Here is a 72,089-nt window from a genome sequence, read left to right on the forward strand (position 1 = left end):
CTCGTCGTAGGCATAGGAGGCGTGCAAGGCCCCAGATATTTCAAACACGGGTCACCCTTTTTGGAATGCCTGATGATGAGGTGTTAACCACTTACCGCCTACCACCCACCATTACCCTAGACACTCTTTCAATAATAAAGAGTGATCTAGAAAGTCAAATTCACATTCCTACATCAATATCACCACTGACACAGTTGCTGGCGGTGTTACATTTCTGCGCCTCGGGGTCCTTCCACAGTGGGTCTGGTGGCTGGCATCTCCCAGCCATCATTCTCCAGGATCCTGAGGCGTGTGATGAATGCTTTTTTTAAGCAGATTACTCGCTTTATTAGTATGCCTTTGGATCAGGAAAACCTTGTTGTGGTCAAGCAGCAGTTTTTGGAGATTGCTGGCTTTCCACATGTCATAGGGGTAGTGGATGGCACTCACATAGCATTACAGCCTCCAGCACGAAAGGAACACATATATCGCAACCATAAACATTTCCATTCCATGAATGTGATGGTGCTATGTGATGCCTCCTTCCAGATCCTCTCCCTGAATACAACATTTTCTGGCAGCTCACATGATGCATATGTGATCCAACATTCAGGGATCTGGCACAAATTAGCTACACTGCAAGCTGGTGATGCGTGGCTTCTGGGTAAGTGAAACTTCGGGATGTTGATCTGAATAAAAAATGTGACTGTTTTTAAAATAAAAAACTATACCACATTTTCTCACCTTCCCTACAGGCAATAGTGGATACCCTTGCACGCCCTGGCTGCTGACTCCTTTTTTGGCCCCCACACCAAGGCCACAAACCCAATTTAATGCCGAGTTTACTGTCACCAGGCAGGTGGTGGAGCGCTGTATTGGTCTTTTGAAAGGTCGGTTTAGATGTCTCCACCACTCTGGTGGCGCCCTCATGTATTCGCCGGTTATGGTTTCGCGTATTGTGGTCCTGTGTGGAATATTCCATAACATCGCCATAAGGAGTCGAGTACCCATGCAGCCAAAGGATGCCTTGCCTAAGGATGGCCCCCAGGAGGTAGGTGTTGTGGGACTATCAGGGGGGCCAGACGCGATGATGTTGTGGTTAGATTTTTTAGGTATGTATGTCCAAAAGATTTTAACAAACTTATAAATTAAGTGTCATATGCTTCCTTGTTTCTCTGTTTTGACTTTGTGAAGTTTTAAATTTTTGACATGTTTGTAATCTTAATTTTCCTTTTTTTTTCCCTACACCCTACCACAATTAAAACAACGAACAAACCAAAAAAACACATTGTGAACGCCCTTGTCTGTACTTGGATAAACAACAACCCTTTTGCTGCCTTGATCAACCATGTGTTTCTCCTTTTTGTACAGTTCTTAATTTTGTATTTTGGAAATTTTATCATTGTGTACACCAAATATTTGTGTTTTAATGTAACCTCCTTATGATGTTTCTTGCTGTTTTGTGCATCAATAAAGGAATATTTAGAATTTTTTTTATTTATTTTTTAATTTTAAACAAGGCAATATTAAGCATCACACATTCACCATGTTCTGGCAACATTTCTGTGGCATGAGAAATGTTTGTTTATTCGGACCCTAGTGTATTTTCTGCTACAGTTTAGTTGTCTTGTATATTTAAATTGAAAAATTTTAAACAAAACACCACATTAAACAAGCTTGCTAAAACAGAGTAACTGAATGTCCATATATTTGACCAATGTATTTTTTGGAACAATTTTTTAAGTTTTTTCTTTGCACTATTATTCTGTATGCCTTACAATGTTGGCTAAAGTATGTTTTTTAAGAATTTGCACCATCATTATTTTGCCCAAAAATAAAAAAAAAACATTGATAAAACCAAAATTTTATATTTAAAAAAACAATCAATAAAATATTTTTAATAAAACATTAATCCCAAAAACCATTTAGACGCATGGCTTAGACAGGTCTTGTGTTAAAAAGATGACAAAATATGTTAATTTCAGAATTTTATTTGAAAAAACAAACAATTAAAAAAATTAAACGCCAGCAAGGTCCAAAGCATCAATAATTTTGCCAATGCTGTTTTGTGCATTGGCCAAAGTATCTGAAAGTTCACCCAGCTCCTCCCTCAGAAAGCTGAAGAGCATCTGTGGATCTGTAGAGTAGAAAAATGTAAAAAAAATATATTTTGAGAAATATGAGTCATAAACATTAATCAATTTCAGTTTATTCTCTGCCCTGCAAAGTGTGTGGGCCACAACTTGATGTATAATGCAAAAAATTTTAGCTACAAAAAAGGCAGCCACATTTGTAGGCCTAGCAAATTTTAAAAATATGGTCATGTATTTTGTTAAAATATATTAATGTATTTTTTTGGTCAACCACCAAATAAAAAAACCAAATACCCAATGTTATTTGTTGGCCAAAAAAAAAAAAGAAACATATACACATTGACAAAACTAAAAAAAAAGCTAATTATCTAGGTATTTGTAATTTTTCCACATATACATTTTATGGGCCAAAAACATTGAACACCATAAAGGACAGGTTACTATTTAGAGGACACCACAGGGATTAATGTTGAACATATGATGTTGCAGTTTATTTTTAAAAATATCAAAACATTTTAAAATTGAAAAAAATTGAAAAAAGGGTTAACGGCTAAGTAGCCTTAAAGCCAACTCTGGTGACAATTTTGAACTAGAAATGTTACCTAGAATAGACACCATAAAAACATATTGGACAAAAAACCCTCAACACGCAACAAGGCCTTTAATAAAATAAAAACAGTACAGAAAAGAAACAATTTGATTAGCATTTTTATTAAAAAAAAAATGTACAACTACACAATAACATCTTGTATATATGAAGACAATTGTATTTTACATAATAAAATAAAAAAAAATAATTACCATAAATATGTCCACGCGCAGATGGCTGCTCCTCCATCAGGGGTGGGTGGCCCAATTATATCATGGGGGGAGCTATTTCCCCCGAAGATCCATATTCCGGAGGGGAATTTTGGGATGAGTGGGCAGGGGAGGAAGGACCATTTCTGGAGTTGTGGCCCAGGGAGGGAGGGTAACTTGGGGAGTATGGGGCGATGAGGGAGAGATGGGTTGGGAAGGGGAGGGGTTAGGAGGGGAATTTTGGACGGCATTGCGGCCTCTACGCTGTGTCCTTCGGCGTCTCCGCTGCTGTTCTAAGAAAGAAAAATGACATGTGATAAATATTTTGAAGCTATAACAATACAATCAACACATATTTAGATAACAGTTTATACTCAAGAAAACCACATTTAAAAAAAAAAAACACACACACAAACTCAACAATAGGTACAATATACACTACAGCTTGTTAAAAAAAAACACTTGAAAAAAAACAAAGAACTATTATAATAACCAACAAAAGCAAATGCATACTTACTCCGGCGTATTTGCGCCCGCAAACTAAACAAGACCTGGGGCGAACGCCGCCGGAGGTCTAACCACCGGCGCTCTAACTGGGCAATATTGCGCCGATAGCCCAGCACACGAAGACGGCGGCGGACCACCGCGTAGGCCTGCCTTTTTAGTGCATTTGAAATAGGGGGATCAAGATGGCCCAGGCGCCTGTCCATCCCTTCCACAAGCACTAAAAGTTCAGCGCAAGTGAATGCTGCGGCTCTCATGATGGCAATGCCGGTTTTAGAGTAAACCACAAATATAAATGTGGAGCATAAAAAATTATTGGCTAAAAAAAAACATAATTTACAAATAATAATTTCTATTGGGCAAAGCAATATTCATGTGACCAAAACTCAAAATTAATAATAGCAACTCGGATTGGCTCAAGCCCTTTTTGTGCGAATGCAAACTAAAATATGCATAATTACACAAACTAACATTCATAATGTTATTATAAACATGCATTTAACAACAACACAACATTCGTTATAAAAAAAACAGGTTTTAAATAATTTATTTAAACAAACGCACTAGCAGAAAGACATCAGCATGAAGTTTTAAAACCAATTGAAAGGTAGTTAAAAAAAAAACACTTTCGAACACTAATTACATAATTGTCAACAAGCTAGTAACAAGCTGACCTCCAGTCAGGAAACTGAACTGCTACTATCCTCCTATTCATCTCCACATCCATTTCACCCAACCTACCCCACATTTGTTTGTTGTTTTTTACCCATTTGCAGTTTCATTAGGGATAAGGTATAAATGTGACTATCCTGAGAACCTAATCTTTCTGCTCCAACCATAAAACTTGATAACATTTGTTACATTAAATATAGATTTTTTTTTAACAATTACTCTGCTACTAGCTTTATTCTCATAGGAATTAGGGGTATATATTAGGGGTGTGCACCGGCCACTTTTCGTGTTTTGTGTTTTGGTTTTGGATCTTTCTTCGTGTTTTGGATCTGGATTGGTTTTGCCAAAACCACCCTTCCGTGTTTTGGGTACTGGGTTTTGTATCTGTATTTTTTTTTTTTTTTAAAGCATAAAAACAGCTAAAATCACAGAATGTGTTGATTTTTCTGCTCCTATGCTATTATTAACCTCAAAAACCTTAATTTCCAATCATTTCCAGTCTATTCTGAACACCTCACACCTCACAATAGTGTTTTTACACTATTTTTGCACCGAGGTAGATGGATGACTATGCTAAGCGACACGAGTGGGCGGCACAAACACGTGGCCCATCTAGGAGAGACACTGCAGTGGCAGACAGGATGGCAGTTTGAAAAACTAGGCCCCAAACAGTACATAATGCAAAGAAAAAAAAAAGGTGCAAGATGGAATTGTCCTTGGGCCCTCCAACCCACCCTTATGTGGTATAAACAGGACATGCACACTTTAACAAACCAATAATTTCAGCGCCAGGGTCTGCCACACGACTGTGGCTGAAATGATTGGTTCGTTTGGGCCCCCACAAAACAAGCTGGCAATTAATCTGGCCCTGCACAAACCTGCTCTACGGAGGCAAGATGTCATCCTCATCCTCCTCATTCACCGATTCCTCACCCTCTTCAGTGTTGTGTACATCCTCATCCTCACAGAGTATTAATTCGTCCCCACTGGAATCCACCACCACAGGTCCCTCTGTACGTTCTGGAGGCTGGTCTCCCTGGAAGAGTTGATAATTCATTTTTATGAACATCATCTTCTCGAAATTTGTGGAAGCAACCTCCTACGCCTTTTGCTGACAAGGTTCCCGGCTGCAATAAACACTCTTTCGGAGTGCACACTGGAGGGGGGGCAACTCAGGTAAAATAGAGCCAGTTTGTACAGGGGCCTCCAAATTGCCTCTTTTTCCTGCCAGTACATGTACGGACTGTCTGACATGCCTACTTGGATGCTGTCACCGATGTAATCCTTTAACAGACAGACGCACGCTTGTCGCTGCTGCTTTGAGGATGCAGGTGTGGCTACAGCCCACACAATTCACAAAGACAGGAAAAAAAATAATTTTTTATTGTTTGTGGAGCGCACTTTGAGGGTTACACCACCCTTTAACAGACAGACGCACGCTTGTCGCTGCTGCTTTAAGGATGCAGGTGCGGCTACAGCCCACACATTTCACAAAGAGAAAAAAAAAGAATTTTTTTATTGTTTGTGGAGCGCACTTTGAGGGTTACACCACCTTTTAACAGACAGACGCACGCTTGTCGGTGCTGCTTTGAGGACAGTATCATATGCAGTGACAGTAGACTTGTCAGAAATTGTTGGCACGTCCTTCAGTCCGGACCAGAAGTCCAATCCGGCCCTTGACTTATGACACAGGCACACGCTTGGTGCTGCTACTGTGTTGATGCACGTGCGGCTACATCGCACACAAGTCACAAACACATAAATAGTTTTTTATTTTTTGGAGCACTTTGAGGGTTACACCACCCTTTAACAGACAGACGCACGCTTGTCGCTGCTGCCTTGAGGATGCAGGTGCGGCTACAGCCCACACAATTCACAAATACAGAAAAAAAAAGAAGAATTTTTTTATTGTTTGTGGAGCGCACTTTGAGGGTTACACCACCCTTTAACAGACAGACGCATGCTTGTCGCTGCTGCTTTGAGGATGCAGGTGGAATCTAGACGGGATTTGGAACCGGAGACACACTACCTCCATCAATTGTCTAAATCCCACTGCACTAATGGCGGATACCGGACGCACATCTAACACCAACATAGCAGTCAAGGCCTCAGTTATACGTTTTGCTTCAGGATGACTGCTGTCGTACTTCATCCTCCTCGCTAGGGACTGTTGGAGGGTCAATTGTTTAGTAAAAGTAGTGGTGTTCCTACTTCCTCTCTGGGATGATGAACAACTCCCAGCAGCAGCAACAGCACTAGGAGGAAGTGGTTCTTGATCTTTCCCTATTTTATTTTTATCGGAGAAAGTTTGGTCCTCCATTTATGTTATATTGATATATACGTGCGGCTAAGGCGCACACAAACACAGAAAATATTTTTTTATTTTTGCTGGAGAGTAGTGCACTTTGTGGATTACACCACCCATTTAGAAATGAGCCAGCCGGCCCTTTACTTATGGGACACAGGCGCACGCTTGGCGCTGCTCCTTTGTTGATGCACGTGCAGCCACAGTGCACACAATTCACAAACACAGAAAATATTTTTTTATTTTGTTTGGAGTGTACTTTGGGGGTTACAGCACCCTTTAACGGACAAGCCAGATGGCCCTTTACTTATGGGACACAGGCGCACGCTTGGCGCTGCTCCTTTGTTGATGCACGTGCAGCCACAGTGCACACAATTCACAAACACAGAAATTTTTTTTTTATTTTGTTTGGAGTGTACTTTGGGGGTTACAGCACCCTTTAACGGACAAGCCAGCCGGCCCTTTACTTATGGGACACAGGCGCATGCTTGGCGCTGCTCCTTTGTTGATGCACGTGGAGCCACAGTGCACACAATTCACAAACACAGAAAATATTTTTTATTTTGTTTGGAGGGCACTTTGGGGGTTACAGCACCCTTTAACGGTCAAGCCAGACGGCCCTTTACTTATGACACAGGCGCACGCTTGGCACTACTTTGTTGATGCACGTGCGGCTACAGTGCACACAATTCACAAACACAGAAAATATATATATTTTTTTGTTTGGAGTGTACTTTGGGGGTTACAGCACCCTTTAACGGACAAGCCAGACGGCCCTTTACTAATGGGACACAGGCGCAGGCTTGGCGCTGCTCCTTTGTTGATGCACATGCAGCCACAGTGCACACAATTCACAAACACAGGAAATATTTTTTATTTTGTTTGGAGTGCACTTTGGGGGTTACAGCACCCTTTAACGGTCAAGCCAGCCGGCCCTTTACTTATGACACAGGCGCACGCTTGGCACTACTTTGTTGATGCACGTGCGGCTACTGTGCACACAATTCACAAACACAGAAAAAATATTATTTTTTTTTGCACTTGGGGGGAGCACCCGATGGACAGAGCACCCCCTGGACAACACTAGAGCACCCCTTTAGGACTGGGACACTGCACAGGACTTTGGAGTGGACACAGCCCCTATGGACAACTGACTGCACAACACAGTCCAGCCAGCCAGCCCCTATGGACTTTGGAGGAGTAGACACAGCCCCTATGGACAACAGCAGCACAGCACAGCGCAGCACAGCACAACACTGCACTACACTACACAGCCCAGCCAGCCCTAACTCCCACCCTCCCTCTTCACTGTCCACAGCCGACGCGGGTACCTTATTTAGAATCCAAAATCCGCAAGGCGGGATGATGACGCTTTGCCTCGATTTCAGATCCGAGTCAGGCGGGAAAAGTCGAGCCTGACTCGGATCGGCCTCGGATCGGTTCGGATTTCAGAAATCCGAACCCGCTCACCCCTAGTATATATACTTATTAATCACCATGCACGAACAGGTCAAGTGCAGGTACCCATTAATCAAATTCATTCCATATTGCAAAATAGGGGATTTGGGGTAGACCCCTGAGTACCAGCAGCTGACACAACAAATCAACTGTGCGCAGGTTCTTATTAATCCATTTCTAAAGTATAAAAGGTCTTACACAGACATCAAGAAATCTGACAAAAAGAGTGAAGAGTGGGTAGAGAAAATCTTGGTTATAATAACCCAGATAAAGTAGGCGAAATATGGAAGAGACATATAGTGGACAATACAACATGAAACATGTATAACAATAGCATAAAACACCAGGTCAAAGATGTTAGATGGTTGTATACAGTAACAATGTGTAGTAACAGCCTAGTATAGTAATCAGGGCCGGTTCTACCCATACGCATGGTATGCAGCTGAGTAGGGAACCACATAGTGGTCGGCGCCTCAGCTGTGACCATGCATGCCATGGGCAGACTGTGTCTCTGTGACACAGCTGCACCATGTGTAGCACTGACTGGATGGAGTTCGGTCAGCACTTCACAGAGACAAACACAGCCACCGGCGTCGGCAGAAGTGTGTTTGTTTTAATTAGCAGCCAATGAGAGTCTGTCAGACTCTCATTGACTGCTGTGCTCACTGCCGGAGCCAGACTGAAGCTCACTCATGAGCTCCATCTTCCAGCTCCCACAGTGGGTAATGGGAGAGACGTCATGATGTCTCTCCCATAATGCAGAGCAGTTCGGGAGGATGGAGGAGCGGATGGCAGCGGCGGAGGCAGGAGCCGGAGCTGGGATTCAGATAAGTGTGTTTTTATTTTTAAATTTGTATTATGTGTGTGTCTACGGGGGAAGGGGGGGCACTGCAAGGGGGGGCCTACTACTGGGGGCAGTGCATAGGGGGAACCTACACTGGGGGCACAACAAGGGAGGGACTACTACAAGGGGGGACTACTACTAGGGGCACAACAAGGGAGGGACTACTACAAGGGGGGACTACTACTAGGGGCACTACAAGGGGGGGACTACTACTAGGGGCACTATATATGGGGCAATACTGGGGTTACTGCATAGGGGGTGGAATTTCAACTGGGGCCACTGTTTAAAGGGCACTGCATAAGGGGTACCAGTATTGGGGGCGCTGCATAGGGGGGAGTACTCCTGGGGCACTATATAAGGGGCACTGCATAGGGGGTACCACTACTGGGGGCACTGTATAAAGGGCTTACTACTGGGGGTACAAGGGGCACTGCACTAGGAGGACCACTACTGGGGGCACTGCATAGGGGGTACCACTACTGGGGGCACTGCATAGGGGGTACTACTGGAGGCACAACAGGCACTGCACAGAGGGGACCACTACTGGGGGCACTGTAAAAGGGGCACTGCATAGGGGGGGGATCACTACTGGGGGCACTACTGGAGTCCTGCATAAGGGGCACCTCTCCTGGGGCACAAGGGGCACTGCATAGGGAGGACCACTACAGGGGGCACTGCATAGGGGGGACTACTAGGGGCACTATATAAGGGGCTTACTACTGGGGGTACAAGGGGTACTGCACAGGGGAGACAACTACTGGGGGGCACTGTATAAGGGGATCACTACTAGGGGCCTGCATAAGGATGACCACTACTGGGGGCAATGAATAAGGGGCAATACTTGGGGCCTGTATAAGAGGGACCACTACTGGGGGGCATTGCATACTGGGGGTACTGTATAAGGGGCACTACTGGGTGAACTGCATTAAGGTGCATATGGAAAGGACTGTTCCCAGAGTGACGAAAAAGGGGTGTGTATCATGGTTATGGCTTTTTCCATGAGACCACAGCCCCTTAATTTGTTTGGGCACATGCAACAATATGCCTGGGGGCGCCAAAAAATATACTCGCTTAAAAAAATTTGGGCTAGGGCCAGTCCTGATAGTAATGCCCAGCTAGGGTCGTAACACAGAGAATAATATAGAAAAGTAAGGGGTATCAGATCCAATACTAGGCCCTGCTGCTCCTTCACACTAGAAAAGTGGAGGAAGTGGAGTGAGAGATCTGCTAATATGGTAATCCCTAGGAATGGTAGTCAACAGTGGTCCCAGTCATCAACCCCAATTACTACTATTGGTTGTCTTACCATGTGGTATTGTACAACAAATGAGTGAATTATTAGTTTGGTATGAGGGCAACTGGGAGAGTATAGATTGGGTGCTTGGAAATGTTGCTGTGGACCAAAAAGGAAGGTCAATCGCCTCTGATGGAAGTCATCATATTCTAGAGATATCGTAATCAGAATGGGATGCAAGTGGAAATATCTGTAGTAGACATGGTGAGGCTGTGGTAATTTTACTGATGGGGCCTCCACATCTAAGTTGCCCAGGGCCCCCACAAGCCTTAATCCGGCCCTGCTGCAAGATGTACGGGCGATTGGCAGGTTGTCTGTACACACCCCTAGCTAAAACGATATATCGACAAGATATAGCTTCATATGCTGTGCTGTACAGCAGATTGGATATGTCTGAACAACAACGTTCACAGACATATCCACTGTACACCCGGCGATACACTATAGATATATTACCTGTTCAATGGAATGGAGTGTGTAACCTACTTAAGGCTGGGTTTATGAGGATTTGAAAGACATCAAGAACCAGAAAAAAGCTATTTCTATCAAAGCAATGCTAGTGCATATCCACCTAACTTATATGTCGTACATGCTTATACTCCCGGAATTCACGGTAGGTTCCCAATTTTTTGAGTAAACCCCCGCACCCCTGGAAGGGTAGGCACTTCTTCCCATTCTGCCCACTTCCTAGTGAAGTAGGCAGAATGGGGACAATATTAGCAGGGAACGGCGGGTCAGTGTGTTGGAGGCGAGGCCTAATGACGTGATTATATGAGAATCGCATAATTTAACCCTGCCCCCAATTTAAAATATGTGTGGCCACAGCTAATTCCCATGAGGGGGTGGGGCTTCATTACACAATTTTGGCTGGCCCCACCCCCAACTCCCTCCACCTGCTTCTCCTCCCCGGGCTTCTTTTGTCTTTATGGAGGGGCGATAGGTCGAGAAAACTCCTACAATTGGAATGTAATTGGATTTTTCGGTTAGACACAGTGAGTCCGAGAGTTCTTAATGAAGCTTTGAGTCTAATAGGGGTATTCAATATGGGAGCGAAAACATAGTTTTTGCGTTAATATCGCACCTATGATTCCATTATCGCAGGTTTTAGTTTTACACCGTATTCAATTTCAAAGACTTTTCGCAGGTTCGAAAAGTCTTTGATAAAAAACGGGGATAACTTTTCACCATTGAATAGGTGTCGAAAAAAAAGTGCAGAATTGGGGTTTAGGGGTGCGGGCTTAAAAAAAATAGCCTGCACCCCTGGGAATGACATTTAAAAAAGAACTGTGTCAAAAAAAGTTTTTAAAAAAAAATAGGGACACCCCAAAAAATTAATTCAAAAATTGGGGTGAAAAAAAAAAAATGGGAAAAAATTGTTTAACAATAGGGAAATAGGTTCAGGGCTATTCTGCAAGTATGCGGCAGGTGTTTTCTAGAATAGATTTATAGCGGCAGGTGCACAATTGCAAAATTTTTAAAAACTTACTTTAGGGACATCAAAATATGCTAGTACCCATTTTCATGTACCCCAAATTTGATGGGACCACTTAAAAAACGAAAAAAAAAAACCTAAGTGCTCTTCTGCATCACTTCTTCAATGTCGGGAAAAAACACCTGCTGCGGCTATTTAAATCCCCGACTTTCAATTACAGGCTAAAACGGGGGTACCCATAGTGATCCCCCGTGTTTTTACAACTTTAAGGGGGTCCTACAATTTTTTTAAGGAAAATTTTGTAACTTTACGCAAATCCCACTTCGCAGGCTCCCGTTTTCGTTAGTTTCATATTGAATACGGGGATAAGCGTGCGCGCGCCCGATACTTTAACGCAGGTAAAAGCTCCGATATGAAACGTAAACTTCGACAGCGAAGTTTACATTTCATATTGAATACCCCTCTAAGTTGTTTCTTGTAGATATGTGAGGGCTTGTTATTCATGTTTGTTGGGCCATATGATGGTAAGAGATGGTCATGCATTAAGAGGTACATGAATTAGGCTTAGAGTCATGTGAATGCCACCAGCTTTCGATTGTATAAATAAAGCTTTATTGTAGATGATATATATATTTTGCAGACTGGATGTGTTATATAGGTCTATACGTCAGAATTGAGGAGCATCAAGTCATTAAGTGGTGACATTTAGAGATTAGATTCATTGTACAGCATTATATGACAATATGATATAGTTAGGTTGCACAGGTCACATGTTGCAGTGCAGCTCTGTTTTAACAGAATATGCTCTGAGTATTAGACATAATTACATAAGCATAATAATTTCACAGGTATGTTTTATGTAAGTTTTCTATCATTATATGTATATGTTCACATTTTCTAAATTTATAGATATTTAATATAGTAGTTTTATATAGAGTTGATAATACCTGTTTTATAGATGCAGGATGTATTTTAATTAGTTTTAGCATTTAGTAGTACATTGTTTGCTGTATTTATCATGGTGTTTCCACATTATATTAATGATTTGTTAAATGTTTTGTTCACATGCTGTGTTGTATTTATTCACACTTTTTTTATTGTTCACAGCGTCCACGGCTGAGGCTGATGAGACGGTGTATGTATCGGCTGCTATGGTTACAGAGGCACCATGGAAACCCTTGCTCCCCGGGTCAGTCCTGGATGACGTCACTTCCGGAGCGATGTCACTTCCGGGATTTGAGGCGCGGCACGTACAGGACGCCGTAGACCCGCGGGAGGACGGGTGAGTCTTGATTTATTGTGTTATAAATTGTGCACTGTTTGTTACCACTGTTGTGTGTCCTGATGAAGGGGTGACTGACCCCGAAACGTCGATTTCAATACACGTTTTTCCACAAGTCTTGGAGTGCCTCCTCATTTGGTTGGATGCAGTGGGGGTACATTACCCCATAGGAAGGCACCCAAGCCAGTTATTGAGAGGTTGCAGCTGCCTCCGGAGTGCCAGGTTTTTGGATAACATATATATATTATACATATATATATATATATTATATACACACACACATACATATACATACACAATATACGGTGCAAAAAAGTTTTAGGCAGGTGTGGAAAAAATGCTGCAAAGTAAGAATGCTTTCAAAAATAGAAGTGTTGATAAAAATAAAAACTATTAACATAATGCATGTGAATGAATAGAAGAGAAGTCTAAATCAAATCAATATTTGGTGTGATCACACTTTGCCTTCAAAACAGCATCAATTCTTCTAGGTTAACTTGCACAGTCAGGGATTTTGTAGGATTAACCAAACATGTGCTAATGATCATCATTTTCATATGTAGGTTGAAACACAGTCATTAACAGAAACTGATGTGTAGGATGTTTAAAACTGGGTGAGGAACAGTCAAACTCTGCTACAAAAGTGAGGTTACAGAAGACTGTTTCATGTCACAGGCCACACACCATGGCAAGACTGAGCATAGCAACAAGACACAAGGTAGTTATACTGCATCAACAAGAGCAGCTAACTCTTATACCCTTCTGACCGAGACAATGGCCAAAAGGAAAATAACCTTCAGAGTGAGATATCGCAATTCTACAGACTCCAAAGGCTCACATGGAGCCTTTTGTAGTGCCTCCAAAACTAAATTAAAATCCCAAGGATGAACTGGAGGGACATAGGGAGGCTGTATGCGAAGAACCCCATATAAGAAGGTCTGAACTTCTGGAATGGTGGCCAATTTCTTTTGAAACAGTATTGACAGGGCCAAAATTTGTCCCTTAACAGAGGACAATCTCAGACCCTAACCCAGTCAAGACGGCGAGACACTTGGAATATTTTAGCCCTGAACTTGTGTTGTTCACACCAAGAAATATATATCTTCCATACCCAATGATAAATCTGGTAACTGGTTTACGAGCCTGTATCATGGTTTTCACCACAGACTCTGAAAACCCTTTGGCCTTCAGAAGTTTGCACTCAAGAACTATGCCATCAAAGCCAAGTGATGCAAATTGGGGCGACAGCATGGACCCTGGTGCAACAGATCTTTACACAGACCATACGGAACGTCTGCCAACATGGTTTGAAGAATTGCAAACCAATGATGGCGCAGCCAATCTGGAGCCACCAGAATAACTTGCCGGCCTCCCTTGTCAAATCCACTGATTTACCCTTAGTAACATTACCAGAGGAGGAAACCAGAGATGCCTTGAGATCCCAGGACAGAGATCAGTACCTTGGAAGCTTCTTGTTGAGATGAGACACTATTAGATCTATTTCTGGAGATCCCCAGCTGGCAACTATTTCCACAAACACCTCCTGGTGTAATTCCCATTCCCCTGGGTGCACACTGTGGAAACTTAAGAAGTTTGTTCCCAGTTGTCCACACCTCAAATGTAAACTGCTGAAATAGCTGGAATCCAATTTCCTGCCCAATGAAGAATGTGAGAAACTTCCCTCATTGCTTGCCAGCTTCATGTGCCACCCTGCTTGTTTATGTATGCAACTGCTGTGGCATTGTCTGATTGGATTTGTACTGGTAAATTCTTTAGATAGCATTGAGCCTGAATCAATGTATATGGTACTGCCCTTAATTCCAGTATATTTATAGGAAGAGCAGTTTCCTGGACAGACCAAACAACCTGCAACTGTCTGTCCAGAATCACTGCCCCCCAGCCTGTTAGGCTTGGCATCTGTGGTGACAATGGTCCAGTCTTTTACTGACAATTGGCAACCCTTGTTCAGATTTGTATCCTGCAGCCACCACTGGAGAGACCGCCAGGTCTTTGGTGATAATCTGAACATTTGATTGTTTAATCAAGGGTCTGGTTTTACTCATCGATTAAGCAATTGGTTCTGTAGAGGTCGGGCATGAAATCTGGCAAAAGGAACAGTTTCGAATGAAGCTACCATTTTCCCCCATTACCTGCATAACCCTTAGAACAGATATCTGAGACATCTATAAAATGGTCCTTATTCTGAATTGAAGATCCCGAATCTTTGCCTACAGCAGAAACACTCTTTGATGAAGAGAAGACCCAAATATACCATCCTCCGATAAATTTGATTTGGGAAAGTTGATGATCCAAACGAATCTCTGGCGCATGCCTAAAGTAATCTGAATATGTTGTTTCAAACTGAGGGAGCCCTTTGCAACAAATCATCCAGATAAGCCAACACATTTATCCCCTCTCTCCTGAGTATGGATATCATGTGTGCCATTGCCTTTGTAAATACTCTGGGGGTGGTGGCCAAACTGAATGGCAAAGCCTGAAAATTAAAATGTTGATGCCCCACTGCAAATCGCAGAAGATCATGATGGTCATCAGCAATATCTATGGAAGCCAGAAAATCTTCTTCCATTGAACGAATTACTGACTTTATTGACTCCATCTTGAAATTCTCCAAGTGAAGATACACATTTAACCCCCTGAGGTTAAAAATGGGTTGGAATTACCCATCCGGCTTGTCTACTAAGACAGTACTGAAACCGGAAAAATTATTCAGAAAGCACAGAAATTGCCTGCATGAGAGCCGTCCTGCAACCACCCACAGTGAGAAGAATGTAAGAACCTTCTTGGAACAGGACCCTCCAAAAACCAAAATGTAACCCCTGGTGACCATTCGACTTACCCATAAATCCAGATTAGACTGAATCCAAGTTTCCCAGAATTTGAGTAAGTGACCTCCCACCAGAGGATGGGTCCCAGTCCCGTGACAATCATGTGGATCTACCTGCTGGCTTAGCTGCAGGTTGACTGGTACCAGTCAACCAACCTGTCCCCTAAAGGTCCCTCCTCAGAGATCTCTAGGTGCACCTCGAAAAGCCTGAAAGCTTCCCCTGCCTTCATTCTGAAAGGAATGAAACCTATGTTTGTTAATTCTGGACCAAACAAAAACCTTACTTCAAAGGCAATGACTCTAGAGCATGTTTTGATTCTGTGTCTGCCTTCCATGTTTTAAGCCAAAGAGAATGCCTGGCAGAAACAGCTAAGGCTGAAATATGAGACTGTATCTGAAAAGTATCTAATAAAGCACCACCTATATAGGTTAGAGCTTCCGAAATCAGATCAGCTAATGAGTTAGCTTCAGATTCATCCCAGGATTGAAAACCAGTAATAATCTGATTTATCTATGGACCAATAGCTTTAAACACTCAGACACTGGCCAGAATTGGCTGCAGCGAAACTCCTGGCAAAGTAAATAAAGATTTTAGAGCAGTCTCAGTGGGAATAACTGTATTCCTGACCAACTAAGCAATAGGAGCATCCACCATGGGTGGTATTTCCCATTGGTTGGTATCCTCTTCTGAAAAATGATAAAGACCCTTACATTTTTTTGAAATACGACATTTTGAATCAAGTTTTAACCAGGCTTCTTTTAATATTTCCTCAAAATGAGAAAATTCAGGGAAAACTGAAACATGTTTCTTCTTACGTTTGAAGAAAGAAACTGCACTAGTCTCTGGCATTACTGCCTCCTGTAACTGCAGAGTTTCCCTGATCGCATCTATCAACATAGAAACTCCTGAATCTGACTGGGAGTCACCCTCCCAGTTTGAGGTGTCCTTCCAGTCAAAATCTAATTCATTTTCACTTCTACCTGTGAAGAAGTAGCTAAAGCCTCTTCTCCAGGAAAATCTACAGAGGAATGTGACCGCTTTTGAATGGCTGCAGCACCTACAGACGGTGCCAATTTATTTAGAGACTTCGCCACCTGCGCAAGACATCGTCCCATATTTTGGCCCCATCTGGGCTCTATTGAGGGATCATCCAAAGGAGGAGCTTGAGCAAAGGGTATCATATAATTCTCCTGAAAGTGACGTTATTCACCTATGGCATCCGCTATAGATCTGGCCCAATCAGGCATCACCGACTGTTCAGCCGAACATCCTGTTGATGGATTTCCCTGTGAACAACCAGCACAGAGCAAACCTTGGTCTGTACCTTTTGTCAATTTTTTCTCACACTTTGTACAAGTATAAACAATGATTTGTTTCTTAGAACCCTTGTCTGGCTTATCCATACTGAGAAAGAAAGACAAGTCTACTCCAAACAGATAGCTACCTAAATTCCCATGAATGAATAGAAAAGATAGAGGTAAATGTAGACTCCTATTCACCAATTTGTTTAAATGCAAAAACACTCTGGCTCCAAAAGACCAAATTCTTTGCCAATAAACCAAAGGTAAAATACATTGTCATACACACACCCCTGTAAGTTACTCCCTGACTATCAGTGACAACAGTGCAGTAACTATGCTTATACTGTATATAATAAGGCCAGAACACCAGGTTAACCACACATAGTAAAAATCCTAGTTTACAGCTTAGCTTGTCAGCTTTCATCTCCCAGTGCCTGCTCTGACTTCCACCAGACCTCGGCTGCTATAGCTTTGCAGCAGCCTTTATTTTTTTTTTTTTTAAATCTTTTATAGTTTTATTGAAAAGTCAATAGCAAATAAATGGAAATAAACAAAGACAATCACGAAGAAAGAAAAAAAAATATGTGACAAATTAGATTTTAAATAAATATATTAAGAGAGGGAGATCAGCAAACTTATTAGAGTTTAATGAATGTCAGTGTGATAAAAGATAAAAAATAAAACAAATCAGAGTTATGGTAGACTTATCTAGATAACTCCTTTTCTTCGAGGTCCATAGGGTCCACAGAGATACCATGGGGGATATTATCGTTGGAGAGACCAGGCACCAAACAGTTAAAGCTTCAGCTCCCAGGATGCATCAGGTCCTCCTCCATATATACCCTGCCCCTAGCCATAGGACTTCAGTTTAGTTAACAAGCCTCAAGGCAGGAGAAGGAAGAGCAGTCATACAGCAGAAACACTCTTACACAAGATGAGGGAATCTGTGACCGAAAGAAAAAAAATTACCCATGCAGCCGGGTGCATCAGGGTGGGTGCCCTGTGGACCCTATGGACTTTGAAGAACAGGAGTTATCTAAAAAAGCTACCATAACCATAACATAATTTTCTTCTTCAGGGTCCATAGGGATCCACAGGGATAACATGGGGATGTCCTTAATACATATCCCCTAGGGTGGGGGATGCTCCTGAACAGAAAGGAGAACTCGTCACCCAAAGGAAGCATCCTGAGAGGCAAAAGTATCAAAGGTATAGAACTTAAGAAAAGTGTGGACAAGAAGACCACGTGGCTGCCTTGCACAATTGTTCCGCAGAAACACCACAGCTAAATGCCCATGATGGCCCTACAGACAGAGTAGAATGTGCTGTCACCATGCTTTGAACAGGGAGATCAGCCTGTGTGTACACCTGAGAGATAGTCATGCATAGCCATCTCACCAGAGTCTGCTTATTAGCTGGCCATCCTTGTTTGTGAAACCATATAAAACAAAGAGAGCATCTGATTTTCTAACAGAGTTTGTACGCTCCACATAGATATGGAGAGCACAAACTACATCCAGGGAGGCTTCACCTACAGAAAGATCAGGAGCCTGAAAAGCTGGAACAACAATATTTTCATTCACATGAAAATGGGACACTACCTTAGGTAGGTAACCCTCTCTTGTACAAAGAACAGCTCCATCCTGGTAAAAAACAGAAAATGGGGGAAGACAAGATAGCGCTGCCAAATCCGAGACTCTGCGAGCAGAAGAGCTAGCGAGAAGAAATAGTCTCTTAGCTGTCAACCACTTCAAATCTACAGAGTCTAGAGGTTGAAATGGGGGAGATTGTAGCCCTTTAAGAACCAAAAAGGCAAACAAAAAGGAGGCTGAACTCGCAGAACGCCTTTAGAAAAAAAATTCTAACATCTGCTAATGAAGCAATCTTCTTCTGGACTGAGAGTGCAGAAACATACACTCTGAAAGTGGCCAGGCGGAGACCGCTGTCTAACCCTGCCTGAAGAAAAGCCAGTACCCTGGAACCTTGTGGTTGTGGTGTGACACCATGAGATCTCTGGTAGACTCCAATTGTTTACCAGGACCTGAAACACTCCCGGATGGAGACAACACTCTCTGGCGTTTATGTCCTGGCAACTTAGGAAGTCTGCTTCCCAATTGAGTACTCCCAGTATGAATATTTGTGAGATGGCCAAAAGATGACATTCTGCCCAAACCAGAACGTTTGTCACTTCTTTCATGGCTGCATAACTTTTTGTGCCTCCCTGATGATTGAGGTAGGCCACTGTAGTCGTGTTGTTGGACTGGATCTAGACCGGCCTGCCATGGAGCAGGTTCTGTGCCATGACAAGTGTTTTGTATACTGCTCACAGTTCCAGAATGTTTATTGGCAGATCATTTTCCTGAAATGTCCATCTACCCTGAAAGGTGTGATGACTTGTCGCTGCCGCCCATCTGCGAAGACTGGAGTCCGTGGTGAGAAGCACCCAATTTGGGATCCAGAACGGGTGCCCTTTGTTTAGATGGTCCTTTCTCAGCCACCACAGGAAGGAGTGACGAAACTCTGGAGTGAGTAGGACCCTCTGGGACCTTATTAGATGATGCTGTCCTTTCCACCTGGAGAGAATTAATTTTTCAGAGGCCTGGAATGGAAGTGAGCATATCCCACAATGTCGAAGGTGGATATAATTGATCCCAGAACCTGCATCGCTAACAGAATGGATATTCTTCGCTTGCCTAGCAGCTTGCGTATTCACAATGATAGGCCCACAATCTTGTCTTCTGGCAGAAATACCCTTTATGCCTGAGAATACAGAAACGCTTCCAGATGTACCATCTGCTGTATTGGAGAAAGTGATTATTTCTTCCAATTGATTATCCAGCCGTGCATTTGTAGGCAGGCTATGGTCAGTGGAAGATGGTTTTGTAAAACAACCGGAGTCTGTGCCAATATCAAAAGGTCATCAAGATATCGAGATATGGCAGAATACTGACTCCCTGATGCCTGAGATAGGCGGTCATGACTGCCATTATTTTGGTAAATACGTGGGGGGCCGTAGGTAGGCCAAAGGGTAGAGCCTAAAATTGGTAATATTGCTAAAGGACAGCAAACCTTAACATTTTTTGGTGGAATGGTATAATAGGAACATGCAGATATGCATCCTGAATGTTCATAGAAACCATGTAATCCCCCGGCTCAATTGCCAAAATAATTGACGGGAGAATTTTCATAAGAAACTTGGGTACATGGATAAACCTGTTGAGGGTTTTTAATTTTAGTACAGGGCAATAGGCCCCATTCGGTTTCTGAACCAGAAATAGATTTTAATAATAACCCCTTCCCTGTTATGACACAGTAACCGGGATTAATACCCCCGCCTGTAGCAGGGAGTGAATGGCTTTCTGAAGGGCCAAGGCCTTGACTGCATCTGATGGATTATTTGTGCAAAAAAACTTCTTCAACAACTTTGGCTACATAGGCTCCAGCCATAGCTAGACGAGTAATAGCTCCAGATGATGAAAATATTGCCTTAAGACATGCTTCAATGTTTCTATCCGTGGAATCCTTCAGAGAAGATGCTGACATAATGGGTAATGTAGCATTTCTGATTAAATGCGGTACATGAGCATCCACAGTAGGAGGTACCTCCCTCTTAGTACATACAGAAGCTGGAAAAGGATAGAATGATGTTTTGTTTTTTTTTAGATAAAATATTTTGTCCGGGTTACCCCATGTCTCATCCATAAGCTCAGTTAGCTGTTCAGATACAGGAAACTTTGGCCCTGATTCAGACCCACTCGCGAGCGGCTGTCCGCTCGCAAGTGGGTCGATGTTCTGCACTGAGCATGCGCACGACGGAGGGAGCTCCGTTGTGCGCATGCGCCAGACGCGACGAGCGAAGGAAAGTCCTTCGCTCGTTGTGTCTGATCAAAGGGGGCGTGCTGTCGATGTTGATTGACAGCACGCCCCCTTTGGTGGGCGTGCCTCCCTGACGGGGGCGTTCCCACGGGAACACCTCCCGTCAGAAGCCGGCCCACTGACATCACTAGTGATGTCAGTGGGAGTGATTTTGGCTCTGATAGAGCCAAAATCACTCCGGAGCTTGCGGTTGAAAACCTCAACCGCAGGCTCCGGCTCGCAGTTTCGATGGTCGCGATGGTCAAGACCATCGCGGCCATCAAACTACACGCTCGTATAGCCTGTGGGTGGTGACCCACAGCTATACGAGCGTCCAGGAGGACGCTCCATTTTCATGGAGGGCGGCCCTCATTCAGAGCGTGCGCTCTGCTCAGAGCGTACGGCTCTGAATGAGGGCCTTTGTTTTAGCCACCTTTCGGTGGCGATTAAACATTGGAGCCTTCTTACTATGAGCTGGTTAATCATCCTGAATATCTAGGACTGATTTAACCCCTTCATCAAAGGAGGAATATCCACTGTGGACAGATGATCCTCCTCCCCAGAGCTAGACCCCGTAAAGGAACCCTGCACATCATCTGATTCCACTGATTATGCGTCTGAATCCATATGTTAGGAAGACTGATAAAAAGATAACAAGCGCTTAGGCGCCTTAGTCACTACTGGTCTGTTATCTACTTAGATGGTGCCATACTCTGACAAGAATGGCCATAAACATCCTTCCAGGAAGGATGCATAGGAGGTGCAAACATAGCATACTGTGGACACCCCTCCCAAGGAGGCATCGTAGGCACAGCCATGCGATCCACAACCTGCTTCATTCATTACCTGGGACAAAGAGGAGACTCAAGATGCCTCTTGCCCATAGACAGGTAAATTGGACTGGTGAGGTGGCTCTTTATAACAGACAACACACAAACCATCCTTTACGTCCTGAGGGGACACATAAGCCATACAAGATTTACATAAAACTAGCACAGGGGCCTCCACCTCCTGTTTCCCTTTATCATTTGACATGTTCAATAAAGGAAATCATTGCAATGCTATGTGACAGCCTTCACAAAATCTTAATGAATGTGAAGTACTCAGAGAGAAACTTCCACCCAAGAGGAAGGAGAGAAAAAAAACAGCGATAGTTATATTTGACAGACAAATAAAAGACCGTGTCAATACAGCAGATAGTATAATCCAGGGCCAGATTAACAATGGGGCGGATGGAGCTACAGCTCCAGGCCCCCAGCTACAAATAGGCCCTTCATGATAGCATGATGATGGCCAGCCACCAGCTGGCCATAAATCATAAATATTAATATAGTATTTTTATTTTCCTCACAAATTTTATACTTACTTACATATTAGAGAGATATTGGTATTGATAGTGTAAATGCCCACATGGCACTGGCCACACCTCCCCCACTTGTCATAATAGGCCCTTGAGCATATTCAGCCCCAGGCCCATTTGGCCTTTAATCAGGCCCTGGTATAATCATATACAAAAAGTCACATACAATGTATATATAGTCACAAACAGTCACATACAATGCATATGTAGATCAACTACACAAACACAAAGGAATGGTAGGAAATAGAGCACTATGAGGGCTATTCAGACCCGGATGCTAAGCTGGGCTCTCTCGCAGCCAAAAGGGTCTGGGTATGCAAATTCTGCAATCGCACTGTCTGGTGTGAGGACGCCCTCTATGTCTTAGAGGGCGACGGCAGAGCGAACGCACGCCGGTCTAAAGACGTCCACTTTTATTTCTTAACACACGTCATCTCCAGGAAGTGTATGATTAATCAGAACCATCGAGAGCCATCGGAGCTGCTCACAGCCCTTGAGGTAGACCCTACCCTGCCGCAAGCACTGCGATCAGTGCAGGCTGAAATACAACCAAGTGATGTGTACAATGACGCTTCCATGCTAATTATGCACACCCATAAAATGCCGTTTTGATGCCCACACATGCCTGCGTTCGCAGCACCACTCCCGTTTACAAGCACCTTCTCCTGCTACCACCCACAAACAGCACTGTCACTCAAAGTAGCATCCAGTCTGTGTACTACGAGCGCACAATTCCCGAGCGCAGTGGTGTGTCTCGCGTATGCGCATATTGACGGATACGCAGATGGGCGACTATCGGCCAAAGCGTGATTTTTCGGCTTAGTGTCCGGGTCTGAATCAGGCCCTATATACCTTAACCAAGGGAGAGGTATACAGGGAGACCGACCCAAACCATCCTGAGACCAACAGCTACAGAGCACACTGAGCATGGACCGTGAGCATCTCTAATACACGTGGAGGGTGGACGGAGTAACCCAGATGCTCTAAACTCTTTCTAGGGACTGCGTCTGGGTCAGGGGAGTAGCTGCCGGGGGAGCGCCTACCTCCCCATAGCTGCATCAATCAGCCAGGTACGCTGGCCACGTTGCAGCAGAAGCGATCCACGGCATCAGATGATAAGGCCCCGGTGGTGTAGTGAGGACGTGGACTGCAACGGCTTCTGGTGCATCTCTGACACCAGAAGCAAGCACTGCCGCATGTGATTCCCCGTAAGCGAGGAATCGCATTACCTGACATCTCCATGCGTCCGGGTCGCAGCATACTGCTAGCAAGCTCAGCCGCGACCCGCTGGAATCATCAGCCAAGTTACTGGTGTTGCGGCCTGATGGAGGTAGATGGAGTCACAGTATATGCGTCTTAATTCAGACGCTTAGTGCTGCCATCCCAAAAACATAAAAATTAAATGAAACATAAAATAAAAGCTTAGGACTGCCGGAGCAGTTCCCTAAGGTGCGTCTTGATCCTGCCGCTCCAAATGAACAACTTAAGTCCTATGGCTAGGGGCGGGGTATATATGGAGGAGGATCCGAGGCATCCTGGGAGCTGAAGCTTTAACTGTTTGGTGCCTGGTCTCTCCAACCATAATATCCCGCATGGTATCCATGTGGATCCCTATGGACCCCGAAGAAGAAATGCTATTAACTAAAGGGGTGTATATCCCAAGTTATTTCAATATTACATATAGCAACTGACACTATATTGGCAAACGTGAACTGCACACATCGTATTCTAAAAATGTGCAGTTAAATTCTGCTAAATATAACCACTAAGTAATTGAAAGTAACGGTATTGGTATTGTATATATACACACACACACATATATATATATATATATATATATATATATATATATACATACACACACACACATATATATACATACACACACAGGTACAGACACACACATATTATATATATATATATATATAGGTGTAAGAACACTATTGGACATAAAATGAAGCATGATACTGTGGGATAATTCTTCCATTTGTTAATAGACATTGTATATGCACCTTGCCGATATAGAAAATAATTCATTATGAATTAGTAAATAATAAGGTTTGAATAATCTGACCAAACGAATCTCATGTAATAAGCCTGGACTATCCAATATAGTTTTCATATACAATTGTCCTATCTGTGAGAGAGTAAATGGATAATGTCTAATATGATATAAACGCATTGGTTGGAAGAGTCAATATGCTTATGCATAAATAGTATCATCTACATAGAGTACTTGAGACTAGTTGCTGTAAGTCTCATTTACTAAACTCTACATTATAAACTATATTTAAGTATAACAGAATTTTCACCTTCTCATTACCTCTACGACTCTGAGCTCAGCATAAATATTTAAAACACTTCTAATGATGAATTAATAACGAGGACACAGCATGGATTTTCTTTATTTTATTTTAATACACATTTTCCATGTACACTATTTCACCACTTTCTAATTTTTAACCTCTATTTCACTGGCTTTTGTCCCATAAAGATATTTTGATGTATATCTAATAAATGTTACGTTTTCATATAAACAAACAATTATCGTGCACCCCTTAACTGACATAACCTTTTGCTTCTAATACTATGGGGTAAAAACAACAAGTAAAGTAAGGTTCATAAGGGAAGGGGGGTGGGGGATTTCTTCTTATACTATGGGGTAAAAACAACAAGTAAAGTAAGTTTCATAAGGGAAGATGGGGGGAATTTCTTCCTTTAAAAACAAAATAAAATGACCAGAGTATAGCAATATCTGGCAGTATATAGATTATCATAATAAGTTCTCAAAAATCCTGATGGGAAAAATAATCAGGGTCAAAAATAGGGAAAAAATAAAAAAACAAGAATATTGGCAAGGGGGCGAGCTGGGGAGGGGAGAAAACGAAAGAGAGGGGGTCAGAGAGATGAGAAAAAAGTGGTTAGGGAAGGCCAGGAGGGGTAACACCCTGAGTTCTATACCATGGAGATCACACTGCATGAAACTTGTCCACCGTGTTGTTTCGGAGTCTTGTTATATACTCCATTTGGCCACAAACCAGACGCCATTAAGAAGCCGACAATGAGTTAGGTGATATAACATCTAGCAACTTGATATTTGGCCGCCAAGAGATCTGTAGGACCAATTTATTCTCGTGCTTGGATAATTGGCCAGCTAGGGCACACAGAAGCTGGGTTAAGAGGGGTATCAAGGGAGACTAATGAAGATATATAAGATTGGACCATTGACCAAAAAGGGACAGTATTTGGGCATATCCACCAGACATGAAAAAACAAACCTATCTGTCCACATTGTCTCCAGCAGAAATTAGATGAATTAGGATATATTTGATGGAAATGCTCTGGAACAAGGTACCAGCGAGTGTGTACCTTATAAGAATTTTCCCTTAATGGCAACACTTATAGAGCATTTTTAGATATATTGAGGCGAATTGCCTCCCACGTATCTTCACACTGGGCAGATGTACTATGGTTGTGGTGAACATTCTGCCAGTCACGGCAACCTTACTAATCGCATATGTACTAACATATGCGATTATTATTGCAAAGGACAGCTCTTGCGATAAGAGGTGCCCTTTGTGAAGCAGCCGATGCCGGGTGAGAGGGTCTCCATGGGACCCCGCCCCCTCCGAGCCCCGGGATCTTTCTGCTGGTGACTTGTGCAGGAAGTCCCAGGCTCCTCCTCCCTGCACCCGGAAGATTAGGAGGAGGAGGAGGCAGAGGACCCAGGAGGAGCACCGGCCGTTATGCAGGACACTCAGGTGAGTGAGGGCCAGTGCTGGGCGACGGCGAAGCAGCGGGTGTGGGATGCGGTAAGAAGCCCATAGGCTTCTATAGGGTAATGCCAGGTTTTTCTGGCATCACCCTTTGCATCAATAATAGGGTGACCTTAGTACATAGAGAGGTACATAGGTCCGATTCCAAACATTGTTCATGGAATAGCAAGGGTTGAATGTCATGGACTAAGATAGAGTGGTAAACTTGAAATATGATACCGTTGTCCAGGGACCTATAAATACAAAGGCATTCGATAGCTGTGGGGTTTGGTAAAGAATCAGGAGAGGAATGAGATGAAGTAATAAAGTGACGAATCTGGAGATATTAATAAAAACAGGACTGTGGTAGGGAGTGTTTTTCTCGTAGATCTTCAAAAGATTGTGGAGCAAATCCACCCAGAATATGATGGAAACAGGTGATGCCAGCCGCTGACCATGTAGAGACCATATGGTGTGAGTGACCAGGAAGAAAAGAGGGATGAAACCATAGGGGTGTTTGGGGCAATGGATGGTAAGACCAGGCAAATTTAGTATTGTGAGAGTCCTAAACAGAATGCGTGTATAGAATTGAGGGGACAGACGAGATTGAGAGAGTTCTAAGTTTCTGAGGGAGCCACAGAAGTTTAGAGGCAGAAGAGACCTTAATGAGTGCAAATTCAAGGTCAATCCAGCATTTGGTACCTTTAAGCGAGTGCCAAGCTACCAGTTGACTGAGTCTAGAGGATTGGTAATATTTGGATAATGCAGGGAGACAGAGGCCTCCAACTACAGTGCTTTTGAAGAGAATATCTCTGCGTATGCAAGGTCTTCTATCATTCCAAATGAATTTAACGTAAAGTGTCTGTAAAAAAGAGAACATGGGAGGGAACTGAAACAGGAAGTTTGGAATCTGTAAAGAAGTTTGGGAAGGATGTTCATTTTAATTGCGATCAATACAATCCGATCAATACAAGAGATGAACTGAGTCCCCCAGCAAGAGAGATACTGTTCTATAGCTCTGCAGGGGGGGGGGGTAATTTGCTTTGTAAAGACTATGATAAGATTTTGTAGGGTGGATACCTAACTATTTAATGGATTCTGTATGCCAGGAGAAAGTGAAGTTAAGACGGAGGAAGTCTAGGGACTACTTCGGGATAGGAAGGGGTAAGACTTCTGATTTATCATTATTAAGTTTATAACCAGATACTGTAGTTTCCCATAAAGGGCAAGCTCTCTAATCAGTGGGTTGGTGAGGGTAAGAAGGGCATCATTGGCAAAAAGAGATTATAAGAAGAATCAACAACAGAAATGCCAGAAATATCCGGGTTCGCTCGTATCCTGCTGGCCAGGGGTTCAATGGTAAGAGCAAAAATTAGTGGGGAGAGAGGACACCCGTGCCTCGTACCATTAGAGATAGGGAATGATTCAGAGAGAAGAACTGAGGTAGAGGGATCATGATAAAGTGCCTTGATGGCCTGAAGAAATTTACCTCTAAAGCTGAAATTGAGAAGAGTATTGATAGAGCCAAAAGCACTCCATGGCTTGTGGCAGCGAGACCCTACCGCAAGGGTCTTGTCGCAAGCCCGATGGTCATCATTTTGGCCGCTCGCTATAGCTGTGGGTGGTCACCCACAGCTATGCGAGTGGCCAGGAGGCCGCTCCAAAAAGGAGGAGGGACGGCCCTGATTCAGAGCGAGCGCTCTGTCAGAGCGTCCGGCTCTGAATCAGGGCCTCTGTCTTTTGGATTTCCACTGAGGATGAAGAGACTGAAAAGAAACCTGCTTAGTTCTACTATATGATGTAGATGGCAGATGCTGACTTTTAAGCCACCAGAGTAGAGATTATGCTATCCAGCTCTGCTCCAAAGAGTACCTTTCCATGAAAAGGTAAGGGTTCCAGCGCCCTGTTTGACGCTGTATCAGCTTTCCAAGACCTTAACCATGGGGCTCTACATGAAACTATGGATGCTGCTGAAGCCTTAGAAGCTAAGATTCCAGCATCCACTGTAGCTCCTCCCAGATAAGAAGCCACTTCCTGTATATGGGAGACATTCATCATCTGTTCTCTGGTAGCATTTGGTAGGGAATTTTTCCAATGCCCCAATCCATTCTTCAACTGCTTTATGTACCCAGGCTCCAACTATAGCTCACCAGGTGAGTTATTTTGTTACTCTGTATAGCCTGATGACGGTTTGAAATAAACTGAAACATTGCTTAGCATTGAATATTGCTGTCTACATCATTTACAAGTCCTGGAGTGCCTCCTATCCCTGCGCTTTTTACATATCCTCCATTTAGGTTTATGCACCTGGGCTATAGCCTACAACTAAGGAAACGCGTTGGATGCGGACATCACAAAAGCTTATTTTTCCTATTCTGGAGCAGCGCTTCAATCGCGCACACCAGCGGAAAATCATCGCGTACACCAGTGAAATATCAGAGGGAACCAGTCAGCCGCGGAGAAGACTACATAGGCAGTAACAGGGCTAGCTAGTTAGTTCTACCTGCAGCCACCCGGTCAACACTTTGCTACTGGCAATTTTGGAACCCACAAGCAACGCACTTTAAAGATTTTAACTGTGCCAAAAAAAGCTTATAAACATATTAATCACCTTTTTCTTTACAGGAATCGCGCTACACATAAGTTTAATTTTAATCTATTATCACAAGCGCTCCTTTTTTCATTTAATACATTGTTTCCATTGCTTAATCGTGTAGATATTTTTGTTTCAGTAGTGCAGCAGTACATATATAATAACTACTGGTCCATTATCAACAGTAGCTGGCACCATACTCTGACTAGAATTGCTATCAACATCCTTTATAGAGGAATGCCCATAAGGTGAAAACATATGTGGACACCCCATCCAAGGCGGCATTATTGGAGTAGCCAAACGATCCACCACCTGTATCATTACCTGGGACAAAGAAGCAACCCAAGATGGCTCTTGTCCAACTACAGGTAAACCGGACTGGTAAGGTGGCTCTTTAAAACAGACAGCACACAAACCCTCCTTTATATCCTGCGAGGACACACAACACATGCTGTAAATGATTTAAATGAAACCAATAGAGGTAGCTCCCCCTCTGGTTTCCCTTTATCTTTAGACATGTTTAAAGTAAAGGCAACAATCGCAAAGTAATGTGACAGCCTTCACAAATTCTAAATGAATCTGAAGCACTCAGAAAGAAATAACAGTGACAGTTAAAATTGACAGATAGAAAAAAAATCAGTCAGCAGCTAGCAACAGTGACATACAATGCATATGTAATATAATTACAATGGGCTCTAAATCAACTACTGCAACGCAAAGTAATAGTAGGATATAGAGCACCCTATACCTAAACCAAAGGAGAGGTATACAGGGAGACTGACCCAGACCCTCCAGAGCCCAACAGCTACCAGGTGCACTCCATGGACCGTGAGTGTCTCATACATGTGGAGGGTAGGCGGAGCAACCCAGAATATGAAACCTATTAATCAGGACAGCGTCTGGGTTGGGGGAGGAGCTGCCGTGGGAGCGCGTACCTCCCCTAAGCTGCATTACCAACCAGTATACTGGCCTCATAGCAGCAGATGTGTCTGCTGCCTATCCCTGGCGTCAGACGATAAGGCTCCGGTTGGTGTAGTAAGGACACGGACAATCCCTGGTACTTACAGCAGCTTCTGGTGCATCTCTACACTAGAAGCAAGGACTGCCGCGCACGATTCCCCGCAAGCGAGGATTCACCTTACCTGACATCTCCGAGCATCCGGTGCAGTCCAGGTCGCAGCATTGCTGCTAGCTAAGCTCAGCCATGACCCGCCAAAATCACCAGCACAATTACAGATGTTGCAGCCCGGCAGAGGTAGATGGAGTCACAGCCCGTGCGTCTTAATACAGACACTTAGTACTGCCAACTCAAGAAACAAAGTAAAATAAATCATAAAAAGAAAGCTGTTACAAAGGTGCATCTGAATTCTACCACACCAAATGAACAAACTGAAGTCCTATGGCTAGGGGCGGGGTATATATGGAGGAGGACCCAGGGCATTCTGGGAGCCAAAGTTTTTAACTGTTTGGTGCCTGGTTTTCCAACCATAACATTCTCCATGGTATCCCTGTGGATCTCTACGGACTCTGAAGAAGAAAATGGGTTTCCTTCAACAGGACTATATCAGCCTTTATGGATTGAATACAACAGAATAAATATGATTGCTTCTGAGGAGTGTTAAGGCCTCGGGACATTCATTGAAGCTATAGTGAGAGGCACGGCATGGGGAGGTTAGGTAGAGTTAGAGACGGTAGTGAGAGAAAGATAGGAACCCCAGCTCACGGGAAAAAAAGACAAGGAGAAAGAATGAGGAAAAAAAAGAATGAAAGAATAAGGACTGGGTATGAAAGCCGTATTTACAGGAAGGGAGGGGAGTGTACACAAACATCAGGACTTAGTAGGTGTAAGCTAATAAGCCTAAAAAAACCTTTAGGGGAAAAAAGAATAAATAAAAATTAAATTAAACTTTTGAGAAATGGATATCTTGGAAGGACGGGAGGAAAGAAAAATATAGAGTTATGGTAGACTTACCTAGATAACTCCTTTTCTTCGAGGTCCATATGGTCCACAGGGATACCATGGGGATATTATGGTTGGAAGACCAGGCACCAAACAGTTAAAGGTTTGGCTCCCAGAATGCCCTGGGTCCTCCTCCATATATACCCCACCCCTAGTCATAGGACTTCAGTTTAGTTAACAAGCCTAAAGGCAGAAGGAAAGAGGAAAAGGAAGAACATACACCAGAAACACTCTTACAGAAGATGAGGGAATCTATGACCGAAAGAAAAGCACCCAATGAAGCTAGGTGTGTCAGGGTAGGTGCCCTGTGGACCTCGAAGAAAAGGTGTTATCTAGGTAAGTCTACCAAAACTCTATATTTCTTCTTCAGGACCCATAGGGATCTACAGGGATACCATGGGGATGTCCTAAAGCAGTTCCCCTAGGGTGGGGGATGCTCCTGTGCAGAAAGGAGAACTCGTCACCCAAAGGAAGCATCCTGAGAGGCAAAAGTATTAAAGGCATAGAACCTAAGAAAAGTGTGAACAGAAGACCACGTGGCTGCCTTGCACAATTTTTTAGTAGAGGCACCACGACTGAATGCCCACGATGGCCCTACAGACCAAGTAAGATGTGCTGTCATCGTGCTTGGGACAGGAAGATCAGCCTGCGTATACAGCTGAGAGATAGTCATGCATAGCCATCTTGCCAGAGTCTGCTCATTAGCTGGCCATCCTCATTTGTGAAAACCATATACAGACATTCCTCACTTAACGACCGAGTTCCATTCCTACAACTCGGTCGTTAAACGAATTGGTCGTTAAACGAGCAATTATAAAATGAAGCTGGAAAGAAGGTGGCACATTCAACAATTTCAACTATTTTAAATGGTAAAAATAGAATGAAAGAGTCAGTGAAAGCATCAACAGCATATAGTACTATACAGTATAAATGTATAACTATAGTACAGTTTTGTATACATGTACAGTACAACTGTACTGTACCTGTATACAGTATGCACAGTGGTCATTTACCTGTACTGTATTGTATTATGAATAAAGAAAAGAAAACTGCTTTACTTTGCATAACTTGAAATATTTAGTTTTTTCTTTTTTTTACTTTGCAAAACTTTTATTTTGAATAACTGTTTACTTTGCATACAGTACAGTAATTTTGCATAACTCTTTACAGCACTGTACAGTACTTTGCAGAACTTGTTTGTTTTATTTTGCATAACTTTACTATGTACTACTAGTTAGACTTAGCATAACTGTTGCATACTGTACCTTTACAGAGCATAAACAGGACAATCGGCATCAAACAAAATATAGATATGAAAAACAGCCATTCTAGCCAACAAAGCCTTCATCATGTAATGCGTCATCATTGGTGTTATCAGGATCTGTAAAGGGCTCTGGTAAGGGAGATAATGGCAAAGAAATGGAAGGACTTGTAGGAGTAGGGGTACTGGGTGTAGCTTTTGAGAAGAATCCTGTTAGTGTGGTCTGCTTTGTAATTTTCTTTTTTTCATCATAAAATTTCATGATAGCATCGTAAAAGTTTATTCAGTTGCTGTTCCACTTTCGTGAACCTTTCAACATTTGGATCCATACCCTCTAGTTGTAACATAGCCGCATTCACTTTGGAGAACACACCAGCTAACCCCTTTACTGTGAACTTCTTTTGTACATCTTCCGTTCTTTCCTCTTCCAGGCGCTGCTTACGCTTCCAACTCTATTAGATCTTCGTTAGATAGCTCTCCCTCGACATATTCCACTAATTCTTCAATATCTTCCACTTCAAGATCTAAATTAAGCACGTTAGCAAGTTGTACAGTTGTTTGATTTATGTCATCGACATGTTCATCTAGGTCAACCACTTCAACATTATTCACAAGACTTTTTAGGCATATTTTCCATATGCCTTGCATACAATTTTCTGTCACTTCTTCCCAAGTGGATTCTATGTTCTTTATGCACTGTAAAATGTTGTATGATTTCCAAAAATCACGAAGGGTTACTTCATCATTTTCTGTTGCCAAGACAATTTTGGAAAAAGTTGTGCGCAAATAGTATGCTTTGAACGTAGCTATAGCCCCCTGGTCCATTGGCTGTAAGATAGCAGTGGTGTTTTTAGGCAGATATACTACCTTTACATCTGGGTTTACATCATCAAGATGCTGGGGGTGTCCTGGGCAATTATCAAGCAGGAGGATCATTTTAAAGGGAACGCCCTTGTCCAGACAATAACGCTTGACCGGGGGTATGAAGCAGTTGGTAAACGAATCCTCAAATAAAGCTTGTGTCATCCATGCCCTGTTATTTGCACATTAGTATACGGGCAGCATGTGCTTACTGACTTGCTTGAATGCACGTGGGTTCTGGGAGCGATAGATGAGCAAAGGCTTTAACTTAAACCCAGCAACATTTCCACCCAGCAACAACGTGACACTGTCCTTAAAAGCCTTGAAACCGGGCATTGTTTTAGCTTCTTTGTGTATGTACGACCTTTCGGCATTTTCTTCCAAAAATGTCCTGTTTCATTCACATTGAAAATTTGTTCCTGGCGGTAGTCCCCTTTCTTGATGATTTCATCAAATAGGTCAACAAATTTTTCAGCTGCTTCTACGTCAGAACTTGCTGCCTCACAGCTGATACTGCGATTATGCAGGTTGAATCTCCGACTAAAGCGTTAAAACTACCCATGGCTTGCCGTAAATGTTTCCGCTGATTCATCCTCCTCACGTGCCTTGGCTTGAATAATTTTTTCCAGGTTCATAATCACTTATGATCTTCATTTTCATGTCAAGATCAATAGCCTTCCTTATCTTTAAGCTCCTTTTCTCTGATTTCTCCTTCTCTGACATCTCTCATCTTTCTGACGCTTAGACGCCATGCACGCTGCCTGTCGCTAAAGAGTCAGGGTGGGTCGTAACTTCGAACGGTCGCTAAAAAGTCAGCGCGGGTCGTAAGTTCGAGGCCAACGGTAACGTGCAGGTGTGGTCATAAGTGCGAACGGTCAGTAAACGGGTAGGTCGTTAAGTGAGGAATGTCTGTAATACAAAAAAGAATCAGATTTTCTAACAGAGTTTGTACGCTCCACAACAATACGGAGAGCATGAACTATATCCAGGTAAGGCTTTACCTACAGAAAGGTCTGGAACCTGAAAAGCTGGAACTACAATTTCGTAATTTACATGAAAATGAGACACTACTCTCCCTTGTATGAAGAACAGCTTTATCCTGTTGAAAACTAAAAAATGGGAGCGAAAAGAGAGCGCTGCCAAATCCGAGACTATGCGAGCAGAAGAGATAGCAAGAAGAAACAGTGTCTGTGCTGTCAACCATTTCAAATCTAAAGAATCTAAAGGTACAAATGGGGAAGCTTGTAACCCCTTAAACAACGACAAATCCCACGGTGCTACCGGTGGAACAAAAATGAGGCTGAACTCGCAGAACTCCTTGAAAAAAAAATTCTAACATCTGGTTAGGAAGCAATCTTCTTCTAGAACCAGACTGACAGTGCAGAAACCTACACTCTCAAAGTGTTCAGGTGGAGATCATTGTCTAACTCTGCCTGCAGAAAAGAAAGTATTCTGGAAATCCTGAACACCTTAGGATCATATTCCTGTGAGAACACCATTGACCAAAAGAATGCCAAAACTCTGTAATAGATGTGGGCACAAGCAGGTTTTCATGCTCTACGCATCGTTTGAATTACAGAACTGGAAAATCCCTTTGCTTTTAAGATGGAAGATTCAAAAGCCATGCCGCCAAAGCCAGGCGAGGCAAGTCTGAATGTCGGCAGGGACCTTGCGTTAGTAGATCCTGCCACAGAGGAAGAGTACACAGACTGTCTACCAACAGATTCTGTATGTCGGTGAACCAATGACGTCTGGGCCAATCCGGAGCCACCAGTATTACTGTTCCGCCTTCCTGCTTAAATTTCCAGAGGGAGCAGGGAAATTGGAGGAAAGAGATACGCCAACTTAAAGTCCCATCTTACTGCCAGTGCATCCACAAAGGCTGCTGATGGGTCTCTGGATCTGGCCCCATACCTGGGGACCTTGTGGTTGTGGTGTGAGGCCATGAGCTCCATCTCTGGTAGACCCCATTTGTTTACCAGGAGCTGAAACACTCCCGGATGGAGAGACAGCTCTCTGGCGTGTATGTCCCAGCAACTTAGGAAGTCTAAGTCGAATTGAGCACTCCCAGAATGAATATTGCTGAAATGGCCAGATGATGTTCTGCCCAAATGAGAACCTTTGTCACTTTCTTCATAGCCGCATAACTTCATGTGCCTCCCTGATGATTGAAGTAGGCCACTGTAGTTGCATTGTCGGACTGGATATGGACAGGCCTACCCTGGAGCAGGTCCTGTGCCCTGACAAGTGCTTTGTATACTGCTTGCAGTCCCAGAATGTTTATTGGCAGAATACTTTCTTGATTTGCCCATCTCTCATGGAAGGTGTGATGACCTGTCACTGCCCCCCATCCATGAAGACTTGCATCTGTGGTGAGAAGCACCAAATTTGGAATCCAGAAAGGGTGCCCTTTGTTTAGATGCTCCTTTTTTAGCCACCACAGGAGGGAGTGACGAACCTCTGGAGTGAGAAAGATCTGGGACCATATTAAATGATGCTGTCCATTCCACCTGGAGAGAATCAACTTTTGCAGAGGCCTAGAACGAAACTGAGCATACCCCACCATGTCAAAGGTTGATACCATTGATCCCAGTACCTGCATTGCTGACAGAATGGATACTCTTCACTTGTGTAGCAGCATGTGTATCCGCTTTAATAAGGCCACAATCTTGTCCTCTGGCAGAAACACCCATTGTGCCTGAGAATCTTGAAATGCTCCCAGATGTACCATCTGCTGTGTTGTGGAAACTGATGATCTCTTCCAATTGATGATCCAGCTGTGCCTTTGTAGGCAGGCTATAGTCAGTTGAAGATGGTGTTGCAAAACCATTGGAGTCCGTGCCTATATCAGAAGGTCATCCAGATATGGCAGTATTCTGACGCCTGAGATAAGCCATCATGACTGACATTATCTTGGCAAATACCCGGGGAGCTGTAGAAAAGCCAAAGGGCAGAGCCTGAAATTAGCAATGTTGCTAAAGGACAGCAAACCATAAAAATTGCTGGTGGGATGTCTAATTGCAATATGGAGATATGCATCCTGAATATCTAGGGAAACCATGTAATCTCCTGGCTCCATAGCCAAAATAATTGACCAGAGAGTTTCAATGCGGAATTTGGGAACATGGATAAACCTGTTGAGTGTTTTTAGATTCAGTATAGGGCGATATGCCCCATTCGGCTTCTGGACCAGCAATAGATTTGAGTAATAACCCATTCCTTGTTGCCATCAACATCCTTTATTGAGAAATGCATATGAGTTGTAAACATATGGGGGACACCCCATCCAAGGAGGCATCGTCGGAGTAGCCAATTGATCCACCACCTGCATCACGACCTGGGACAAAGGGGCAACCCAATATGGCTCTTGTCCAACAACAGGTAAACCGAATTGGTGAGATGGCTCTTTATAACAGACAACACACAAACCCTCCTTATGTCCTATGAGGACACACAAGTCGTACATGATTTACATGAAACCAGCACCAGTGGTTTCCCCTCCTGTTTCCCTTTATCTTTTGACATATTCAAAGTAAAAACAAAATCGCAAAGTTATGCGACAGCCTTCACAAAATCTCAATGAATGTGAAGTACTCAGAAAGAAATAACAGTGATAGTTATAATTAACAGATAGAAATAAAAAAACAGTATCAGTCAGCAGCTAGCAAACAGTCACATACAATGCACATGTAATATAATTACAATTGGCTCTAAATCAACTACAGCAATGCAAAGGAATGGTAGGACATAGAGCACCGAAAACCTTAACCAAGAGAGAGGTATACAGGGAGACTGACTCAGACCCTCCTGAGACCAACAGCTACCGGCATACTGCGCGTTGACCGTGAGCATCTCATACATGTGGAGAGTAGGCAGAGCTACCCAGACTCGCAAAACCCTTCTTAGGGACTGCGACTGGATCGGGGGAGGAGCTGCCGGAGGGAGTGCCTAGCTTCCCTAAGATGCATTAACTAGCCCGGTACGCTGGCCTCGTGGCAGCAGATTTCGTCTGCTGCCTATCCCCGGTGTCAGACAACAGAGCCCAGGCTGGTGTAGTAAGGATGCGGACAATCCCTGGTCCTGACAGCAGCAGCTTATGGTGCATCTCTGACACCAGAATTAAGGACTTCTGTGCGTGACTCCCCGTAAGCGAGGAATCGCCTTACCTGACATCTCCGAGCATCCGGTGCAGTCCGGTTCGCATGATTGCTGCTAGCTAAGCTCAGCCACGACCTACCGAAATAACCGGCACAATTACTGATGTTGCAGCCTGGTGGAGGTAGATGGAATCGCAGTATGTGCATCTTGATGCAGATGCTTGGTACTCAAAAAAACATAAAATAAAACAAAACATAAAATAAAATAAAAGCTTAGGACTGCTCTAAGCAGTCCTCCAGTTACAAAAGTGCATCAGAATCCTGCTGCAACCAAACTAACAAACTGAAGTCCTATGGCTCTGGGAGCCAAAGCTTTAACGGTTTGGTGCCTGGTCTTCCAACCATAATATCGCCATGGTATCCCTGTGGATGCCTATGGACCCAAAAGAGAAAAGTGGAGTAGTTTGGGGGCAATAAAATGGGGGTAGCAGAGGAAATTATGTAGAAGGGAGAAAATATATGGTAATACAATTGTAAAGAGAGCATAACTTAAGGAGATACACAAAGTTCAGACTACAAGGCATCTGGAAAAATGAGTGATCCAAAGTGAGGCTATAAAAGGGGGGGAAAAAAGGGCAGGGAATGGGAGAGAGCATATGTGGGGAGAGGGATCGCAGTTTTAGTGAGGAAAAATAGAAAAATAATTGCTACTATAACTCAATACACCAAATAACATCTTGATTGCAGATGATGGAATAAAAAATAAAATTAGAGACATTACACAAGTAAGAAGAAAAAAAAATAGTAAACATTGTCTGAACAATAGTATCATGTGATGTCCATATTTTATACACACTACATATCAATTATATATGTGAGGAAGGGGAGAGATAGTTGGCAACACGAATACAAAGAAAGTAACAAAAAATCAGTCCATGACTGCAATTTAGCAAGTAAACCTTTGAAGGAGAAAAACACCAGGGAAAGATCGCGATATGATAACTGGGAGGCAAGTCATTCAGAAATCGTCAGGATCCCCACTCGGAGAGGAACCAGTTTCCTCTAGGTGTTGAAGCAAGTCCTTACATTCAAGAAGATCTCTGATAAGAAGAGTCTTGCCGTGAACGCCCAGCATTATCCAATTCTTATGTCTCTAAGAGCATTGGTAAAATCCCGGAAGTCCCTCCATTTAGCAATCATCAGGGGTGAAAGATCTTGGTAGAAATGGAGCTTGTCTGAGTCGAAGAGAATGTGAGGTTTGCCTCGAGTAGGGGCGAGGATGAGTTCTTTGTCTATATAACTGAGGAACCTCATGATGACATCACAGGGAGAGCACAGAGATCAGGGAGTAAACAATAGATATGGTTCCAGTGCATCAGATCAGAAACTTCAGTGACAATATGATCCAGATCCCTGCTGGTTTCATTCATGGGTTTCTGAAGACAGTCTTGGTGAGATTCAAGTTTAGTAGTTCTTGCAGCAAGGGTGAAAACTTAAGCTTTGATGGAAGCAACGTCTTTGTCTAGTTTGGTTTCGAGAGAGTCCTTGAACTCTGCAATAAGGGAACAAAGAGCTTAGAGGTCTTCTTTGGTATGAATGGGAACCATCCTTTTCCAGGGCTCCAAGAGGAGGAGAGGAGGGACCCCTTTGTTGAGAGGGTTTTGTGCCTCTAGTGAAGTGTTGCAAAATGTCACCTCCCCCTTGTTTAGGAGTCTTTGCGGTAGATTTCTGCATGTGTGGGCCGCCAGAAATTTAACCCCAACACAGAACAGTTCCGGTGAATTTGTCAGGGGAAAAATAAAGGGAGAGGGGGAGTAGAAAGGCGCAGGTGTGACAAAGTGCGCACATCTGAAAATTTTGGAGTCAGAGCACCCAGGGGATGGAGGGGTTTGCTTATTAGTGAAACATTATATTCAGGCAATCAAGATATATGAAAGCCCCGGAGTGATAGTAATAAAGGCTGAAATATAAAGGGTACAATCGGGACTTATTCAATTGCTGTGAGAGGGCCTGTCAACTGTGAAATAGGGGCAAAAACAGTGAGCTATTACTCAGTGGCATAACTAGAGTCTTTGGAGCCCAGGGCAAGTTGAAGAATGGCGCCCCCCACACACACACACAAACACATAGCCAGTGCCAGATTAAGTTCTACATGGGCCTGGAGCTGAAATTTATGAAGGGCCTATTGTGTGCGGCCGTAGGGGTGTGTGACTAGTGCGGCGGGAGTGTGACTAATTATGTGGGGGTTTGGTCTTCACAGAGGGTGTGATATTTGGAGAGGGGGTGACTAGCGCCTACCTTCAAAAACCCTCAATCTCCCTCCGCTCTTCTCTTAATGTGATAGTCTACAAATAAATGTGTGTTAATGTGACTATAATATGACAAAAAAGAAAAATGGCACTTAATGATGATGTAAATATGAAACCCCTCTTTTATGTGGGTCAACTAGTGATGTCATGAATCCCTCTATATGCAAAAAGAGAGACCTTACCTTACTAATAGCTATAGGGCTATAGCTATTCAATTATGTGGGCTACCCCTCAAAATTAAAGCTGGATACACACATAAAGATTATCTGTCCAACCATCCAACTAGTTGATTGGTTGGAATGAAAATCTGGTAACGTATGGGAGTAAATGATGATCAGCAATTTGCTCCTAAATGCCAGAAAACAGATGAAAATGGTCGTCAGACAAGTTTGTTAAATGTTTGATCGAAACAATTTGTTCAAATAACAGTTTTTGTCCATTTTCTGGCATTTGGGAGCAAATTGCTGATTGTCAGTTACTCCCATATCTTACCAGATTTTCATTCCAACCAATCAACTAGTTGGATGGTTGGACAGAAAATCTTTACGTGTGTATGCAGCATAATACTCCAAATTGTGGCAATAGAGATTCTTGATCCACTCGGATGTATCCATTTTAATCACTAGGACAAGGGCTCTGATAAGAGCACGTCCTGATGATGAGAAAAAATTAAAGTAAACGTATCTGCAATCACTTAACTTCTATCTACGGACCCCCTTGTGACTACTGGAAAGCCGCACATGAGCAGCAGTTGCAAAGATGCTATAGATAGAAGTGATGCGATTGTGGATGCAAAGCACTTCGGGATGTCCTGTAGCCCACCAGAGAGGGATTGCAAAATCCCTTTTCGGCAGGACAGTCCTATATATAGCAGGTGAAGATGGTGTTAGCCCATGCAGACCAGATCTATAAAGCTTTCTTGATCTTGGTAAATACCGTCCCCATGTAAATCTATGGTGATGGATGATAGCTGCTGAGTGAGCAGGTGGGTGAAAAACAGGAGATATCTTTAATATCTCATGCTTTCCTCTTTTGGCAAAATTTGCAAAGCATTTTGGGATGTCCTGCACCAGAGAGGGGTTGCAAGATCTCTCTTTAGCAAGGCATCCCCATAGCAGGACGGCTGCAGCAGAAGTGAGCAGATAGAGATATCTCCTCCTTTCCCCTTTGCATTTAATAAGATTTCCGGCTTTTTCAATACATTTAATAAGAGAGAGATATATATATATATATATATATATAGCATCCAGAAAGAACGGCACTCAGGAGACAACGATAATGACAAAAAATCCGTGTATTCACATCTAACGTTTTCAGGGTCTCAGCCCCGTCATCAGGACAATACACACATATATATATATATGCAACAGAAGGGTGAGAGCAGCACTCTGGACGCATAAAAGATGTTCATAAAATCAGGCCTACGAAAGAAAAGTAAGTTTTCTGAAAACTTCAACTTAAGAGAATGCTATTTAAATAATTTTTATGTGTCCAGAGTGCCTGTCTCACCCTCCTGTTGCTTGTACCATTGGTAATACATAAGAACTTTATAATATAAAAGCAATCAGTTACATACATTCAAAGTTTGAAACAAGCAGCATGGAACAAGCTTGGTGCAGTCCCGAAAGGACTCCTGTAACACTCTGTGTTCCGGAATCCCTGCCGGTTAACTGAACATTGGGCCTGATTCAGACCCGCTCACAAGCGCATAGCGCTTGAAAGCGGGTCGATGGTTGGTCAGTGCGCACACGCGGCGTGCACGAGCTCCGGAGTGAGCGCAAAAAGCACTCGCTCCGGCGCTCGCATCCAAAAGGGGCGGCTGTCGATTTTAATCAACAGCTCGCCCCGTTTGGAAGGTGGGGAGGGGGGGTGGCTGGGCAAACGGAGGCGTTCCTGCAGGAACGCATGCCGTTTGTGGGCGGCCCTACTGACATAACTCGTGATGTCAGTAGGTGGACTTCCTGCTCTATTAGAGCAGGAAGTCCACTGGGGCTTGCAGCCACGAGACCCTACCGTAAAGGTCTCGTCGCAAGCCCGATGGTCGCGATGGTCTTGACCATCACCTGGTCGCTCGCATAAGCTGTGGGTGGTCACCCACAGTTATGCGAGCGGTCAGGAGGCCACAACAAGCACCCGCCCTGGCTCAGAGCGAGCACTCGCTTTTTGCGAGTGGCTCTGAATCAGGCACACAGAGCGTAACTGATTGCTTTTATACTATAAAGTGTTTATACACTTTACAATTGTGTTCTGCTTTTCTGTTCCTAGAATACACAATATCGGGCTGGGTGAAGCTTTTAAGAGAAGCGACCCTTTTAAAGAGTGGAAGTCAAGCACAAGTGGACTCATTGCACAATTATCCAATATATGTATGTATGTATATATATATATATATATATATATATTCTATACACACAATATTTATCTATCTATCTATATAATATATATATAAACACACACTACAAATACTGCACGGTATATATATATATATATATATATATATACAGTCAGGTCAATAAATATTGGGACATTGACAAAATGTTCATATTTTGGCCTCTATTCACCACCACAATGGCTTTGAAATGGAACAAACAAGATGTGATTTAGCTGCAGACTTTCAGATTTAATTTGAGGGTAATTACATCCAAATCAGGTGAACGGTGCAGGAATTACAACGGTTTCTATATGTGCCTCCCACTTTTTAAGGGGCCAAAAGTAATGGGACAAACTAAACAATCCTAAATCTAACTTTCACTTTTTAATACTTTGTTGCAAATCCTTTGCAGGCAATTACAGCCTGAAGTCTGGAACGCCGAAGGAACTATGCTATAGGTGAACAAGAACTCTTGGCAGTTAAATTGGCGCTGAAGGAGTGGAGATACCTGCTGGAAGGGACTAAATTTCCCTTCACTGACCATCGGAACCTCCTCTTCCTTAAAAACATCCAGTGTGTGAGTCCTCGTCTGGCCCGATGGGCAATTTTCTTTGCTCGCTTTCAGTTCACCCTGACCTTCCAATCTGGAGCTCTTAATGAGAAAGCAGATGCTCTGTCTAGATCTCTCCTCTGTAATGACAATTTGGAGACCCTGCGTAGTGCCCCTGTCCTGGAGTCAAGAGTGTTTGCCACCGTACAGATACAGCCCCCTACTGGGAAAACTTTTGTGGCCCTGGATTTAAGAAAGCAGCTCCTCACCTGGGCTCACTCCTCTCGTTTTGCAGGTCACTCAGGTACTCGAAAGACTCTGGAAAACTGATGTATTGGAGTTTATTTCCTCTTGTGGCTCATGTGCTCAGCATAAGTCTTCGCATCAAGCCCCAGCTGGTGAATTGTTACCCCTGCCTATTCCATCATGTCCACGGAGACATCTCTCCATGGACTTCATAATGGATTTACCTAGCTCTCAGGGTTACACCACCATCCGGGTTGTGGTACACTGATTTTCGAAGATGGTTCCATATATACCTCTAAAGAAACTGCCTACTGCTCCTGACTTGGCTCATCTGTTCGTCCAGCACATACTTCGCCTCCATGGACTTCCTACCGAAATAGTTTCCAATCATGGCGCTCAATTTATGGCAAAGTTCTGGAGAGCCTTATGTTCTATTCTACAAGTAAAGTTAAACTTCTCCACGGCCTATCACCCACAGAGCAGTGGATCCACAGAGAGGGTCAATCAAGATCTTGAGACCTTCCTAAGGATCTTCATGACTTCATCCCAAGACAATTGGTCTGAATTGCGACCATGGGCAGAATATGCACATAATGCATGCAAGTTGGAGACCAAGTCTGGTTGTCCACCCAGAACATCCGTCTCAGAGTACCTTCGATGAAGTTTGCTCCCCGGTTCATCGGACCCTTTTCCATCACAGAAATAATCAACCCTGTGGCTTATCACCCACAGCTGCCTGCTTATCTAAAAATTCCAAACTCATTCCATATCTGCCTCCTAAAACCCCTAATATTGAACAAATTCTACAAGGTCCTTCCTATTCCCCTTCGCATCCAGACTGAAAGAGGTGTGGAGTTCGAGGTCTCTCAGGTCCTGGATTCTCACATCCACAGAGGACGATTGCAGTATCTCTTGGATTGGAGGGGTTACGGTCCAGAGGAGTGCTGTTGGACCGATGATGGAGATATCCATGCTCCCTCCCTGGTCAGGAGATTCCACACTGCTCATCTGGAAAAGCCTGATGAGTGTCCTGAGGCCACCCATAAGGGGGGGGGGTACTGTCACGACCAGTGTTTCTTGGCATGGTGGTCGACAGGTATTACCTGTGAGGTCACTATGGTGGGGGGCATTTGGTAGTGGCACTGGTGTTTGGCGATGGGCGTTGGCTGTGCATGGTTCTGTGCGGGCATGTTGCCACTTTGGGCTGGTGAGGCCTTGTGGTGCTTCCGTTCCGTTCTGGCATGGGTGCCGTCATCTTGCCTCCAGTCAGGTGACCTAATCATCCAATTCTGGTTTGTCACATGCTCTCTCTAGCCAGTCACGGCACAGCACTTGGTATTTAGGGAGGTTCAGAGCCTCACTTCATTGCCAGTGCAACGTGTTTCTCAGCATAGATGAGATAGAGTTCCCTGTGCTCACCACCTGTTTCTTGTGATACGCTACCTGCCTGCCTGCTTGTCTGCTCCAACCCCGCTGGACTACCCTGCATCCTCCATTACCTTCCCCTTGCCTGAATACCTGAGTCTGCTGTTCACCCTGCACCTTGCCTTCACTGACACTCTACTGGATAATACTTCCTGCATTCTTCATTTCAGCCACTACACCTGATTTCTCCAGCCTGTCATCAACTGGACATTTCCCTATTAACCAGTCACTACCTGGACAGTTCCCATTGTCTGCCACTACCTGAACATTCTCTTTTAACTAGTCACTTCCTGGACATTGTGCATTGCCTGTCACTAACTGGACTTTTTCCCATTCACCACAGCTCCCAAGTGCACTAAGTGCTATATCTGGACTTCAGTTTTTGTCATATTCATGTCTATCAAACCACTCATTAAAAGTTTCACCTTTTCATTTAAACCTGCTTCAGTGTCTGCTCCTATCACCACCCCGGGCCCACAGCAAAACCAGAACCTCACACAGCTGATCAATTCAACACTAAAGGTCATCCAATTTGCTAATGGTGTCAAAGACCTGGACATATCGAGAGAAACTGCGGTTAGATGAAGAATTTAAACTCCCAGACCCCGAGGATGGAGACCGAGCCTCGGGGAGAACAAGAGTAAGACTTACCAATGGAGAATGGTGGCTCCACTATGGCAAACCATGTCCTACCAGTGAGGATGAATTGACTGCCATCATATATGTTGACCCTCTGATCCATAATGGGAAGGTTTCGGGAAAAGTCTTCTGGTTCCATTTGAGACATGAGTATGGATTCATCAACCAGGATGACACTAAAGAAGATGTGTTCGTCCACTACACAGCCATCAAAAAGAACAATCCCAGGAAGTATCTCCGCAGCTTGGGAGACGTAGAGAATGTAGAGTTTGATGTGGTCCAAGGAGCAAAAGGACTGCAAGCAGCAAATGTCACTGGTCCTTGTGGCTTTCCAGTACAAGACAGCAGATATGCCGCAGAGCGTAAGCGTTATTGGTGCCATTTACATCACAGAAGTTTTCCACACAATTACCAGAGAGACCTCGAGGACCAGGTGGAGAACAAAGTATCAGCCGAAATAGACGAATCTGACATGGACAATCAAAGACAGTGCTGCAGAGTCCACAGAACATAATTGGGCCACAGTGTTCTCCTGAACCAGAGCTCGAGAGTGAATCTAGAGCAGAAGACCTCTATCCTAAAACAAATTTATCACAATCCGGAAAATTCAAATTTCGTAAAACAAACGGATCCCGAGAGGGAGAACCATATGGCCACGGCAAAGGAATCTGAACCTCCCGAAACCAATTGTCCAGATTCCATTAACTTGAAGTCTGAACCTGACATCCCTAATGACACTCCTAGTACAGATAAGGAGGCAGTGACGGATCTCTTCCCAGAGTGGTATCACCCTGACCCCTGACCGTGAGTACATCACAGTAAGCTCTGAAGAGGTAGCCTCAATTTTGAAACAAGCATGTAGCAGGTCAGGAATGAGATGCAAAAGGAATTCTACTCATTAGTTACAAGCAATGGAGTGCCTTGTAGCTGTTGTGATCGCCTAAAAGTATCAAATCAAAATGTTATCTGTATAATTGTTTTTGCTAACATTTGTAACAAAGTTGCTCTTGCTACACTTGTCATGGTGCATCTAAAGGTGATAAGTGTCAATACAGTTTGCTTAAACTTGTGTGAAACATGCGTGAGGACACGCATGATTCAGCGGGGAAGGATGTGATGCCCCCAATCCTGGGAGTATCACTAATGGGTGTCTATGGGGTGTAAAATACTTTTGTGATACAATGTAAAGGTGTTTTTGTAAAGTGTATTGGTATTGACATGACCCATTATATGCCAGCTTGACATTCTCTATTCCCCCTCTGGACTTATGGACTACCCCCTGCTATGGACTAGTGATATAGGGGGGGAGGGGGGGCACGAGGCCAGGACTTCCCCACTGTATTGAAGAGGGAAGCCCAGCTTTCCCTCCTGCAATAACATGGTCAGTGACTGTTTTGTAGCACATGCGCCCAGCGGGAAGAACAGCCGGCGTGTGCCAAGTACCCGGATGGAGACTTCAAAAGGAGCTGCCCAGCTGACTCTGGGAGAGTCCTGAGGTGGCCATGTACAGCATGGTGTCCATGCACTTACCTGTGGTGCGGAGGAGATGGCCGATGGGAGCCGGAGGAGCGGGGTGAGCCTGACGCTGACTGGAAAGCGGCAGTGGAGTATGACGTGAGAGGATCGATGCCTGCTGGGAGAGGAGGCGGGCTAGAGCTATATCGGAGGCAGGCTGTGGGAGGTCCAAGTGTTGAAGGCTGCTCCAGAAAAGGGAGGATCCTTTCTCCCCTGCTGTCTGTACAAGCTGCCAGAGAGGTCTGTAATAAAAAAACACACACCCCATTATATTGGTGCTACCCTGTGGCCAGTTAACTGAACATTTAGGGAACTGAAGGGACAACTATTGTGCCAGTGAGCTTCAGTGTTAATAAACTCCATGGATAATTCCTTCAGGCAGTAATAGCCTTATAGACAGAATATAGACTGCGATCACCTACTGTCAGCATTAGAATCAGCACTCCGTCAAGATCCCTCTCCGTCCATGTGGGCAGTGTTTAAGCTCCTTAGTTCTGTCAGTCAAACAAAGCCCAATTATCCTCCTATACCAGTGGTTGTTCCTGTATGGCTTTCTGAACTGTAGGGGCAGCTGTACTGTCACTATTAGCCACCCTGATAAGTATTTTACACTTCCTGCACTCACATGCGGTCTGCAATAAAAATAATTTCAGCTGCCACTTTATGTTGGTAGCGGGTGACCATGATGGTAAGAGATGGTGCAATGCAATTAACCAGTGACCGGTAACTGTATTTTAATCTCCTGGTCAGATTCGTAGTTATCTCTAGAAAATAGTTTCTGCTTTTAACACTGTAACTCAGCTGCAATCGCTTGTGCTATGGTACTGTATAAGAGAATAATCAGGCTTTGTTTGAAGGACAGAGCTATAGAGCTTAAACACTGTCTGCACAGGCGGAAGTGGTTCTCAACTGGGTGCTGAGTCTTATGCTGACAAGGGGTGATTGTAGTCTGTATTCTATTTATAAGGCTATTACTGCATGAGGTAACTATCAGGTACTTTATTAAGACTGGAGCTCACTAGCACAGTAACTGTCCCTTCTTTTAGCTAAATGTTCAGTGGTGAGCTGGCCGCAGGATAATACCTATATAATGCAATGTGGTTTGTTTTCATATAGACCTTTCTGGCAGCTCTACCCAATGATGACAGCATTCAGCGGAGGATCACCGCTCTCTTTGGTTCTCTCCTCCTTCCTCCGGATCAACCCCCGGCACTTGCGTCCTCCCCCAGTCCGCCTCCAACCTCACTCCGGCCCGCCTCCTCTCCCAGCAGACACCGATCCTCTCACGTCACACTCCAATGCCACTTTCCAGTCAGCGATAGGCTCACCCCACTCCTCCGGCTCCCGTCGGCGATCTCCTCCATACCACAGGTAAGTGCACGGATACCGCGCTGTACATGGCCACCTCAGGACTTCCCCCGAGTCAGCTGGGCATCTGCCTTTGAAGTCTCCATCCGGATACTTGGCACGCGCCGGCTGTTCTTCCCGCCCGGTGCGCATGCTACAAAACAGTCACTGGCCATGTTATTGCAGGAGGGAAAGCTGGGCTCCCCTCTTCAATACAGTGGGGAAGTCCTGGCCTCGTGACCCCCCCCTAAACCCCCTCCTCTAGATCACTAGTCCATAGCAGGGGGTAGTCCATAAATGCAGACAGGGGAATAGAGAATGTCCAGCTGGCATATAATGGGGCATATCAATACCACTACACTTTACAAAAACACATTTACGTTGTATCACAAAAGTATTTTACAACCCACATGCACCCATTAGTGATACTCCCAGGATTGGGGGTATCATTCTATGTTCACAGGTGTCATGAATTAGCAGAACCCGGTGGCCGGCCATGCTTCCACTTTCCCAGGTATCTATTTTGATTAAAATAGAGGCTGCTGCCGTGGCATAGCCTGGTCGGCAACTGGAGCTGGACATGCTGTATGGGAACTCCTGTCTGGCGTCTCTAAAAACCCGGCTTTTGCTGCTTCTAGGACCTGCTGGAGACCCAGATTTCATCCAATATTACCCCCACAGCTAACATCCGTTGGGAAGTGAGGTTCACAATGTCAGGGGAAATCCTCCTGTACCCATGTGGGTTGCATCCTACTTACCTACTTGAAGCCAGGGCTTTAACTTCCCTGAGTGTGCCGTTGTTTGCAAGGAGGATCCCATACCTGGTCTGTCCTTGGCTTCTGCAGCGGTCCTATAGCACCCAACTGACACGGCGCGGAGGAACTTGGCGCTTTCCTCCCAGACATCATCACCTCCCCCTGCTGTGTGATGGGAGAGCCGGGGGTTGGTGGCTGCCTATCCTTCCCAGCCTCTCTACTCTTTGTCAGCCTACAGTCACTACCAGCAGCTGGTTGACCTTCTGTGGCGCTACTGTCACTGGATGAACCGTGTCCAGCGCCCCCCTGCTGAGCTGCTGTTGCCTGTAATTGGGACCTCTGGGTGACCCTTATGCCCCTCTGACAGGTGGTGAGTATATAAAGAGAGAGAACGCTCTTTCCACTACACCTGCAGGTCTATCCCTCTGTTAGCCCTTGTCCTTGTTGTGTGAGCAGGTTGTACATTTTCTATTTTATATCATTCACTATAGTACAGCCACATCTCATGGCTTTGTATTAATCCCTTTGACTCGGGTTACTACACCTTTCCTGAGGTTTTGGCTCCCTCTTGTGGCAGCTGGCTGTACTTTAATGACTTGAAAAATAGTGCTTTATAGATTTATGCTATTTGCTCACATTATTTATTGATAGCCGTGGTGTAACTAGAAGGGGTTGAACTTGGCAAATGCCCTGGGTGCCATGGCAGGCCCACCAGAGGGGGGCACCACCAACCAGGGCATCGTATCCACACCGTCGCACCCCCCCCACCATTGCACCTGGACTGAAGACTTTGATGTGACTAACGAGCAGGCAAGTGTGCCTACTGGGGCTGACTGTAGGGGGAACTGCAGCAGAAGCGCGCAGCTTCTCCCAGGCAGTCTTCCCATTCTCTATCCTGAGAGTTGCCACCGGGTGACAGGGTGATTCTTCCTTCCCCAGATCCGCTCTGGAGCAGCCAGGTGTGTATTCTTTTTTTTTTTTGTGGGGGGGGGGGGGTGACTTTTAAAAACAATTGATGCCAGCAATGTTTTTATTTGGCTGGCTGCATTTGTGTGAAAGAGGTATGTGTCTGTGTCAGTGTGTGTATCGGTGTCAGTGTATGTGTCTGTGTCAGTGTGTAGCTTTGTCAGTGTGTGTGTATTTGTGATTGTGTGCTGAGCGTCAACATGGGAGGGAGGCGATAGTGTGGCTGAGAGATAACACGGGGCGTAGGTGATGGTGTGGCTGAGAGATAACACGGGGCGTAGGTGATGGTGTGGCTGAGAGATAACACGGGGCGTAGGTGATGGTGTGGCTGAGAGATGACACGGGACGTAGGAGATGGTGTGGCTGAGAGATGACACGGGGCGTAGGTGATGGTGTGGCTGAGAGATGACACGGGGCGTAGGTGATGGTGTGGCTGAGAGATGACACGGGGCGTAGGTGATGGTGTGGCTGAGAGATGACACGGGGCGTAGGTGATGGTGTGGCTGAGAGATGACACGGGGCGTAGGTGATGGTGTGGCTGAGAGATGACACGGGGCGTAGGAGATGGTGTGGCTGAGAGATGACACGGGGCGTAGGTGATGGTGTGGCTGAGAGATGACACGTGGGGGGATGGTGTGGCGGAGAGACGCAGGGGGAAGGAAGTTGCACAGGGGGAACGCGTGTCTGGTTGCACCGCTGTTGTATGATGATGACCTTGTTAATATTTCTACACAAACAGGAATCTTCCTGATGATGTGACCTACATGAATAGTGAATACCGACTGAAGACGCCATATTCCCAGGGAGGATACTTTTCTTCAGCAGTTCGGTTCCACATTGTAAGAAAACACCGTATAGGTAAGGTGCATATGGAATGGAAAGTAATGTTCCAGAGTGATGAAAAATGAGTGGCGTGTCAAGTCACGCCCCATTTTCAGTGGCCATGCCCCTTAGGTATGTGACCATGCCCATTTTTCTTTGCTACGTACCTTTTACAGGGCCAGATTGACAATGGAGCGGATGGAGCTTCAGCTCCAGGCCCCTCATTAAAATAGGCCCACAGCATCTTCAGTTCTGCTGTAGACAGGAATTTTTTTTCCTGCTACAGCAGTAGGCTAGCGGGCATCCAAGACTCCTCCCCCCAACCGCGAGCCGCGATTTCCCCTCCCACCCCGGGATCAAATACTGGCATAAATTGATTACATAGCGGCGCAGAGAAAGGCTTCTCTGCACCACATACACAGAGTCCCGCGCCTTGTGACGTCACGACGTGCGACGTCACTTAAGTTCCACCCTGTCTACGGTCCGCGGCGGTGCCCAGAAAGAAGCAGTCCGGCCACGTACTATCAGTGATCTCTGTGAGGGATATAAAGCCGGAAATCATAGTATATGTATTAGAAAAGCCGGAAATCATGACAAATGTATTAGAAAAGCCGGAAATCCATAGTAAATGTATTAGAAAAGCCGGAAATCATATTACATGTATTGAAAAAGCCGGAAATCATAGCACATGTATTAAAAAAATCTAAAAAGTTTGCATGTACGAAAAGCCGCGGCTAATAGGATAGCATGATACACATTTTTTGGTGAAAAGTTTGCACAATTGTAAACTTTGACAAACTGCAGCTTTTTACACCTAGTTGGATCTGGCCCTTAATATGATTTCCAGATTTTTTTCAATACACTTTACATGGTTTCCGGCTTTTTCAATGCATTTACTATGGTTTCCGGCTTTTTCAATGCATTTAATAAGATTTCCGGCTTTTTCAATACATTTAATAAGATTTCCGGCTTTTTCTTTACATTTAATAAGATTTCCGGCTTTTTCAATACACTTTTTATGGTTTCCGGGTTTTTCAATACATTTAATAAGATTTTCGGCTTTTTCAATACATTTTTCATGGTTTCCGGCTTTTTCGATGCATTTACCCACACCCGGTTTCAAGTGAAGATCATAATTATATTGTAACCTGGGCCTAATGCCCAGTCACTCACAGGCTCAGGCCTGCCTACTTACAGCTTAACCTAGTGGCCTGGGCGCAATGTCCAGGACCACTTTATGTACTGGGCTCAGGCCTTTCGGGCCTAACTGCGGTGCACAAAAAAGGGGACTTGGGCCTAATGCCGAGGTCATTTTATTCAATGGGGCTTAGGCTCCTATCTACTTACAGTAGTGGTCAGGGTCTAAGGCTCAGAGCCACTCAATGAGCTCAGGCCTAGAATCTGCCTTCTGGTACCTTATAAGAACTACGCCTAGTGCCCAGTTCAGTGACAAGGTGGCCTTATTGTTATCTGGGCCTAGTGCCCACCTCTCTGGCCACGGACCTAGAGCCCACCTAACGATGGCACAATTTGTGACCTGGGCATAGCACCCAGGTTATACACCTATTTGGGGACAACACCAACCTAAAGGGTCTAGGGCTCTCTACAGAGCACGGGCCTAGTGCCCGCCTAATTCCCCACAGGCCTAATGCCTGACTGTGGCCACGGGCCTAGTGCCCGACTACCCTGATGATCTAGGAAGGCGTTAATAACAGAAAGAGAGACTACCTGTGCGATGGGAGAGGCTGCGGGGGGGAGCTTCGTAAGCTCTTTTGCATCCCGCCCCCGCAGCACTCTCCGCTCCTTACTTGCATTCTTCTGCCGCTTCTTCGTTTCTTCACGCAGCCACCGGCGTCACCGTCCTTGTTGCTTGCGACGAGTTCCGGTCTCTTTCCCGCGCGCAGGAGCATTTGCCACGTGGTGTTTTTATTTGCTCTGCCGCCGACCGATAGGCTCTACCTTCCGGCAGCGTCTGATGTCAGACGCAGCAGGCGGGGCGAGATGAGACGCAGCGGGGCCGCGATTGGCCCACCATGGCTGCCATCTATTGGCTGCTGGGGGCAGCGCCAGATTCGAACGTCCACCTCTCCTTAATGGCTTCCTCTGCCACCGCTGGGATTCCTCTGTGCCGCTGCAGCAGTGGCTGTGCTGAGCAGCATGGAGCTGTATGACATTGGCTGCACACATACTGCGTATCAAGTACAGAGCCCCCGGGGCCGGGTGACTGAGGTTCGTAATTGCTGTCAGTGACCGGAGAGAGTGAGGCGCGGGGTGCCGGTGTTAAGGTGCCCACACACATAGCGACATTTTACACGATTTGGCCGATTTCGATGAATCGTGACGACGAATCGGGTGAAAAAAGTACAAATCGTGAGTTTATACTCACGGTGCCGATGCGCGTCCCCGCTCGTCGTACATCGCATCTTCTGATCTGCCGTGCTGTAGGGCAGATTAGCCAATCTGGGATAAAATGCACTGGCTGCAAAATGGATCTTTAGTCAGATTGGACATTTTTAACTCCAAATTGTGATCACGACGGCAAGGGAGCTCCCGTGAAAGTTCATGAGGAAATTGGCCATAAAATCGTATCGTGAGCACATCGGTATATGTGTGGGTACCTTTAGTGTCTCTCTATGCCGAGGTCAGTCTCAGACTGCAGCTCCCGGCTCCTTCATGCGTTATCGCTCTCACTCCTTACACGCTGTGTCCCAGCCCTAGTTTCGTTTTCACTGTTTCATGACTCACAAGAAATATACCATCTGTATTACGAGGCTGAAGTTAGCTTCTTATTCGAGCTCCAGCTTCTTATTCAGTTTCCAGCTTCTTATTCAGAACATGTTATATTAAACATTTTTATCAAATAGAAACAATAAGCTTACATTGAATAAACAAAATATGGTATCTATTACACAAATTTCAATTGTACTTTGCTTGGCCCACAAAGTTTTTGGGCATGAAATAGGGTGGTACAGTGGGCACAAGGACCAGATTTTCTATATTTGAATAAGTAGCTGTAGTTGTGCAAGGGTTAACTAGCCTTGGGCAACAACTTTGACACTTGCAATCCACAGAGGGGTGTCACTTACATATGACCCACTTGCAAGTGGCCTTGCCCAACAAGTTTATGGGCATGAAATAGGGCATAAAAGTGGGCACAGGCACCAATTTATACATATGAATAAATAGTTGTGCAAGGGTTAAAGAGCCTTGGGCAACAAATTTGACACTTGGAATCCACAGAGGGGGGTCACTTACATATGACCCACATGCATTTGGACTTGCCCAACAAGGTTTTAGGCATGTATAGGGCAGTAAATCTGGCACAGGCACTAGATATTGCCATTTTGAATAAGAAGCTATAATTGTGCAGGGGTTTAACCACATTTATCTAGGGTTGGGTATGGGATCCCATCGGTCGGGATGGCGACAGTCAGAGTACCGACAGCGGCATCTTGACCGTTAGAATACCGACAAGATAATGTAAGTACCATAACCTACCTCTCCCCACACCGTAAACCTAACCATCCTCCCTTTTTGCCTAACCCTCCCCCTAGTGCCTAAACCCAACCCCCATAAACCTAACCCTGCCCCTGGTGCCTAACCCTAATCCCAAAACTCCCACTATTCCCAGACACTTACCTTTGGGGTTCTTGCACTGGTATATTGATCGGCGGTATACCGCACACCAGGATGCAGACTACATCCATTTATCTATTCTTAGTGAATAATAACCTTTCTGCAGTCTCCAAAATTCACATCTTAAATGTGACCGTTCTGTGATCCAAATTTTATGCTATAGAATCATATACACAACTACAGCTACTTATTCATATATAGAAAATCTGGTCCCTGTGCCCAGTTTACCACCCTATTTCATGCCAAAAAGCTTGTTGGGCAAGGCCAATTGCAAGTGGGTCATATGTAAGTGACCCCCCTCTGTGGATTCCAAGTGTCAAATTTGTTGCCCAAGGCTAGTTAACCCTTGCACAACTACAGCTACTTATTCAAATATAGAAAATCTGGTCCCTGTGCCCACTTTACCACCCTATTTAATGCCCAAAAACTTTGTGGGCCAAGCAAAGTACAATTGGAATTTGTGTAATAGATACCATATTTTGTTTATTCAATGTAAGCTTATTGATTCTATTTGATAAAAATGTTTTAATATAACATGTTCTGAATAAGACGCTGGAGCTCGATTAAGACGCTGGAGCTCGATTAAGACGCTGGAGCTCGATTAAGACGCTGGAGCTCGATTAAGACGCTGGAGCTCGATTAAGACGCTGGAGCTCGATTAAGACGCTGGAGCTCGATTAAGACGCTGGAGCTCGATTAAGACGCTGGAGCTCGATTAAGACGCTGGAGCTCGATTAAGACACTGGAAACTGAATAAGAAGCTGGCCGAATAAGAAGCTAACTTCTACATCGTTATGTATTTATGTATGTGACTATATGCTTACACTTGTGTTTGTATATGTGTGTAAAATATATATATATTTTCTGACACTCACTGCATACTGCAGCGATCTCACCCCGTTGCCCTCCACCATGAAGATGATGGTAACCACTCTCTTCAGAGTCATTCAATCGGCGACACTCAGGGATTTAACAGACAACCAGGTAGCAAAAGCCAACGTTTCAATGCTGGCGCAGCATCATCAGGGCAATGATGAAAAAGCGCCAGCTTTGAAACTTTGGCTTTTGCTACCTGGTGGTCTGTTGTCTTTTAAATTCTCTCTCTCCCTCTCGACAAGTATCAAATTTTTCTGAACGAATCAACTATAACGATATTGTTGAAAACCTTTTTCATTTTTAGGGCTGAATGAAAATCGTCCAAGCGTGCTCCCGTTTGACTGGACTGGCATATTATCAGGCAGCAGGTCAATAGGACAATCCCATTCTCTGTGAGGAGGTAAGACATTCGCTTGTTGTTCGGAGAAGACATCAGTGAACATTTGGTACTCCTTAGGAATTGCTGGAGATATTAATGAAGCTGTTTTCCTTACAGGTCGTATCTTGGGAAGACAGGATTTCTGACAGTCTGTCCCCATGAAAGAATTTGCATAGAACACCATTCTATCCTGGGATTGTGCAGGCGTAGCCAGGGTAGTCCTAAAATAAAAATGTCTTGGGACGCCTCAGGTATGACTAAAAACTTCAAAGACTCAGAATGGAGTGCTCCAATATGGGCTAGCACTGGTAGTTTCCTTGGAGACAACTCCATTAGCCAGAGGCCGACCATCCACGCCAGTCAAGGAAATTGCATGAGTGAGGGATGAACAAGAAATTTGTAGTTTGTCAACTAAGCTGGAGGTTATGAAATTTCCGGCTGCTCCAGAATCTAATAGAGCCGAAACAAAGGCAGGTTTAGGCTTTAGATCTATAGCTAAAGTTATTACAAAATGTTTATTATTTGAGGACGGACTCATTACTCCTAACTTGATGTCCCCAGTGTCAGGTAAGAATGAGCATTTCCTGATTTGCGGGAACAGGAGGCCACCAGGTGTCCTGAATCTCCACAGTATAGACAGAGATTTTTTAACAGCCTTCTCTGACGTTCCTCTTTGGAGAGATGGGCATGGTTCACCTGCATAGGCTCTTCATCCACAGGAGTAGGGGATGTACGGGTAGGTAAGGGAAGGGTAGATGACCTTTGCCTGTCAGACCTGTGCTTTTCAGCCTGACGTTCTCTGAAGCATAGGTCGATTTTATTACAGAGCAAAATCATGTCGTTTAGATTGGTGGGAAGTTCATGGGTAACCAGATCATCTTTTAGTCAGTCTGAGAGTCCATGCCAAGAGGCTGAGGTGAGGGCTTCCTCATTCCACTTGAGCTCTGATGCTAAAATCTGAAATTGCATGGCATACTGGCTGACAGAACGGATTCCTTGTCTCAGAGTCATTATACCAGATGAAGCTGATACAGTACATCCGGGCCCATCAAAGATCCTCCTGAATGATGTCACAAAGTCAGTATAGTTATCCAGCAGAGAATTTGAACGCTCCCAGAGTGGGGAAGCCCAATCCAAGGCTGAGCCGGACAACAGAGACACTATGTAAGCCACTTTAGTTTTTGCAGTGGGAAAGTTATCAGGCTGTAAGGTGAAATGTATATTGAAACGATTCAGAAACCCCCGATAGAGTTTAGGGTTGCCGTCAAATTTGCTGGGCACAGGAAGGTGTAAGCAAGGAGATGTCCTGTTACCCATATTTCCAGATGCAGGAGAGAGCATAGGGACTGTTGCCCCAGGAGAGGATAAGGAGGTTTGTAGATTATCCTGTCTTTTAGACATTTCCTGTAAAAACTGAGCCATTTGATGCTGCATGGTTTCCAGGTTTTCCAAATGGCCAGCAATGCACCGAAATAAATCTACTCCAGACTCCTATTCCGTGGCTGGGTCCATGTGGCCAGTGCAAACTGTGAGGTTCTGGTTTTGTTGTGGGCCCAGGGTGGTGATAGGAGCAGACACTGAAGCAGGTTTAAATGAAAAGGTGAAACTTTTAATGAGTGGTTTGATAGACATGAATATGACAAAAACTGAAGACCAGATATAGCACTTAGTGCACTTGGGAGCTGTGGTGAAGTAATGGGAAAAAGTCTAGTTAGTGACAGGCAATGAACAATGTCCAGGAAGTGACTAGTTAAAAAAGAATGTTCAGGTAGTGGCATACAATGGGAACTGTCCAGGTAGAGACTGGTTAATAGGGAAATGTCCAGTTGATGACAGGCTGGAGAAATTAGGTGTAGTTGCTGAAATGAAGAATGCAGGCTGAGGAAGGATTATCCAGCAGTGTGTCAGTGGAGGCAAGGTGCAGGGTGAACAGCAGACTCGGGTACTCAGGCAAGGGGAAGGTAATGGAGGATGCAGGGTAGTCCAGCGGGGTTGGAGCAGACAAGCAGGCAGGCAGGTAGCGTATCACAGGAAACAGGTGGTGAGCACAGGGAACTCTCAGCTATGCTGAGAAACACGTTGCACTGGCAATGAAGTGAGGCTCTGAACCTCCCTAAATACCAAGTGCTGTGCCATGACTGGCCAGAGAAAGCATGTGACAAACCAGAATTGGGCGATTAGGTCACGTGACTGGAGGCAAGATGGCGGCACCCATGCCGGAGCGGAATGGAAGCACCACCAGGCCTCACCAGCCCAAAGTGACAACATGCCTGCACAGAACTACGCACAGCTAACACCCCTCGCCAAACACCAGTGCCACCGCCAGACGCCCCCCGCCATAGTGACCTCACAGGTAATACCCGTTGACCACCATGCCGAGAAACTCTGGTCATGACAAGTTGGTCTTCCACTCCTTGGTGGTGGTTGCCACCACTCATTATCAGTTCTTCGCCTCTCTCCTTGCCACCTCTGCCCAGAGGCACCAGAAGTCAGTTGTTTGGTCAAATTGTGGACTTCCTTACAGACGTCAGCTAGACCTTCAGCCAACTCTTTTATCTGACCTTGAATATTTTTCAAAGACTCAGTAGTATAAGTCTGGATGCTCTGAATGACTGGTTCTTTAAGGGCTGAGACATTCCGTATCCCTGGACCTGGATTCAGAACTGGACTCGGTGATTCCTGGAATCCCGACATTTCCAGAAAATTAAGTTCTCGGGTAAGTGTAGGGCCATTTCCTTGAAGTCCAAAAAGGAATGATCTGGCAACTGCATTCTCAACATGCGCAACTGGGACCTTACTCCTTCTGAACCAGAACCTTTGATGAATTGAGACACTAGGGTTTCATCCGTATCCCTAATCTCGTTGGCATCCCTTGCTTGAATGGCATGAAATGCTTCTTGCAAACTTAATGCAAAGTCATGGAGAGTTTTTCCTGGCAGTTGTTTCCTGGAGTAAAACCGAGTTTTTAGCTCTGACAGTGTTCTAATTTCAAAAGTAGTGGCGAGTCGAAGTAGGATTTGATCCACTCTTCTTTTTTCTTCCACAGGCCATGAGGTGACGTCTCGGAGAGCCAACCCTTTTAACTGTCCAATCAGCACTTCAACTTGCTGCTGTTCACTTAGGGGATAGAGTCGGAACATTGCTTTGATTTTGTTCTTAAATTTGGTAAAGGTAGTCCCATCTGTTCCATGGATATCTCCGGTGTATGTTGGTAATAATAAGGTAGTGTTATAGGATTAAATGCTCCTGGTGCTCCTGCTCCAGAGGCATCTCCCGTTGCTTGTCTTTCTCGTGACATTTTATATTCTGTTTGTCTTTGGACTCCCACCTGTTCTTGTGATGCCAAATATTGTAATACCCAGCTAACGGGTTGGATTGTGTAGCAAGGTGTGGGTTTCTTACCACTGATGGAGTAGGTAGCCCTCACAAACTTTTCCTTCAGCGACATGCTTTCCCAATAGAGATTAGGAAAACCAGGTCTTCACACAATAAATGATACTAACAGTATCAGCTAGTCTGCTTTACTTTATTTGCCTTCACACTTGTTAAGCTAACAGTATAGGCAATGACAAAAAGATCGACCGTTTGCAACATTAAAATACAGTAACATCTGTGCAGGTAAGTAAGTTCACACAGAACAATTCAGGTTTTATTATGCTGGAACTCTGCTAACTGCTGATTCATCTGCACAGTTCCTAGAACAGGCCTGGCCAACCTGTGGCTCTCCAGCTGTTGTGAAACTACAAGTCCCAGCATGCTCTGTCACAGTTTTGCTATTTGGAAATCCTTAAACAGTGTCAGGGCATACTGGGATGTGTAGTTTTACAACAGCTGGAGAGCCTCAGGTTGGCCAGGCCTGTCCTAGAACATGAATCAAGGGTAACCAGGCAACAATTCATAAACAATACAATATGATCCTACAACTTAGCATAAATAACTAGAACAGTTATACTGTCAATTGAGTTCAGAAATTGCTGGCCAGCTTTTATGTTAATGGTGGTGCGCAATCCTTGTTTTAATGAGTCTATTATCTCATGAGAAATATGGATAACTTTGCTCAATAAACTTGTTAAGTCTTTGTTACTGTCTCTGCTGTACTTTCCTGTCTCTCCTCTTAAGCCTGCCTGTTTAATGAAGCACTGATAAACACAGCTTTACACTGTTGCAATATTACTGCTCTAGTACTGGCTTGCTGAGTCCAGTAAGGATATGCTCTCTATGCAGATGATAATTAGCATTTGAGATGCCAGACAGGAGTTCCCTTACAGCATGTCCAGCTCCAGTTGCCCACAAGGCTATGCCACTGCATCAGCTTTTATTTTAATCAAAATAGATACCTGGGGAAGTGGAAGCTTGGCCGGCCACCGGGTCCTGCTAATTTAGGACACCATCTCTGGAGGCCACAGCTCGGCCTGATTACGTCACCCATGGATGGATTTACTATTAGGCAACCTAGGTGCCTGCCTAGGACCCATCGAGTCCCAAGGGGCCCATGGTCAGGCCCCCAGAAATGTGGCCCTGGAGATAACCTGCTGCTCTGTGTTGAACTGCTGCTGCTGGTACCGGCCAGGAGAGGGCAGACACACAGAATAGCAAGAGCAACATGGTTTGGACCCTGCTTCTACTATGCTGGGGGATCAAGAAGTGGAGTTGCATTCTTACAGCTGGGATCCCAGGGAACCAGTCACTGCTGCAGCACAGCTCCTCTTCCTGCTCTGTCCACTCCTCACCTCCAATCATCTCCACACCTGCGCTGCATGCATTGTGAGCTGCTGCAGTCACAATGAGTGAAGCCAGCCTAATCCACTAAATCCCTCCTGACACTGTGCTGCTGTAACCAGCCCCCACAGTCACATAAGTGCAACCAGCCTCTTCCTCCATTACAGTTACCCCCTGCAGTGTAGCCAGAATCCCTTTCACCACAATCACAGTGAGTGCAGCAACCGGTCTCCTCCATTACAGCTAACCCCCACCCCCCACAGTTTAGCCTGCCCTCCCTCCCCACAGCATGTGCGGATCTAGCTTGCCTCCTCCCCACCACCCAAATCCTGCACTGCTGTAGCCAGTGATTGCAGTCACAGTGAATTCTGCCAGCCTTTGCCTCCATTGTGTCTCCCCCACCATGTAGCCATCCCCCTCTGACCTCCACCCCCCACAGTGGGAATTGCAGCCAGTCTCCCCCGTGATGTAGGAACCATGGGAGACTTACACTCACCCAACTCATTCCATCTCCCAAGTGAGATCCATGGGGTGATAATGCTGGACACAGGTCTTCTGCCTCTGAAATCAGGGGCAGTAAAATGACCCAGCTAAGACAGATAAGGCACTCTGGGTAAGTTTAACTAGAAAAAAATTCTTATAGTGTTAAATAATAAGAGTTATGTTAGACTTACCATTGATAACTTTTTCTTCGAGGTCCATAGAGTCCACAGGGATATCATGGGGATAATGTGGTTAGAGTGATCCAGGCACCACACAGTTAAAGCTTCTGCTCCCAGGATGCCTCTGGTCCTACTCCACATATACCCCGACACTGGCCACAGGAATTCAGTTTTGTAAACAAGCCGAAGGCAGGAAAAGGAAAGAGGAGAAGGAAGAACAAGTGTACACTAGAAACACTCATACATGATGAGGGAATCCGTGACTGAAAGAAAAATGACCCAATGCAGTTAGGTGCATCGGGGCGGGTGCTCTGTGGACCTCAAAGAAAGCGTGTTATCAATGGTAAGTCTATATACAGTATGTGTATATATATATATATATATATACACACAGTCAGGTCCATATTGGGACATTGACAGAATTTTCATATTTTAGCCTCTATTCACCACTACAATGGCTTTGAAATGAAACAAACAAGATGTGATTTAACTGTAGACTTTCAGGTTTAATTTGAGGGTAATTACATCCAAATCAGGTGAACGGTGTAGGAATTACAACGGTTTCTGTATGTGCCTCCCACTTTTTAAGGGGCCAATTGTAATGGGACAAACTAAACAATCCTAAATCTAACTTTCACTTTTTAATACTTTGTTGCAAATCCTTTGCAGGCAATTACAGCCTGAAGTCTGGAACGCATAGACATCACCAGCCGCTGGGTTTCATCCCTGGTGATGCTCTGCCAGGCCTCTACTGCAAATGTCTTCAGTTCCTGCTTGTTCTTGGGGCATTTTCCCTTCAGTTTTGTCTTCATCAAGTGAAATGCATGCTCAATCAGATTCAGATCAGGGGATTGACCTGGCCATTGCATAACATTCCACTTTTTAGCCTTAAAAAACTCTTTGGTTGCTTTTGCAGTATGCTTCAGGTCTTTGTCCATCTGCACTGTGAAGCGCTGTCCAATGAGTTCTGAAGCATTTGACTGAATATGAGCATATAATATTGTCCGAAACACTTCAGAATTCACTCTGCTGCTTTTTTCAGCAGTCACATCATCAATAAATACAAGGGAACCAGTTCCATTGGCAGCCATACATGCCCACGCCATGACACTACCACCACCATGCTTCATTGATGAGGTGGTATGTTTTGGATCATGAGCAGTTCCTTTCCTTCTCTTCCCATCACTCTGGTATAAGTTGATCTTTGTCTCATCTGTCAATAGGATGTTGTTCCAGAACTGTAATGGCTTTTTTAGATGTTGTTTGGCAAACTCTAATCTGGTCTTCCTGTTTTTGTGGCTCACCAATGGTTTGCATCTTGTGGTGAACCCTCTATATTCACTCTTGTGAAGTCTTCTCTTGATTGTTGACTTTGACACATATACATCTACCTCCTGGAGAGTGTTCTTGATTTGGCCAACTGTTGTGAAGGGGTTTTTCTTAACCAGGGAAATGATTATTTTGTCATCCACAACAGTTGTTGTCCGTGGCCTTCCGGGTCTTTTGGTGTTGCTGAGCTCTCCGATGCGTTCTTTCTTTTTAAGAATGTTCCAAACAGTTGATTTGGCCACACCTAATGTTTTTGCTATCTCTCTGATGGGTTTGTTTTGATTTTTCAGCCTAATGATGGCTTGCTTCACTGATAGTGACAGCTCTTTGGATCTCATATTGAGAGTCGACGGCAACTGATTCCAAATGCAAATGTCACAACTAGAATCAACTCCAGACCTTTTACCTGCTTAATTGATAATGAAATGACGAGGGAATAGCCCACACCTGTCCCTGAAATAGCTGTTGAGTTGATAGTCCCATTACTTTTGGCCCCTTAAAAAGTGGGAGGCACATATTGAAACTGTTGTAATTCCTACACCGTTCACCCGATTTGGATGTAATTACCCTCAAATTAAATCTGAAAGTCTGCAGTTAAAGCACATCTTGTTTGTTTCATTTCAAAACCATTGTGGTGGTGAATAGAGGCCAAAATCTGAAAATTCTGTCAATGTCCCAATATTTATGGACCTGACTGTGTGTGTGTATGTATATATGTGTATGTATATATGTGTGTGTGTATGTATATATTAGGGATGTGCAGGCTCGGTTCCGTTCGTTTTTTTTTTACCGAATCTTATTGGCTATCCAAAACTCGTGACAGCTGAAACCCAATAAGATTCGGGAAAAAAATCCGAACGGAACTGAGTAGAACCGAGCCTGCACATCCCTAATATATACATACATATACACACACACATACATACACACGTGTATGTATGTGTGTGTGTGTGTATATATGTATGTATATATTAGGGATGTGCAGGCTCGGTTCTACTCAGTTCCGTTCGGATCTTTTCCCCGAATCTTACTGGGTTTCAGCTGTCACGAGTTTTGGATAGCCAATAAGATTCGGTAAAAAAAACCGAACGGAACCGAGTAGAACCGAGCCTGCACATCCCAAATATATAAATATATATATATATGTGAGATGGGAGTAAAGGGGTATGAGCAGAGGTGGACAGGGGTGAAAAAAGGTGAGATGGGAGGAAAGGGGGATGAACAGAGGTGGAAGGTAGGAAAGGGGGACAAACAGAGGAATGCAGGAGGAAAGGGGGATAAAGTTGAGAGCTGTGTTTATATTATTTTCTTCTTCAGGTCTCATAGGGATCCACAGGGATGTCATAAAGCAGTTCCCCTAAGGGTGGGGACGATCCTGAGCAGAAAGGAAAACTTGTCGACCAAAGGAAGAATCCTGAGAAGCAAAAACATCAAAGGCATAGAACCTGAGAAAACAGAAGACCATGTGGCTGCCTTGCACAATTGCTCAACAGAGGCACCACGACTAAATGCCCATGATGGCCCTACAGACCAAGTAGAATGTGCTGTTGCAGTGTTTGGAACAGGGAGAGCAGCCTGTGTGTATACCTGAGAGATAGTCATACATATCCATCTAGCTAGAGTCTGTTTGTTAGCTGGCCATCCTTGTTTGTGAAAACTATATAACACAAAAAGATTTTCTGAGAGAGTTTGTATGCTCCACATAGATACGGAGAGCACAAACTTCATCCAGGTAGGCTTCACCTACAGAAAGATCTGAAGCCTGAAAGCTAGAACCACAATTTCTTCATTCATATGAAAATGGGACACTATCATAGGAAGGTAATGCTCCCTTGTATGAAGAACAGCTCTATCCTGGTGAGAAATGAAAAATGGTGAGTGACAAGAGGGCGCTGCCAAATCAGAGACTCAAGGTCTCATTCAGACTCGCTCGCAAGCGCCGATGCACTCGCAAGCGGGTCGATGTAGAGGCCCTGCGCGGACGCACTGCACATGTCCCGAAGCGAGAGAGAAATTCTCTCACTTCGGGGCTTACTACAAAAGGGGCGGCTGTTGATGGTGATCGGCAGCTCGCACCATTTTGTAGGAGGGGCAGGGGGGTGGCTTGCCAAAAGGAGGCGTTCCCGACGGAATGCCTGCTGTTTGGGGCGGCCCCACTGACATCACGAGTGATGTCAGTGGTGAGCTTCTCGCTCTAATAGAGCCGAAAGCTCACTGGGGCTTGCGGCAGATGAGACCCTACCACAAGGGTCTCGTCGCAAGCCCCAATGGTCTTGAGCATCACCCACGATGGTCTTGGTCACCCACAGCCTAGCGAGCGGCCAGGAGTCCGGGCTGGAAAATAGATGCGGCCACCCTCATTCAGAGTGAGCGCTCGCATTTTGCGAGTGCCTCTGAATGAGGTCCTCTGTGTGCAAAAGAAATAGCTAGAAGAAAAATGTGGAGCTTTTAATGAGTTGGTTCACAGACATGAATGTGGCAAAACAGAAAGTCCGGGTTTAGCACTAAAGTGCACTTGGGAGCTGTAGTGATGCAATGGGAAAAAGTCCAGGTAGTGATAACAGAAGACAGTCCAGTGTTCCTGGTTTTGTGAGGCTGAAATTAATTTCAGGCTGAAGTGAATTGCAGGCCGAGGTGAATAATGTCCAGAGGAAATGTAAGAGGAGGCAGGGTGCACAGTACAGCTGACACAGGTGCTCAGGCAAGGGAGAGGCAATAGGAGGAGGCAGGGGATTCCAGCAGTGTGTGGAGCAGGTCAGGTAAAGCAGGCTTAGGCAGAGATCCAGCAGGCAGGCGGACAAGCTCAGGAACTCTTTCAGCTGAGAAACATGTTGCACTGGCAATGCAAGGGAGCACTGAGCTCCCCTAAATACCCAGTGCTAAGCCGTGACTGATCAGAGAGTGAGCATGTGACATGCCAGGATTGGCCGACTAGGTCACATGGCTGAAAGCAAGATGGCAGTGCCCATGCCGCAGCGGAACAGAAGCACCACCAGGCCTACCCAGCACAGAGTGACAATATGCCCAAACAGGTCCACCCACAGCTAATGCTTCCTGCCAGGCACCAGCACCACCACCAGACACCCCCTGCGACAGCATCCTCACAGGTAACACCTGCCGACCACCATGCCGCGAAACCCTGGTCGTGACAGTACCACGACCAGGGTTTGTATGGTGGCAAACACCCTTGACTTCAGGACAGGAGTACAGCACAGAATTTCAGAATTGTTGCAGGAAAGAGACCTTGATAAAGCATCTTTTTGATTGAGAGCTCCAGAATGGAAGGTCAGAGTGAACTGGAAGCGAGCAAAGAATATTGCCCACCGGGCCAAGCGAGGACTTACACACTGGATATTTTTGAGGAAGAGGAGGTTCCTATGGTTGGTGAAGACAGTATAGGGAAACTTGGCCCCTTCTAAGAGGTATCTCCATTCCTTTAGTGCCAACTTTACTGCCAAGAGCTCTTGTTCTCCTATGGCGTAGTTTTTCTCTGCAGGAGAAAATTTTTTGGAGAAGAATCCACAAGGGTGAACACGGTGGTCTTCATAGCGCTGGGATAGGATGGCTCCCACTGCCTCTGATGAAGCATCGACCTCCAACAAGAAGGGTCTATCTAGGTCTGGTTGTCTTAGAACTGGGGCTGTAATAAACGCTTGCTGCAATAGCTAGAAGGCTGTCTCTGCCTCAGGTGACCATAGAGCAGGACTAGCACCTTTATGAGTCAGGGCCATGATGGGAGCCAACAAAGAAGAAAATCCCTTGATAAAATGTCTGTAATAATTAGCAAATCCAAGCAGTCTCTGAATGGCTTTCAGAGTTTGGGGTCGGGACCAATCCAGGATTGCCTGAACCTTCTTGGGGTCCATTTCTAGACTAGAACCAGAGATGACATAGCCAAGGAATGGCACCCTGGGTACGCTAAAGACACATTTCTCCAGTTTGTAGTAAAGATGATTCTTCCTTAATCGACATAACACCTCCTTCACATGTTTATGATGTTCTTCTGGAGAAGATGAGAAAATCAATATATCGTCCAAATAGAAAACTACTGAGATATATAGTAAGTCCCAAAAAATTTAATTTACAAATCCTTGAAAGACAGCAGGGGCATTACATAATCTGAAAGGCATCACAAGGTATTCACAATCCCTGGTATTAAAATCGGTTTGCATTGATCGCCTGCGCGGATACGGATGAGATTATAGGCCCCTTGCAGATCTAGTTTTGAGAATATGACGGATCCTTTGACTCTGTCGAACAACTCTGTGATTAAAGGAAGTGTGTACCGATTCTTGACCGTTATATCTATACATGGTCTTAGGCCTCCATCCTTCTTAGCAACAAAAAAAGAACCCAGCTCCAGTAGGAGAGGTGGAAGGATGGATAAACCCCTTCTCCAAATTCTCCTGGATGTACTCAGACATAGCTTTGGTCTCTGGCAAGGATAGAGGATAGGTACGACCACGAGGAGGCATCTTGTCTGGCAATAAATCGATTGGACAATCCCATTCTCTGTGAGGAGGTAAGAAATTTGCCTGCTGTTCATAAAAAACATCAGTAAACATTTGATATTCTTTGGGAATTGCTGGTGGTGTTAACGAGACTGTTCTCCTTACAGGTCGTATCTTGGGAAGACAGGATTTTTGACAATCAATCCCCCATGAAAGGATTTGCATTGAGCACCAATCTATCCTGGGATTGTGCTGGTGTAACCAGGGTAGCCCTAAAATGATGTCTTGAGAGGCTTCAGGAATCACTAGAAATTTCAGTGACTCAGAATGCAATGCTCCAATACGGACCTGTACTGGCAGAGTTTCTTTGGTAACAACTCCATTAGTCAGAGGGTATCCATCTACAGCGGTCAAGGAAATCGAATGCTTGAGAGAAGAACAAGGAATCCATAGTTTGTCAACTAGACAGGAAGTCATGAAATTTCCGGCTGCTCCAGAATCTAACAAAGCAGCAACAAAGACAGGCTTCAACTTGAAATCTAAGGCTAGGTTTAATACGAAATCTTTACAGGTTGGGGACAGACTCATTACTCCTAACTTGATGTCCCCAGGGTTAGTTAGGAATGGGCATTTCCCAATTTATGGGAACAGGAGGCCACCAGGTGACCCGCATCTCCACAGTATAGGCAGAGGTTTTTTAATATTCTTCTCTGGCATTCCTCTTTGGAGAGATGGGTGTGATTCACCTGCATAGGCTCTTCATCTGTAGAAGGAAGAGATGGACGGGTAGTAGAGGGAGGAGTAAATGACCTTTGCCAGTCAGTTTGTGTGCTTTTCAGCCTGACGTTCTCTGAAGCATAGGTCAATCTTATTACAGAGGGAAATCATATCGTTTAGGTTAGCAGGAAGGTTACGGGTGACCAGATCATCTTTTAGTCAATCAGAAAGCCCATGCCAGAAAGCTGAGGTGAGGGCTTCCTCATTTCACTTGAGTTCTGATGCTAAAATCTGAAACTGTATGGCATATTGGCTGACAGGACGGGTTCCTTGTTTCAGTGTCATAATACTAGATGAGGCTGATACAGTACACCCAGGCTCATCAAAAATCCTCCTGAATGATGTCACAAAGTCAGAGTAGTTATCCAGCATAGAATCTGTATGCTCCCAGAGTGGGGAAGCCCAATCCAAGACTGAGCTGGACAACAGAGATACGATGTAGGCCATTTTAGTTCTTGCAGTGGGAAAATGATCAGGCTGTAAAGTGTATATCACACTGATTCAGGAATACACGACAAAGCTTGGGATTGCCGTCAAATTTACTTGGCATAGGAAGGTGTAAGCGGGGGGATGTCCTGTAACCTGTATTTGCAGACAAAGGAGCAGGTGTTACTACTGTTGCACTAGGAGTGGATAGAGAAGTTTAAAATTGATCCTGTCATTTAGTTATTTCTTGCAGGAACTCGGCCATTTGGTGCTGCATAGCTTCCAGGTTTTCCAAACGGCCTGCGATGCACCGGAATAAATCCACTCCAGACTCCTGTCCAGTGGCCGAGTCCATTGGGCCTGTGCAAACTGTGAGGTTCTGGTTTTGTTGTGGACCCAGGGTGGTAATAGGAGCAGACACTGAAGCAGATTTAAAAATAAATGTGGAGCTTTTAATGAGTGGGTTACCAGACATGAATGTGGCAAAACAGAAAGTCCGGGTTTTAGCACTAAAGTGCACTTGGGAACTGTAGTGATGCAATGGGAAAAAGTCCAGGTAGTGATAACAGAAGTCAGTCCAGTATTCCAGGTTTTGTGAGGCTGAAATGAATTGCAGGCTGAGGTGAATAATGTCCAGAGGAAATGTAAGAGGAGGCAGGGTGCAGGGTACAGCTGACACAGGTGCTCAGGCAAGGAAAAGGCAATAGGAGGAGGCAGGGGATTCCAGCAGGGTGTGGAGCAGGTCAGGTAAAGCAGGCTTAGGCAGAGATCCAACAGGCAGGGCGGACAAGCTCAGGAACTCTCTCAGCTTGTGCTGAGAAACACGTTGCACTGGCAAAGCAAGGGAGCTCTGAACTCCCCTAAATACCCAGTGCTAAGCTGTGACTGGTCAGAGAGTGAGCATGTGACACACCAGGATTGGCCGACTAGGTCATATGGCTGAAAGCAAGATGGCGGCGCCCATGCCAGAGCGGAACAGAAGCACCGCCAGGCCCACCCAGCACAGAGTGACAATATGCCCAAACAGGTCCACGCACAGCCAATGCTCCCCACCAAGCACCAGCACCACCGCCAGATGCCCCCCGCCACAGCATCCTCACAGGTAACACCTGCCGACCACCATGCCGAGAAACCCTGGTCGTGACACAGGAAGAGCAGGGATCTCTGGTCCTAGACCCATACCTGTGGACCTTGTGGTTGTGACATGATACCACTTGGTAGGTCCCATTTGTTCACCAGGAGTTGAAAAACCCCCGGGTGGAGTGACCACTATCCTGCATGTATGTCTTGATGACTTAGGAAGTCCGCTTCCCAATTGAGTACTCCCAGGATGAATATTGCCGAGATCACCAGAAGATGATGTTCTGCCTGAATCAGAATGTGTGTCACTTCCCTCATGGCTGCTTGACTTTGCATGCCTCCCTGATGATTGAGATAGGCTACTGTGGTCACGTTGTTGGACTGGATCTGGACCGGCCTGCCCTGGAGCAGGTCCTATGCCACGTCCTATGCCATGAGGAGTGCTTTGTATTCTGCTCGAAGCTCCAGAATGTTTATGGGCAGATTACTTTTCTGATTTGTCCATCTTCCCTGAAAGGTTTGATGACCTGTCACTGCCTCCCATCAATCCAGACTGGGCGACCTTTTTCCAGATGATCCTTTTGTAACCACCACGAGACAGAGAGACAAATCTCTGAAGTGAGAAGGATCCTCTGGGACCTTATTAGAGGCCTGGAATGGAACTAAGCATATCCCACCATGTTGAAGGAGGATACCATTGACCCCAGGATCTGCATCACTGATACAATTGATACCCTTCGCTTGCATAGCAATTTGCATATTCGCAATGATAGGGCCAAAATGTTGTCCTGTGGCAGAAATACCCTTTGTGCCTGAGAATCCAGAAGTGCCCCCAGATGTACCATCTGCTGTGTTGGAAAAAAAGAGAGGATTTCTTCCAATTGATGATCCGGCTGTGCTACTGTACGCAGGCAATGGTCTGTTGTAGGCGGTGTATTACAACAGCTGGAGACTGTGCCAATATTCAAAGGTCGTCCAGATATGACAGTATTCTGATTCCCTGATGCCTGAGGTAGGCCATCATAACCACCATTATTTTGGTAAAGACCCGAGGGGCCATCAATAGACCAAAGGGTAGTGCCTGCAATTGGTAATGTTGGTGCAGGACAGCAAACCGTGGAAATTGTTGGTGGGATGGCATAATAGGCACATGCAGATTGGCATCCTGAATGTCCAGGGAAACCATAAAATACCCAGGCTCCATTGCAAAAATAATTGACCAAAGAATTTCCATATGGAATTTTGGTACATGGATAAACTTGTTGAGAGTTCTTAGATTTAGAATAGGGCGATGAGACCCATTTGGTTTCTGAACCAAAAATAGATTGGGATAACAACCCCTTTCTTGCTGAAATGCTGGAACCAGGATTATCACCCCTGCCTACAGCAGGGAGTAAATGGCCTGCTGAAGAGTCAAGGCCTTGATCGCATCTGATGGGGGATTTATACAAAAAAAAATTCTGGGGAGGATGCCTCCAGAAAGTGAGGACATACCCCTGAGAGACCACTTCTCGGACCCAGGTGTCTGTTGTTGATTAATACCAGTAACTGCAAATTGAAGAAGTCGGCCTCCCATCCTGGGATCCCCCAAGAGGAGGCCCGCCCCATAAGGCAGGTGGTTTGTCATCCAGCTTAGAAACTGGAGGTCTGGCCAGCCCAGACTTCTTAGATTGTTGCCTGGTTGTCCTGCGAAAACTAGACTGTCTGGAAGAAGACTGTTCCTTTGCTCATCCCTGGGGATGAAAAGACCAAGAGAAAACTGCCTAGACTTTAATGCAGCCGTAGGCGGTAGCTATTATTTTATCTAACTCAGGGCCTGATTCAGACCTGCTTGCGAGTGATGAGCACTCGCAAGCGGGTCGATGGTGACCCAGTGCACATGCGCACGACGGAGCCGGCTCTGTCATGCGCATGTGCGAGACCCGGATAGCGACAGGAAAACCGTTGCTCGGTGCTCATACCAAAGGGGGCGTGGTGTCGATGTTGAGTGACAGCACGCCCCCTTTGGTGGGCATGCCGGAGGTGTGGCTGCCCAGATGGAGGCGTTCCCTATTTGAGCCGAAAGCACTCCAGGGCTTGCGGCAACGAGACCCTACCACAAGGATCTCATCGCAAGCCCGATGGTCGCGATGGTCTTGACCATCGCGACCATCTTCCTGGCCTCTCTAAAAATCAAGAAGGACGGCCCTGATTCAGAGCGAGCGCTCTGTCAGAGCGTCCGGCTCTGAGTCAGGGCCTCTGCCCCAAAAAGTATATTTTCATAGAAAGGTAAGGATTCCACAGCCTTCTATGACCTTGTATCAACTTTCCAGGACCTTAACCAAAACGACCCTACGAGCCACCACTGAGGTTGCTGATGCTTTAGAAGCTAAGGAGTAAATCCAATTAGGTGCGAAAGGTGTGATGTGCCGTTGCAACAGCGTTTGAATGCCAGCAATGGCACCGCATCTCATACCCTTCGCTACCCGACCCGAGCCTAGATTCACATAAATTTGCTCAGAGCTTTATGGGGCTGCAAACAATATTAGGCAAATCCGGGTTGCCTTAAAGTGTGGCCACTGCCGCGATGACTCGCACATGCGAGATCATTGTACCTAATAGGATTGGCCCCTAAGAGTCCCGCATCTATTGCAGCTCCTTCCAAATAGGAGGCTGCTTCCCGTATGTGGGAGATATATGTGAGATGTTTTCTGGTATCATCTGGTAAGGAATCCTCCAATGCCTTAAGAGAAGAGGATGACGGAATAGACAACGTAGCATTCCTGGCTAAGGGGTAGATTCAATTGGGCATGAGGTTTAGTGTGGAAAAAAACCTTGCGCCCAATTTGGAATACCATGGGTATGCACGTCCCCGATACCTGTGGTATCCAATTAAAAAAATAGTGGTCAGAGCTGAATACCCCACGCCACGTAAAAACAAATAAAAATATTCTTCACTTACCTGCCTGGGGACCTCTGGGTGTCTCCACGGCTTCCGGTGGTCTCTCATCTATCTTCTCACTGGGAGTCCCGGGGGCTGCTGGTAGGCTCCAGGGGCTGGTGGGAGGGGCAAGGGCTGCTGGGAGATGTAGTTCTCCCAGCACCCATTCCAGGGGGGCATGATAACATTGGGGGGGAACACACATACACCGGGGGTCACACACTCATACACACTTACAAACACCACACACACTGACATACTCGACCTGCTGCAGAAAAGCCGGCTCCCGACACTGGATGCAGAAGACAGCACTGCAGAAGGTAAGTAATTATGGACTAATTAAGCTAATTGGAAACTTCCAATTGCTTATTTAGTCCTAAGGGGGGGTGCCGCTGGGGTACCAGAGCAAGTCCCACTGATTTTACCTAAAATTAACGATTTTAGGAAAAATCACACTTTCTCTGGAGGTGCGAGGAAAAAAACCTCCCATCTCACAAAAAAAAAACACACACCTTATTGAATAGCAAAAATCCCGCACCTACAAGAAAAATCTCGCAGGTGCAGGATTTTTTAATATTCTCGCACCCAATAGAATATGCCCCTAAGTGTGTCACATGCGCATCCACAGTAGAAGGGATTTCCCACTTAGTACATTCAGAAGCTGGGAAAGGATACAATGATGCTAATCTTTTAGTAATCTAAAACAGTTTATCCGGGTTACCCAAGAAAAAAAAACATACATACACCTGCAACAGAGAGATGAGGTGAAAAACAGTGATAGTTATAACTGACAGTAAAATAAAAGGCAGTATCAACAGCAGCTAGCAAACAGTCACATACAATGCATATGCAATTTAGTTGCAATGGGCTCTGAATCAACTACTCAAAACACGATGCTTCATAGTATATAGAGCACCATATACCTGACCCATGGGAAAGGTATACAGGTAGACTGATCCAAAACCTACTAAGACCAACAGCTACAGCAGCGCACCGATAGTGGACAGCGAGCATCTCATATACACGAGGCGGGTAGGAGGGAGGAGCGACCCAGATGCATGAAAAAGGAACTGCATCTAGGTTGGGGGAGGAGCTGCTGGGGGAGAGACTACCTCCCCTAAGCTGTATCAACCAGCCAGGTATGCTGCCCTCATGGCAGAAAAAGATAAGGCCCCAGTGGTCTAGGGAGGATGCGGACGCTCTGGGCCCTCACTGCAGCGGCTTCCAATGCATCTCCGGTGCCAGAAGCAAGAACTGCCACGCGCAATTCCCAGAGGGCGAGGAATTGCATTACCTGACATCTCCGTGCATCCAGTTGCAGTCTGGGCCCCAACATTGC

The 72,089-nt window shown here is 44.9% G+C and overlaps 2 long non-coding RNA genes across 3 annotated transcripts; one reads left to right on the top strand and one right to left on the bottom strand.

Moving 5' to 3' along the window:
* Window positions 1-2,008: 2,008 nt before the first annotated feature.
* Window positions 2,009-46,827, bottom strand: LOC148529033 (uncharacterized). 2 transcript variants are annotated; one of them, XR_015877854.1, is made up of 4 exons: window positions 46,724-46,827; window positions 45,621-45,847; window positions 2,874-3,163; window positions 2,009-2,116 (listed from the first exon to the last, which is right to left on the bottom strand). It is a non-coding gene; the product is annotated as an uncharacterized LOC148529033 (long non-coding RNA). The 2 variants fall into 2 exon arrangements; XR_015877855.1 differs by lacking the exon at window positions 46,724-46,827 and adding an exon at window positions 46,028-46,057.
* Window positions 46,828-46,905: 78 nt separating this feature from the next.
* LOC148529034 (uncharacterized) lies at window positions 46,906-58,110 on the top strand. The gene is made up of 4 exons (XR_015877856.1): window positions 46,906-46,976; window positions 49,413-49,531; window positions 54,312-54,407; window positions 54,504-58,110. It is a non-coding gene; the product is annotated as an uncharacterized LOC148529034 (long non-coding RNA).
* The last annotated feature ends 13,979 nt before the right edge of the window (window positions 58,111-72,089 follow it).

This window comes from Taudactylus pleione, unplaced genomic scaffold (genome assembly GCF_031769625.1).
Source record: "Taudactylus pleione unplaced genomic scaffold, aTauple2 ptg000087l, whole genome shotgun sequence".
Taxonomy (NCBI): domain Eukaryota; kingdom Metazoa; phylum Chordata; class Amphibia; order Anura; family Myobatrachidae; genus Taudactylus; species Taudactylus pleione.